This window comes from Sander vitreus, chromosome 3, assembly GCF_031162955.1.
Source record: "Sander vitreus isolate 19-12246 chromosome 3, sanVit1, whole genome shotgun sequence".
Classification (NCBI taxonomy): Eukaryota; Metazoa; Chordata; class Actinopteri; order Perciformes; family Percidae; genus Sander; species Sander vitreus.
Genome location: NC_135857.1, coordinates 12,077,037 through 12,147,789, shown reverse-complemented (window position 1 = coordinate 12,147,789; position 70,753 = coordinate 12,077,037). Strand labels below are relative to the sequence as shown.

The following is a 70,753-nucleotide window of genomic DNA, read 5'->3' as shown; positions in this document are numbered from 1 at the left end:
TCATGAAGGCGACCTCTGACCTGTTTTGACTCTAAAGCATCTTTCCAGATACACGGGTGATTCTCCGCTTCGCCACTTTGTCCACATTTTAACATGTTATGCATGGCATAAGCCACAGCATACACAGCCTTATACACATTGTTAGATATCCTTAGCTCTGACACATCTGTGAAAGGATTTTTGATGTCCTGTAGTCTCTCAGTGCCAGAGCACTGGGTCTGACCATGCGGACTGGATTGCAAACTGCAACCAAATGTGGCTTCCCAGAAGTCTCGCAGCAGATTATTATAAGGGTCTTGACTTGGGTTAACCTGCAAAAGAAACTCTCGCAGGCCTGTGATCTTTGATTTTCTGATGGTGAAGCCCAGAGACCCTGTCAGAATTCTTGAGTACCCTTTAGTGGCCAGATGACCTGCTGTAATCCAGGACTCACTGCCCACCCACTGCAGCCCAGTCAAGTTCTGCTTCAGAGCTTCCTCAAGCAGAATGTCCATCTCGCCCTGGGCCAGGAACGCAACTAATACCTTAGCACTGCCACTTTGGATAACTCTGACTACCCTGGTAACCTGCTCACTTGGATCAGTCCTTGAGATGGTCTCTGAGTACTCAATACAAATCCCTTCCTGACTCGCAGCTGTGATAAATGTTGCCATGCCATTGTTACCATAATCATTGTCACTTCTAACTGCCCCAACCCATGTCCAGCCAAAGTGCTTTACCAGTTTTGCCAAGGCTCTGCTCTGATGGTAGTCACTAGGGATGGTTCTGAAGAAGGAGGGGTACTCCTTTTTGTTACTCAGACAAGCACAAGTGGAAAAGTGGCTGATCTAACAGAAAATAAAAAGAGGGAAACAAAAAACATTTAAAATTTAAGTGTATAAGTATTAAGTGACAAAAAGTAAGGGAAAATCTTTGTCTCAACATGTGTCTTTAGAGTCAATCTGCTGCATCTGTGCAAACCCTGGAAACCTTAATCACAACCCGAGCACAGATGTGAAATTAACCAAAATACTAATCAGTTTATTTTATATAATGCAATATTATCTATAATATAATATAATATATATATATTATATTATATTATAGATAATATTGCATTATATAAAATAAACTGATATATATATATATATTTGTTGATCATTAGACTGATCTAGATAAGCCTTTTGGAAAAAGGAAGATGGTGAATTCAGTCAAAAACGACCACAAATATTACAAATATTTACCACTGGTATTTGGAGAATCCCTGAAATTTGTAGCATCGCAATGGTTGAGGAGGACTCAGAGGCTCCGACGATCGCATGAACAGATAAATGGTTGGAGCAGGTTTTTTCCAAAGTCCTTTCTGGCCCATTTATTAGACCCATCACTGCACGTGTTGAAGGCAGATTTGAACCACAGCCGTCAAATATCTTATAACCAATTGAAATATTGGGCAGCAGGGAGCTGCTATTGTTGATCTCCTGAATGGCAAACATCATTGTTTGGGCAAAACGAAATTCCCTAAAATTTATCCTGAAAAGAGTAAAAACAATTTTCACTAACCGTTTTCTGACTTTATGTGACTTTTTTTTCAACAAATCAGAACAAAAGACAACAAACAATACCTGGAGCATTTAAGAGGTTCTGGAGCATCTGTGAAGGTGAGCGGAGGCCTTGATATTTGGCTATGGATGGAGAAAACTCCTCCAATAGTGATATCTCCTTCCTTAGATAACAGAGGAAACTCTGGGCTCCCCAGTATCTCACAGAGTGCAGTGTCTTCCTCTGCTCCAAAGGCTCCCACAAGAAGCACAAACAGTAACATTACATAGAGGCAGTCAAACATCTGGCAAAAACATGTACATACAGACCTGTACTCCGTGATGTTTGATTCTATTGCTGACCAAAACAATGTATCTCCTTTCATGGGCAGAGCTTTATACTTCTGCAGATGATGACGATTGAGGTCCTCTTAGCGAATCACTGTATAATGATGTCAGATCGCTTTGCTTTTTTTTTCATTTGCGATGGTATATTCTGTTTTTAAGACCATTATGTCATTATTACTGTAATTTGTAAATTAAATTGTAGGAGGATTTGATGAGGGGGGAACACATAATTTAAACCCACTTCAGTTACAAACTGAGGATATCAAGGAGCTAGTTGCCAAATCAATGAAAAGGGAAAAACGGGAAGTCAATTTAGAGTCAACAATTAACAATTATAAACACCCGCATGTCTTTGGAATGTGGGAGGAAGCCGGAGAACACACGCTAACACAGGGAGAATATGCAATCTCTACATAGGGCCCAAGCCAGCCAGCGGGTTCCAACCCTGAATTGTGTTGTTGTGAGGTGACAGTGCTAGTCACTGCACCACCTCAGACGAATAAGTGAACCAAAATGTGAGGTTGTGCATACGGTTTCAGAGCCATATACCAAAAATGAGTACACAAGAGTGTATTGCTCTAACACTAGTCTCGCTTTGCCAGACCATACTCCACAGCGTTGCGGAGGAGGGTCTGGCTAGTCCACATAGCAATCCAGGATGGGAGAAAAACTTGCTCTGGTTTATTGGCATTTCTTTAAACCATCGTTCAATCACAATCGTCATGCAAAATAGCCTCAAGAAGGAACTTGTTTTGGTGAGCGGTCATTTTGACTGCCAGATTCCAAACTCTATAATCTCTCATGATAAATACCCAATTGCAATATTGTATTATGTATTGTGTTAGGATATCTTTAGAAAACGTAATAACACCAAAATGTACATTTTAATGAGTTTAATTATACATTTGACTGATTTGAGTAGTAATACGTGTTTCAATAATTCATTTCAATCAATTTCATACATTCATATCCCAAAATATGGTGTCTGCTGCAGTGTGCAGCGCTGCTCGGGCCGTGTGCCGCTGCCCTTTTTCCCTCCATAAACTCCGCTCTCAGCTCCTCTGCCAGTTGCTGCATGAACTTCCTCCAAACAATTTTACTGCTGGCGCACTCCTTGGAGAGGATGTGTGCAATGATTCCAGCCAGTTTGAGGATGTATAAAGTTATATGAACATGTAGACAGCCACGGCCATCTACGTGTACCGCGCCTTTCACAGAGCGACCGCCCGGTACTTGCCTTCTGATTGAACAGAGTCCATCCACGCTGTAGTAACCCACGTTACCGAGTCTGGCTCTGCCTTCGGCATTGGTGATGCCCACACTTGTTACTTGAGACCGCTAGTGATGTTTCTCTGACAGAGACTATGATAGTTACTAAGCAACCAAGATGCATCTTCAACCAGGCGAAAGATTAAAAACAATACCGCAAAAATCCGAGCGGTCAATATGACCATGTATGGTCGAAATAGGTAAAAGTGATTGTATTTTCTTTGCCTTTTGTGTAATGTATATAAAAACAATTTTAAATGAAAATACAGACTCTTTTAGGAAAAGTCAGGTACCAGCAGAATTGTATTTTTTTATTCAGCAAAGTTATTACACATAAATTTCAAAATGGCCATTCTAGTGTTAAAGGTGCTGTAGGTATGATTGCGAAGATCCAGGACTTTTTTTGAACATCGACAACTTCTCAATCCCTCCCCCCAGTGATTGACACGATATTAGACCAACACATTCTCACTTCCATCTCGTAAAATACGGATGCTTGGTCAGGTGCCTTTGTCGTTTTTATTGACGCTAAAAGTCAATTGACGCTAAAAGTCTCCTTTAGCGTCATAAAACGTGCTTTAACTAAACGCGCTTGGTCGGGACTATTGGCGTCCCTTTTGACGCAGTTAGGTTAAGGAAAAGCTCGTGGGTGGGCTTAAGTTTCCGTGACTCGCGGGAACGGGAAGGTTGAGTTTAGGAAAAGATCGTGGGTGAGCTTACGCTTCCGTAAGGACCAGTTGTGTATTGCCCTGACACTAGTCTTGCTTTGCCAGACCATACTCGAACTCGGACTCGGACCGGTTAAAGAAGAAAACGGCTTCCGTGACATGCGGCAATAACGGGACGGTTAAAGACACACGTGGGACACGAACCCCGGTCTCCTGTGTTTGACCACCCCGACCAACCTCCCTACGTTACCTTACATAGTACTTGCTAAACCCTGTGTAAATGCTGCTCACCCCGGTACGTTCTACAAACATGCTGAAGGGTGCTTTTTTCGTCGCTTCAGATGCTGACAGCCACTGACAGCCACTGTCCAAACATCTGTATTTTACGAGTTCAGAGTGAGAATCGGTTGGTTAGACACCCCCCCCTGGCCCTGATTAGTACATCTGAACAGAGAGTTGTGGATTTTTGCAAATCACACTACAGGCTGTAGGTGGTGCCAGAGGAGCCAGATTTTTTTTTAATTACCTGCTTCATGTAGTTGTCGAACATAGGGTCAGTTTCAGCAAATATGACAGAAAGTTAGTTTTATAAGTCTTACCTACTGCACCTTTAACTCCCAACCTGATTCAATTTCATTTCATTATCTACTGTATATTTTGGGGTACTAAAGACAGAACAGTCTGTGTGGAAGAGGCTATAGTGTCAAGTTCAGGTTCTTTTCAAGTTGTATTTTTTATAATGACAAAGCCTTTTTACTTACATGTTTTATATGTGCATATTGTACTTGAGTGACGACAGTGTACATGGTGAAGGATTGCACTGTATACACAGAAGCCCCGTTTTGACTTGGTTATAAAATCTGAGTGATTGGATCACAAGCGGACAGCTCTAAGTAGAGGTGTGAATGCACTCAGGAGGCACTGAGGATGGATTGAGATCCGATCACTCAGACCACAATCAGAGATGTTCTGGGCCACATGTGGCCACATAAGTCTCTACTGTGCAGGCCCTAATTGTGCTAATTAAAACAATGAGACAGGAAGTCATGATAGTTTTTAAAGTTTTTATTTATTTATATGAAATTCAAATATTATTATTAGTATTTTTTTACATCTGTATTGTAGCAGCCGATATAGATTAAATCAATGATCTAAAATAAGTAAGAGTTTAACATACAGTAAACAATGTTGAATTGCCTTTATCAAAAATAGTGTTGCTTTGTAGCTTTTGTGTAGATTTTGACACAAACAAAGGAAAGCTGAATAATACATATAAATGAATAGTGTGCTCACGTCAATGAAAAAATCAAAGACAAGCCACAAGGTCATTGAGATTTAATCGGATCCCATTTTCTCCATCAGATGTTTTTTTGTGTTCAGTTTAGGTTTGAATACAATAATGAAGCATTTTGGTGCAAATATAGAGAGAAGTAGCCCATAACTGGAGGCCAGAATAGCAAATATCTCCACAGCCACAGTGAACTTCCCAGGAGAGCTGACATATGCTGGGATAAATGTGATCCAGACTGCACAGAATACCAGCATGCTGAAGGTGATGAGCTTGGCTTCATTAAAATTATCAGGTAACTTTCTAGCCAAAAAGGCAAGTACAAAACATAGGACAGCAAGGAACCCTATGTATCCTAACACAACCCAGAACCCTACAGGTGATCCCAGGGCACACTCAAGAATTATTTTGTCCTTATAGTACTTCATATTTTTGAAAGGAAAAGGAGGGTTGATTATCAGCCAAAGTATGCAAATTATAACCTGTATAAGAGTGAAAGTCAGAACAGTGAGTCTCTGCTGTGTAGGCCCAAACCATTTCATGATATTACTACCTGGAACTGTGGCCCTGAAGGCCATTAACACCACTATAGTTTTCCCCAGAACACAAGAGATACAGAGTACAAAGGTGATGCCGAATGCTGTGTGTCGCAGCATGCAGGACCACTCAGAGGGCTGGCCTATGAAGGTCAGAGAACACAGGAAACACAGAGTCAAGGAGAAGAGCAGCAGGAAGCTCAGCTCAGAGTTGTTGGCCTTTACCAAGGGAGAGTCCTTATTGAACAAGAATATAGTGGCCACAGTTAATGTAAGAAGCGCACCAAACAAAGTGAAAAACACAAGTATTATACCCATAACCTCAGTGAAGTAGAGGAACTCAACATTTTTCAGTACACATGCATCTCTGTTTTGATTGGACCAATACTCCTCAGGACACTTTTTGCAGTCATTAGAATCTGTAATAGAAATATCGTCACTATTATTGTAATTTTATCACTTACATGCTAAAAACGTAAATAAGAGACTGTACAATAGTGGATTTTAACATGAAACACAGAGTGTGGAAAGTAAACAATATATGCAATTTGTCATAGTTAAGGTCAGCCGTACATATACCTGTGCTGTTGCTGATTTCTCCCTCTGCACATGGTATACAGTCATAGCAGCAGACTGGCTTTCCTTTCTGAAGGACTTTATACGTTCCAGGGTGACAGCTCTCACTGCACACTGACACAGGCAACTTTGAATTAAAAAAGATAACAGATATTATGTTTTTAATAATCATTCAAGATGAAATATTGTCAAACTACCTGTCAAAGCCCTGCATTACATCAATGTAGATTTTACTGTGAATTATGATATTTGCCTCTGTCTTCTCTTCAGGCCAAATTATGGCTTCAGTGTTGAGGACAAACTTCTGTCCAGGCGGTAGGGAGGCATCATAATAGCCAACAGGTTTAAACTGGACTGAGTCATCTGAGCCACGCTGCCAGTTCACCACCTCATACCGAGCAACAGCTGCTCCAGTGCTGTCAAACCAAACCTGGTCCCCATTCTTAATGGTAAAATTCACCTGCTTCAAAGACTCCACTACCTAAAAAGCAGTAAGACAATAAGTCAATATAGAAATGACCAGAGCTAAGAAATAAACAGTTTAGTAATCTGTTCCTTTTACCTGCCAGGGAGTAACCTTTAGAGTGTGGTCACAACCCTGACTTTTGAAGCACTTTAGAATGCTATGCAGAGAATGGGCCACAGCATAGATGGCTTTGTAGATGTTACTGGAGTATCTCAGCTCTGCCACATCATCATCATAATCTTTAAGGTCAATTAGATCGTTTTTTTCTTTGCATTGTGGTGTTTCTGTCATGGTGGCCCCGTTTGTCTCCTTGCACTTAAACTCTGTCTCCCAGAAATCTTTAATTAAAAAATCATCCAGACCACTGACATTGGCCTTTTGCACAGCAAAACCCAGTGAACCTCCCAGCACACTAAAGCTGGTAGGAGTCACAAGGCTGTCAGCAGTGATCCAGGCCTCCACGCCAATAAACTGCAGACCTGTGATGTTGTGCAGACTCAACTGCTCTAGAAGGTTGTTCATCTCTATATGGGCCAGGAAACCAACAATGACCCGGGCAGTGCTCTTTCGGATCACTTCTACCACTTTCATGAGTTTCTCTGGTTCTTCCCTGTGGAATTTTTCTGTATACTCCACACACACTCCTTCTTCCTGGGCTGCAGCAAGGAAGATAGCCATGCCATTGTTGCCATAGTCACTGTCGCTGTTGACTGCCCCGACCCAAGTCCAGCCAAAGTGCTTGACCAACTGGGCGAGGGCTCTGCTTTGGTGGAGGTCGCTGGCAATGGTACGAAAGAAAGAGGGATACTCGTTCCTGTTGCTCAAACACTCACAAGTTGCTGAATGACTTATCTGAGAATACACAAAGAGAGAGAAAGAATAAGAAAAGTTTGCATGTAATATACACATTGATACACAGTGACATCAATCTTACCACTGGTATTTTAAATGGTCCAGTAGTGCGGGAAAGCACAATGGTTGAGGAGGATTCAGACTCCCCGATAATAGCATGAACAGCTGATTGACTAGAACAGCTCTTTCCCACAGTCCACTCATCACCGTTCAACAGGGCCATCACAGCACGCATTGAGGATAACGTTGAGCCACAGTTGTCATAAATACGGTATCCGATCGAAACATTGGGAAGAAGAAATTCACTTTTGTTTATTTCCTCAATTGCAAAGATCATGGTCTGGGCAAATCGAAACTCCCTGAGGTTGACACTGAGACAAGAGAAGAAGAGAAAAATACAAACTTGTATTCACTGTGACAGAACTTATGGGAAAATATTTTTCTAGAAATCTTGAAATTACCTCGAACATGTGAGACGTGTTGGTTTCTCTGTAAAGGAAAGTGGAGGTTGTGTGATTTTGCTGTGAATGGAAAAGGCTCCCCCGATCATAAAATCTCCTTCTTTCGACAGCAGAGGAAACTCTAGACTCCCGAGGATCTGACAGAAAGGAGCTTCCCTCTCTGCTGCTCCATCCGCTGCTCCAAATGCCAACAGGAGCCCCATGAAAATCAGCCCTGCTATCACTTCTGACATTTTCCACTCCCACATGTTGATGGGGCAAAGCTACCCAGTCATGCCAGGGTCAAAGCAGACTTAAATGCAACATTTTATAATCTTAGTTGATGGCAGGGTAAGCCTCTTACTGTACTCAGTACTACCAATCAGTGTTCCCAGCAGTCTTGATTGGGTCTTGGAATAAAATTATTGTGTGACATCATTGTGCCATGGCAAGTGTAGTTACTAGTTACTTTGCAGATCAAGTTTTTTGTACACTTTAACGCATGATTGTACATTAAACTGTCCAACAGTGTATGAAACAATTGCTTCACAGTAACAAACTGTATATTGTAATATAACACTCTGAAAGCTGCCATTCCATTATGCATAACTAATACTTTTAGGGGGCTTTCACACTTGCCTTATTTTGTTCGGTTAAATCGCACTAGATTTCGTTTTCACCCTTGGTCCGGCTCGTTTGGGCAGGTGGGATTAACGCACTTGGATGCCCACCAAAAACGGACCAAACAAGCGTACCCAGACCTCCTTGATGAGGTAATCTCGGTACGCTTTCAATCAAACTCTGGAGCGGTTCGTTTGTGGTGAGAAGGTAATCAGACCTTGAACCGCACAAACTACTGTATGTGTACTCCACAAGTCTGAGCTAAATGGCTCATGTAGTCAGATCTGCTTTTCAATCTTAACATGTAAACTGTAGCAGCTTGCAGTGTTTCTGTCACAGCGATAGACTCACGTTACTTGCATCTCCGTGGTCAAACCAGCCGCCACTAAAGTTGGAGACAGACACTGGCACAGCAGAGCGAAGTCTAGGTGACATTGTCTGATTATTTAAATGAATGAGCTGCTGGAGATGCAAGAAATATGCACTATCCCAGAACACAGGACCTTATAACGTATTTACTTTCTTGCTCCGCTCCAGAACTTCTGTCTGTCTTCATTATAAATAAAATTGTAGATAACGGACTTTAACTTGTAACAGGGTATTTTTACATGGTGGTTTATCTACTTTTACTAGTAAAGTATTTGAGTAATTCCTCCACTAGATGCCACAGGCTTGAAAACAGGATTAAATCCATTATAATGTAGCCTACTATAGGACCTAAACAGGAGAAGGGCTTTGATAATTTTGTTTATGCAAAAAGACATCTTATGAAAACAGATATACAGGGTCTATTCTGTTTTCCAAAGATTTCCTCATATTTTCAGCAAGAAACTCAGTTCAAACTTTTAACATTTAACATCTGCTTCTGTCGCTCACATATTAGTATTTTATAATTAGGGCTGTCAAACGATAAACATTTTTTAATCGCGATTAATCGCTGAAGGTCTATAGTTAATCGCGATTAATCGCATATTTTATCACATGATTCAAATTCTATTATTTTGCATTTCAGAACAGTTTTTAAGTACATATTAACAATCAGCAGTTCTTACCAGTGTATCTTGATTGGGAATCAAATGAATGCAAAGAAAGTTACTTTATGAACTTGATTTTAAGATTTATAATTATTTATTTACTGTAAACCACAGAAAAATGTGTGAATCTGTCATTATTGCACAATTCCTCCAAGTACCTAACTAAAAAACTAAAAATCCCTGTCCTTAGTAGAGTCAATATAGTGTTTAGTAACTCCTAAATAATGTTGATTACTCACTGACGTCCAGTGATCACCGGTTAATGAGCAGCTCATTTCTGCACAAGTCTGTGTTAACACAGCCCATCTCCACTCTCACTCACAAAAAAATCAAATTGGGCCCCTTCTGCGCAGCTGTTGTCACCACATCTCTAGGACCTAACTGTCCCATCAAAAGCTTTACATAACTCTAAGTAAAGGCTTGCAACTGTCTTGCTTCTTGTAGTTCAATACTAGTACTAGATTTTGACAAAATGGAAAATTCTCTTAACAAAATTAATTATTATTATAATTATTAATGGAAGACAGAGAAATCCCCACAGACTCCCTGCAATGATGCTAACTGGCATGTCATTGAACACAATGTTGCTCACCTTCTTCACTGGGACAGTTAGGGGGAGACTGGGGTGCTGCTGATTCATCTGTTGTTACGTCTGCTAAAAGGGGCTAGGACAATGATTTAATATGAATATCTTGCTAAACGTTTCCCTGCACTGATTAAATGGTGATTAAATGTAGGCTAACACTAGTCTGTAGCTAGCTAGTTTATTTCACTATGGACATTAAGCCAACAGGTTAATACCACACACAGACTATAGGCTACCCACCTTTCTTGGTGAAAAACTGGGTTACAGTTTGACACACTTTCCTTTGTCTTTCCTCTCTCTCTTTTCTCTCTTTCCTTTTTTGAAAACCAGATTTTGATTTAAAGTTACTTGGCAACACTGGTCACTGTAGTTCTGCCGCATCTACTGTCACTGAGTGCACTACGGCAGGACCAAACCATTTCATGCTGATACAGGGGGGTGGTCGGTCTATATGGATACTTTACTTTTTGGTCAATGGGGATATTTAACTTTTACTGCCAAAAACAAGTAAAAACAAAGAAATCATTAATTGTATTATTATATTTGAAATATATACACTGAATGATGATGGTTTAATAATTTTAAATTAGTTTTTACCTATTTTTTGGGGCCCCTGTCAGTCATGGGCCCTTGGAATTGTCCTAACTTTTCCCCCCTATACGGCGCCCCTGCCACTCTTACCCGGCGACAGAGAAACTGCACTGTTGTTTCCACAACAACAAAAACACAGCAGTCTCTGAACTCACGTTGGAGTTTCGTTGAAGTTGGATGTAGTCCAGTTTTTGTCTAATGAGCAGACACTTGCAAGCAGGATTGATGGAACAGGTGGCCAGCTAGCGTTAGCTTTCCACCTAGCTAGGTTATACTCCTGCCCCGTTCACGTTTCACTGCTGAGGATGTCCCCCCGTCATTGCCCGCTCTTGCCGCTGCCCGCTACGGCCGCTGCAGCTGCTCGCTCCGGCCGCTGCAGTTGCTGCTGCCCGCTCCGGCCACCGCTGCTGCCCGCTCCGGCCACCGCTGCTGCCCGCTGGTCAAACTAACCTGTACGGCGGGCCACAGCAACCTCTTATTTCCGAACATTCATCGTAAAATAAATTAATAAATGCTAGCATGCGATTAATGTGATTAAAAACAATTAAACGCATCGCGTCTGCCCTTAATCCCATCGCGATTAGCGCGTTAACGCTGACAGCCCTATTTATAATGAAAAAAAATTATGGAATAAGTGCTTGCAGTAATGACAATTCAAATGTATGGCACAGTTGCTAAGATATGTTAATTACACTTTACACATCCATATTATTTATGAACATATTCAGCTACTCCCACTTTTGCTGAACGTGGAACAAAACTAAATTAGAAGATTCTTGAATTTTAAAGTGACTATATGTAACTTTGAAATGTTCCTGAAACTGTATAATTGTTCATCTGATGATCATAAATGACCTGTAACAGCAAACGAGACAAAAAGCTATTTTTAGATATTTTTTAGTAATGACTTTGCCCGGGTCCGAATTTCCGGTAAAGTCACAAAATGATTTTCGGCAGGTAGACAGGGCTACAGAGCACACATTCTTATGGGTCACAGTTTTTGGCGAAACACCGGAAAAGACCGTGTTCGTGAGTATGCAAGTAAAAGGTAGCAGGGGATTTATATAGGTCTATAATTGTATTTTACTTTTATTTTAAAAGTTATCTTCTGTAGTTATGGCTGATACTGGTATGTAATATGTCTATGTCATTCATAAAATTACTTTACAATGCACAATGTGGTTGTTCGTCAGCAGCCATCATTAAATTACGTCCCACTTCCATTTAGCGCGGACGTGTTATTCCTTTTAGTCCGTAATTGTGTTGGCCTAATACTTTCTTTTCCCTTGTCCACCTCTACTTGTGTAAAGCATCCTTGGGTTTCATGAAATGTGTTATATTAATTTAAGTTATTATTAACGATTTTGGCTTGTGACACAGTGACAGTAAGGCAAGGCAAGGCAGCTTTATGCGTATAGCACATTTCAGCAACAGTGCAATTCAAAGTGCTTTACATGAAAACAGATAAAAAAATTAAAAACAGATAAAATAGGAGAGAAAAAAGTTACAGTGCAGTTTGTTCCAGATATGTGGAGCATAAAAACTAAACGCTGCTTCCCCCTTTTTAGTTCTGACTCTGGGGACAACAAGCAGACCTGTCCCAGATGACCTGAGAGGTCTGGGTGGTTCATAGTGTAGTAGCAGATCAGAAATGTATTTTTGCCCTAAACCGTTTAGTGATTTATAAACCAGCAAAAGTATTTTGAAATCAATTCTTTGAGGCACTGGAAGCCAGTGTAGAGACAGAACTGGAGTGATGTGGTCCACTCTCTTGGTCTTAGTGAGGACTCGAGCAGCAGCGTTCTGAATCAGCTGCAGCTGTCTGATTGATTTTTTAGGGAGACCTGTAAAGACACCGTTACAGTAGTCAAGTCTACTGAAGATAAAAGCATGGACAAGTTTTTCCAAATCCTGCTGAGACATAAGTCCTTTAACCCTTGATATTTTTTTAAGGTGGTAATAGGCTGACTTTGTAATTGTCTTAATGTGGCTGTTAAAATTCAGGTCTGAGTCCATGACTACACCAAGATTTCTGGCTTTGTCTGTTGTTTTTAACATTATCATTTGAAGCTGAGTGCTGACTTTTAATCGTTCCTCCTTTGCTCCAAAAACAACCACCTCAGTTTTTTCATCATTTAATTTAAGAAAGTTCTGGCACATCCAGTCATTAATTTGTTCAATGCACTTGTTGTATTGGACTATAGTCCCCTGGCGATAAGGTTATATAAATGTGTGTGTCATCCGCATAACTATGGTAACTTATTTTATTGTTTTCCATAATTTGAGCCAGTGGAAGCATGTAGATGTTAAACAGGAGAGGCCCCAGAACGGAGCCTTGGGGAAACTCTGCACGTCATATTTGTATGCTCAGATGTATAATTCCCTATAGACACAAAGTAGTCCCTATTCTTTAAATAAGACTCAAACCACTTTAGTACTGAGCCAGAAATTCCAACCCAGTTTTCCAATTGGTCTAGTAATATGTCATGGTCGACCGTATCAAATGCAGCACTGAGATCAAGTAATACCAAGACTGAAATTTTGCCACTATTTGTGTTTAAGTGGATGTCATTAAAGACTTTAACAAGAGCTGTCTCAGTGCTGTGGTGTGGTCGGAAACCCGACTGGAAGGCATCAAAACTGTTGTTTAGTCACAAGAGAAGGTTCAGTTGTTGAGAAACCGTTTTTTAAATGATTTTACTTAAAAATGGAAGGTTTGATATCGGCCTATAGTTGCTCATTAGTGACGTGTCTAGATTGTTCTTTTTTAAGAGTGGCTTAATGACTGCAGTTTTCAGGGCCTGTGGGAAGATACCTGAGAGAAGAGACGTGTTTACAATCTGTAAAAAATCTGTAGCCAAACAATTCGAAACATTTTTAAAAGGCCCGTTGGTAGAATATCAAGGCAGCAGGAGGAGGTTTTCAGATGTTGTATAATGTCCTCCAGGTTTTTACGGTTAATCATATGACATTGGGTCATATTGGAATTTGTTTTGCCTGGACACTGTGACAAAACATACCCTGTACTCGATATGGAAGCACTGATTGTCTAATTTTCTGAATTTTGTCTTTGAAGAAGGTGGCAAAATCATTGCAGGCCTTGGTGGATAAAAGCTCAGATGCTACTGGTACTGGAGGGTTTGTTAACCTATCGACAGTAGCAAACAAAGCACGTGAGTTATTATTGTTTTTGGCAATAATGTCCGAGAAGAAGGACTGCCTTGCATTCCTCAGTTCCAAATTATAAATGCGAAGTCTCTCTTTATAGGTGTTGTAGTGGACCTGGAGATTAGTTTTTTGCCACCTGTGTTCTGCTTTTTGACACTCTCTTTTTTCAGTTCTTACCAGTATGGCATTTCTCCATGGAGATCTTTTCTTATCAGAGACAGTTTTTACCTTAATGGAAGCAATGGCATCAATAACATTTGTAAATTTACAATTGAAATTGTCTACAAGCTCAGTGACTGAGACCCCTGAGAGGGTGGGTGTAGACGAGAAAAGCTGAATGAATGCTTCACTGGTGTTACCGTTTTCTTATTAACTTTGTTTGGACACTTTTGTGCACAGGGATAGTGCCATTAAAGAAAACACAGGAATGATCAGAGAGAGCAGCATCAGTCACCACAACCTTGGAAATGTTCAAACCCTCAAGTCCAGAGTGTGCCCCTTGTTGTGTGTGGGCTCCGTCACATGCTGAGTCAGTCCATAGTTCTCAAAAATACAACACAGTTCTTTGGTCCCTCTATCCTGGGGGTTGTCAACGTGAATGTTGAAATCACCAGCAATAACTACACAGTCAAAGTTAATACAGATTATAGACAGCGGTTCACTAAAGTCGTCAAAGAAGGATGCACAGTATTTAAGTGGCCTGTAGATAATTAGAAATATAGGTTGAGACGGGGACCTTAGCTGAAGAGCCACATATTCAAAAAAAGCAAAGTTTCCATAAGATATTTGAGTACATTGGAACGAGTCATTAAACAAAATGGCGACTCCACCTCTTTTCTTATTCGCTCTATTCTCACTCATAAAATTGAAGTTAGGGGGAGCTGACTCTATAAGAACAGCATCACTGTTATTATAGTCTAACCAGGTTTCAGTTAAAAAATGCTTAATAATAAAATCATTGATTAAAAATGATTTACCCGCCAAAGACCTGACGTTTAGTAAGGCTAATGTTAGTGTGTTAAAATAATTATCTGTCTCGTTTTTTGGGACAGGATGTGGCTGACGAGGAATGGATGCTAAATTTGCTAAGTTGGCAGTTAAGTGCTTCTTTTTCTTGCCTAGCGGATTCACTATTCTTTTTCTATTACCTATCACAACATTGATTGATGAAGAATTGAATACACAGGGCCCAGGCTTGTCCTGGAAAGAGTCATGAGTGCCACTAGGCATGCAGCATGGGCCCAGCATATATCAGTTAAAGCTTGTTTCATTTTGTACACAAGCATACTTATCAGTCTGGTGAGAAGGAGTTCGCTGCCGTCCTTGAGGGGGGCAGAGGTGCCTGGCGTTTTACTTTCAGCGGTTCAGTCAAAACAGGGTCAGTTTGATGCTGGGGGGGCGAATGATGGGAGAAGGTAGTGGGGCAAACTTGATTCCAGCATCTACCAGCTGCTCCATCCGGTCAGTAAACCCCAACATGTGGCAGGGGGAAACGGGAGAAGGTGGATGGGGAGAGCGATGGATCCTCAAAGGCGTCGGTGTTGGTAAGGGGATTTGAGGAGTGTTGGATGGGTGAAAAGGGGGGGGTTGAGATTTCTCGTCTCCGTTCTGTGGTCCTCCATGGTCAAATCTTTGCTCAGGTGGGGGCTGTGGTGGATCACTGCCGCACTTTGTTGTGTCTTCCTCTTGTTTGTTTGTGTTGATTTATCTTGTCTTGTGTCCTTGGCCGAGGGAGTAGATGTGTGGTGTAGAAAGTAAAGTAGGCTAGAGGTGAACAGCTTTACTCCTGGCTTGTTAAGAAAAAGTCCATCTGCTTTAAAAAGATGTCTGCGGTCCCAGAAAATGTTAAAATTGTCAATGAACCGCAGAGAGTGGACGGTACATGCAGTTGAAAGCCATCTGTTCAGTGCCAACAGTCTGCTGAATCTCTCAGCTCCTCTTCTGACTGGCGGTATAGGGCCACTGATAAACATCTTCGCGTTTAGGGAGCTAACTGTGTTCAGCAGATTCATAAAGTCACGATTCAGCACTTCAGACTCTTGCTTTACAACATCATGTGACCGTATATGCAGTATAATGTTCTTTACAGTTGGGTGTGCTGCCACGATATCCGGGATTCTTTGGGCCAAGTCAGACACCATGTCTTTGGGAGTATTTTAGTGTTTTTACTGCTTTTTATGTCTTTTACAGCAGAGTCAACCACAATCAGAGTTTGGTGCCCAGTCGTTAGCTTTCCCTGTAGCTTTTTACTTTTTGAATTGCTCTCAGTCCTTATCCTGCTGTGTGACAATGAGACGCAAATCTGTTCTCTACCTGCACACTCAGTTGTTGCATTTTGTTGCTAATTCTCCCTTTTGCAGCTGTCCATGGCTGTGTCCTACTGAGTACAGGGGTTGCAGAGGCACTCTGCCTGGATGATAATGCAGGCCAGCCAGTCGTATCACAAATCTCAGGGCGCTGTGCCCTGCCTGTTAGTCGTCCTCCCATTTCCCAGGAAAATGATTTACTCACTTTACTACAAAAGAGTTCCAGGGAGGACTACCACTTGTTGATTTATTACCCATTCCACAGCCCTGTTGTTTGTTTGTAGTCTTGCTGGTGCTAGTTAGCCGTGTGTTGGCATGCTTTTGTCCATTGTTTTGGGTCAATGGTAAAGTGGTGTCATTTCCACATTTCCACATTTTCACCATTCACTTCCACGTTTACTTCTAACTGGTAAATTTTGGTTTCCAGAAGGAGTTTGTAGTAGTCCTCCATTGAGAAGGGAGGCATCTTGCTGCTAATTAGCTTTAGCTACAGTCACTTCAGGACAGGCTTGAGCTATTGGTAGGCCATGCTCACGCAGACAAATGTTGAAATATGGCAATAGCCTACTATGTCTACAAAAAATGTATAGTCCAGTGATTTATAAGTATCCAAGAGCAGCTGTTCATAGTTTCTCTCAGAGGAAAAGCAAGATTATCAGCAGAAATATGCAAGCAGAGGCAGGAGCAAGCAGCAAAGCGTCTGTACTGTAAGAAGCAGGAAGCAGTAATAACATTACCCGCTTTAGCTAACAATACATCCAAGCTAAGTTACCGTATGCAACACGTGAAATGCGACGAAGCATCTGTAACGAATTCTCTCAGCAAAACATTCATCGCAACTACATGACCTCCTGGTAACACTAACTAAGTAATACAGTGGGTAATACAGCACCGTAAAGAAAAGACCTTTACGACAGCAAGTGTGGTAAAAACACTACAGCTGAAATCAACACAAACTGAAAGTTATATATAGCCACTTTAAAGGCAGTTTTTGAATGTGCTTATACATTTATTTGTTGTGATGCACAATGTGATGCATTCTTATATATACAATATGTACAGTTTATACAAACATTTATTAAAATGCTTATCCCAGCTAGGAGTTAGGCTCATTTGAAAACATGTACCTGTATATCTTCGTTTTAAAACTGTGTTGAACAGGTCATACAGGTTGGGAGGAGCATAGACTTCCACTCATAAAAAGAATTATGCTTTTTTTGTGTAATCTGTGCTTTAATCGTACAAAATGGGTTTAAAGGTTGCGCTCCATAACATTTATTACAACACCTTTGTCAATGCAATTTTAAGGCAGTAAATGGACATTTCATGTATGATACAATTCTAAACAGTGATCAGACAACTTAAACATCTAACTGATATGTGCTGATTTTTTTCTTCATTCTGTCATTTTCTAATAATAGAAGCTGTAAATATAAAAACAATATATTTGTGTGATTACACAATGATAATCCTCATCCATGAATTACTGTTAAATCATTTTGCACATTCTCATTTCATTTTCTATAATTTTACCCTACATGTCACATTATTCTTAGGGAACTCTGCATTTGGATAAGGGAATTAAAGTTACACTTTGACAACTGCTTAAAATTAACAATTCAACACACCTGATTAAGCAAGGCATTGGACCATATGATATTTAATTTGGTGTTATTGTATATTTTTCAGTCAAAGGGATGTTTATTAGTCAGCTGATGTGCCTCTTAGGCTCCTCTTTAATTAAAAAGAAATTGCTGTTTGTGTGCTAGATGCTTGTTAGTTTATGAAACACTTCTCTCTAGAGGTTATGTCTTTTGGGAGCTGATTTAGTAGGAACACATGTGGTGAAGTGCAAATGCCTCAGGCCTGACCAACTTACACCTCAGGCTCTTCCCACTCACAAGCGGTCCAACAAACTAACAAACTCCCTTTAGAGTTCAAAGTGTCTCCAGCCTGCCTCCACACCTGTCCTTTCAGCTCACACTGGAAATTTCCCACCGTCAGGGCTGTTGCATCATGATCCCCTTAAGATTTCTAATGGAGAACTTGGGGCCTTTGTCAAGACTGTGCCCTGGAGCATTTGGCCATGATGCTGCCTTTTAAACTTAACAAACTTTAATATTGAATTAAAGAAAGAAAAACATTGAATATAAGTTTCACGCCTTTGTTTTTAAAATGTGGCAATGGAAATCACCTCTTCATGTGATGTGCTAAATAAACTTAGCACAAAAAGTAAGGAAATTTGTGTTTGGTAGATTATTTCTCTGTGGTAATAATGCTTTTTGGCAATTAATCTTATACCGTCGGAAAGCCTGTTTAGTTCCCTTTGAAATGGTGCCCCGAAAAATTTGTAAGGAACATGCATTTGTGGGATGAGCAGCAGCGTTGAGTATGTGGGTTGTGCCCATGAAATATTTGCCAAATCTTCTCTGCCATTGCCAAACAGGTTATTTTGCTGTTGCTATTGACACTTGTTTTGAGCTTCTGGTACCCCCAGGTGCTGCCAATCAGGTGCCTGATTTTTAGAGATGAGATTCTGCAACCAGTGGCAATCTCATATCTCCACAGTCTGGGACCGAACTCTATCCTCCAAGATGACAACGCTCGCCCCCACAGGGCGGGGTTTATCAGAGACTACCTCCAGCATGTGGAAGTGGAGAGGATGGAATGGCCTGCCAGCAGTCATGACCTCAACCCCATTGAACACTTGTGTGATCAGCTTGGGCGTGCTGTTCATGCCAGAGTGACCAACACAACCACGTTGGCTGACTTGGCTGAGTTGACAAATGCTGGTTGAAGAATGGGATGCCATCCCACAGCAGTGTGTGACCAGGTTGGTGACAAGCATGAGGAGGAGGTGCCAGGCTGTTGTAGCTGTGTATGGTTTTTCCACACGCTACTGAGGCTCCTGTTTGTGAAACGAATAAATTGTTAAATTTCCAATATGTCTTGTTTCTTCAAACTTCAATCATCCAATCCACCAAACACCAAACGAGTCAATGGCAGAATAAGCCGTTTGGCATTGGCAGAGAAGATTTGGCACATTTGTCATGGGGGCAACCCACATACTCAGCGCTGCTGCTCATCCCACAAATGCATGTTCCTTACAAATGGGGCACAGTTTGAAAAACTAAACAGGCTTTCCAACGGCCAAGGCTTTCCAAGATTTATTGCCAAAAAGCATTGTTACCACAGAGAAATAATCTACCAAACACAAATTTCCTTACTTTTTGTGTTAAGTTGACAGGACAGCCAGTCTAGATAGACCATGAAGTTTAGTTTTGCCAATAACTTTACAATGAATAAGAGATAAAAAAAAATATGTTAGGGACTGTTCATTATTTATTTCAGGGGCCACCGGAGGAGTTTTGGGATCTTTAGTCAAAATAGACCTGACCCTCCCTTCACCAGCAACACATTTTGGATGACCCTCCAAAATGATTAGTAAAAAAGGGATGACCCTCCCCAACAATTTATTGAATCCTTTTGTACTGGTTTGCACTTGGCAAAGATGTACAGATGCCCATTGTTTTTTTACAGCCATGACATACGCGACTAAACCTCTGCATTCTCATCTTACGCATCACACTCCTCTGTTATGGTGTGGTGGCCATTTCAGTAGATTTACTCACTAACATTGTTGTGGAAACACAATAAGCATGGAAACTAAATGCACACTTCCTGCATTACTGCATTACTTAAAATACTAAGTTACTCCTCTAGTAAACTAGCATTCATATGAAATAAAACAATAAAACATTGAGACCATTCAGCAGAGCACACAGGGTAATAAGAAATTCAACACTGGTTGCTATGGACTCGTCACTAGGCTTCCTCAGTCATTGTATATTTTAGCATAGGTAAAGCTGCCAAAGCCAATTTGGGAGCTTGCATGCTACCACTCTTTCCTTTTCAAATGCCTTGAAAAGACTGTTGTTTCAACCCAGTCTCACGGCAGTTCGTGAAATGGTCACGTTATTTAATCTATTGATTGATGTTCACGGGGACATTTTTCTCGTTTTTTTTCGGGGTGGCCAGCACGAAAATGTAAAGTAATGTATTTCAATGGGAAGCATATTTTGTAATCACAGCACGAAAACGGTAGGGAGTAGTATGAAAAGCCGAAAAAATCAAACAACACAGGACTTTCACTTGGGTGACTGGGGATCGCGTCCCGCATGTGGCGTTTGTTTCCCCGTTGTCTTCCTAATCACAACCGTCCCGTTATTGTGGCGCGTCCCCTGCGGCTGTCTCCCAACGTGTGAGGCGTCCTTTCCCCGTAGTCTTCCTAATCCCAAACGTCCCGTTACTGTCGCGTGTCCCTCGCGGCCGTCTCCCGGCGTGTGAGGCGTCCTTTCCCCGTTGTGTTTTTCCTAAACCCAACCTCTGAATAGATGGTTCCCATTTTGTGCTGGCCACCACGAAATCACATGTACACGTATCAATAGATTAAAAATAACGTGACAATTACACGAACTGCCCTGAGACCGTGTTGGTCATTTGCACAATTTCACAAATAATCACCGGGACCGAAAGGATATTTGAGATGGGTACAGCTGGGGCTGCAGCCTGAAGACCTCCCGTCTCATGCCATGCCGGCTGGTGCTGACCGCGCCGTGAGCTTTGACTTTTCAAAATAAAAGCTTGCGTCTTGTCCGCTATGTTTTCGTACGGTGTTTTGGATGTTTTTTAACTAAACAGTTCGGCAATCATGCTAATGAATAAAATTATTTTTTCAGCAGATGTCTTAGTTACAACACAATGGATCTAGCAAAGCAGTTTTGTGTTTATATGTGCGAGCGGGATTTATTCAGTCTGGGAAATCCCACGGTCTCTAAAGCTACAGCTCAAATTGTCTGGCTGACTAAACAAGGAGGAACCCATCTGCTAGCGATAGGGGCTGAGACTGAGAGAGCTACATGGAGCTACATGGATAAATATGCACCACAACAACAAGCCACTTTGAAATGTTGCTGTTCCCTAGACAAAAAATTGGATGACCCTCCCATCAACAAAGAATAAAAAGACATGACCCTCCCCTATTTTCCTCCGGTGGTCCATTCCATAAATACCGAACAGTCCCTTATTGTGGCCTTTGCCTGTTCTCCCCACCGATACGTGTGATTTCTTACGGAAATAGGGGACCGCCTGCTGCACTTGATGCCGGCTACAGCGCTCCATGTGATGTCACCAAATCAGCGGCACTTGGTAGCGGTAACAGATACGGTTTCAAGAACAGGGACAGGTATAGGTTCAGGTACAAATGGCTGGAAAGTGAGGCACTGGCCCAAAAATATACTGGATGGCTGATGAGGGATAGTGGAGACAGGTGAGCAGGTATAAGTAAGAGTCAGGTGACTGGGACAGGTGGTAGAGTCTGAGTGCTTCTTGTGAATGGATGGAGAATGGCAATGTATGGAGAATTTTGCTAAATTTTAAAGGCTTATATGAAATATATAGATGAATATCATCTGCAAAGCAGCGATAGTAGATACCTTTTAAGTGCATGTTTAAGGGGAAGCATATACTAGGCAAACAGAATCTGACCAAGGACTGAACCTTGGGAAACACCACAAAACAGATACGATTAGATCAGATAAGGAGGAATAGTTGCCAAAAGCAATTGACAAACTTCAATCAGAAAGATAGGCGAACCACTGCAGGGCTGACCAAGAGATACACGCCCACGGCCTATGTTTATTGATTATAATTCTATGGTCCACAGTGTCAAAAGCTTACCTGACACACCAGATGGTTTGTTATCACAGAAATCACTGAAAAGCAGTTATTGGAAACTGTATGGAAAAGGGAAGGCATTTTCAAAAATTACCAGGCAGGTGAATGGATGAACCGTCTGTCTATCATTTCTGCCATTATTGCTTTGAATGAATGGTTGCGGCGGCCACACTCCTATACCATGCCCGTAGCTGTCAGTAGCTCCTCACTGGGCGCTGATTGGTTGAAGCCTGAAGATGGATTTTCGTGTGATATGTGACCCTGCGATTCTTTCGCGATATCGCCAGAATGCAGAAGTGCAAAGTAAGTCAAAAGCTGCACTGAGATCCAACAGCACCAAAACAGAACACTCTCCTGTATATCCATGCATTACGATATCATTGGAGCCTATGGCTTTGGCTATTAAAGCCAACTTGGAAACAGGGCCTGTCATTTTGGTGGAAGGTTCAAGACTAGATAAGGACTGTAGTAAGAACTAACCCTTTGGACATGAGACAATGCTCAACCAAGTGAGCTATCCAGGTGCCCCCAAGATTTGATTTTTAATAGTTTTTTTTAATAAGCAGGGACACGGCCATAATTAGAGAAAATTAAACTAAAATGGAAGAAGCTTTCATACCTGCTGTGTTTGCTTAAACCCAAAACCCTTTTGCTATATGGGCACCTCCTTCATCTCACCTCACCTTGTAATTCTACAAAGATAAAACGTCACTGTTCTATTATTATAATTTCCCATGCTGCTTCAAAATGTATAAATACCAGTGCAAGTTTTGGATTTACATTACGGTACATGTGATGTCACCCAGTGGTTTAGCACTAGACAGTATGCCATCCACACAAAAATGGCCAGAGCAGGGTTGGGCACTCTTACAACTGTTGCTGGTGACATCTTTCTCTCAGGCTGAGGAGCCGGTGTGCAGGCAGAGAGGGGATCCTGAGAACCCCCAGCTATTTAAGAATGGGGACATTATGTTGGGGGGAATATTCTCTTTCCACACCAGCTGGAACGATAGACAGGACACCTACAGGCAAAAACCATTGCCACTGGAATGCACCAGGTAAATTATATCGTATGAATTTAGATTTGAAATGTATAAATGATAAAGTCAAACTTTTAAAATAAGAATTAATATTCCTAAAAATCCCTGTTGTAGCTATGAAACAAGTTTAATTTACTATGTTATTGTTTCTATTTCATGGAAAAATTCCAACTATTTATAACTCTCTGCATCAAGTCTGAATTTCAGAGATTTCCAGTTTGCCCAGGCTATGCTCTTTGCCATAGAGGAGATTAATAACAGCACAGACGTACTGCCTGGTATCTCTCTGGGCTATAAGATCTATGATGCTTGTGGCTCCATTGCCAGAAGTGTGAGGGTTGCACTGGCCTTGACTAATGGTAATGAGGTGTTATCTGCACTCACCGAGGCACCATGTACCAGACCTGCACAAGTGCAGGCCATTATGGGAGAAACCTCTTCCTCTCCTTGCATGGCTATATCTACAGTAATCGGACCCTTTCATATCCCAATGGTGGGTAAGAATGGAATTGGAATCAATTCTTTCATCTGGTCATGGCAAAATAAGGTTTTCAAATTGTTTTATATTTTGCATCTTTATCTTAGGGTATTTTTTCTTTTTTCCTTTTAGATCAGCCACTTTGCTACTTGTGCTTGTCTCAGTGATAAAACCAAGTACCCATCCTTTCTCAGAACAATACCCAGTGATTACTACCAGAGCAGAGCTCTGGCCCATTTGGTCAAGCACTTTGGTTGGACTTGGGTTGGAGCTATTAGAACAAATGATGATTATGGCAACAATGGCATGGCCACTTTCACAGAAACCGCCCAGAAGCTGGGTATCTGTCTGGAGTACTCTGTATCTTTCTTTAGAACAGATCCACCAGACAAAATACAAAAGATAATTGAAATTATTAAGGCTTCTACTTCCATGGTCATTGTCGCTTTCCTCTCCCTCATGGATATTGATTTGCTAATTCAAGAGTTGTCTCACCACAACCTGACTGGGTACCAGTGGGTAGGCAGTGAAGGCTGGATCTTTGATTCCCAAATTGCAGCCATGGATAGGCATCACATTCTGGATGGTGCCATAGGCCTGTCCATCCCCAAAGCACATGTCAGTGGCATGAGAGACTTTATGTTGGATGTGAAGCTGCTCAATTCATCTAGTAATGAAATGTTTCCAGAGTTTTGGGAGACATTATTTAGCTGTAAGTTCAAACAGTCAAAATCTTCAGCAGGGAATCAGAGAGAATGTACTGGCCATGAAGATCTGACTGGAGTGCAAAACAGCTTCACAGATATGTCGCTCATGCCTATCTTTAACAATCTCTATAAAGGAGTGTATGCTGTGGCCCACGCGCTTCATAATATTCTCAGCTGTAACAAAACCTGTAACAACAAGATGCAGCTAGATCCATTTACGGTGAGTTGAAAACTAAAGACTTAAATTATAGTTTTAACAGTATGTCACATTAACAAGGAAAATTATTTACATTTATTGAAACATAACAATTGCTGTCAGTCTATCATGCTGTTGAGCCAATAGGCCTACAACATGTTTGTCAGATAATGATACATATGGATACATATCTTCTTAGATTTTACAGCACATAAAAAAGATTCAGTTCAAAACTAAGGAAGGAGATGAGGTTTACTTTAATGAGAATGGAGACCCAGCAGCAAAGTATGAAATTATAAATTGGCAGCCAACAAAACATGGCATTGTGGACTTTGTCACAGTAGGTCTTTATGATGCATCTTTACCTGCAGACAAACAGCTACATCTGCATAATAAGTCTGTAATTTGGGCACAGAACTCACAACAGGTAAGCTGCAATGTGATCACTTTAACTGTTAAGTAAAGTCAATTATTGTATAAGTTATTAGTTATTGTTATTGTATGATAATGTTTAATGTTTATTGTTTTTATGCATGACAAATAAAAAACTGGCTGATAGACAACACGTTGTCAAAGTGAACGCCCATACATTTGTTTTTCATAGTTGTTTTTTTCATGCAGGTGCCTTTGTCAGTTTGCAGTGAGAAATGTCCTCCAGGAACTCGCAAGGTTCTCCAGAAAGGAAAGCCTGTTTGCTGCTATGACTGTTTAAGATGTGCAGAGGGAGAAATAAGTAATATTACAGGTATAGCCAAAACAAAAGGTCTTAAAGGTTTCATGTTTACATTGTTTTTGAGAAATTGTCCTGTAATGTGATTTGAAAAGCATTAAGGGAGTTCCTGCAGGGCTGATATAGTAAGTATGTAGTCTTAAAAGCAAACACAAAATTTGTATAATTTCTTCATGAATCAATACAACTAAAATGAGAAATACTGATACATAGAGTAATAAAGAAAATAGTCATTGGTCAGATCACTAAAAATAACAAAAAGGCCTACAGTATTTTCTCACCTCCTCCTATAGGTATCTGAGCATGCAGGTAGTTTGGATCTCAGCTTCTGAGGGTTTGATAGCTCTCCCTAAAACTGAGTGAAGGAAATTGTGTTTGTGCTACAGCACTGACAATTTAAACAGCATTATATCGTCTAAGAAATAACACAAATACTGCTTATTAAAATAAAACAAAACAAAAAAAAAAGAATGAATAATACCTATTGATACTGTAGGTTGTACTTATAAGATCCAGATCATTCATGATGATACCATGTAGCTATGATACGGTTGTCCATTTTTTTAATCTGGTAATCATGTAGTGTCAGTCTTGTATGCATATAAAATATATAAGATTGAAACAAAACAAAATACAAATGTATTAGGTCTAATAATTGCTTTAATATTATTTTTCAGATTCTATCACCTGTGTGCGATGTCACTCTGAGTTCTGGTCAAATGAGAGAAGAGATGCTTGTGTGAAGAAGGAGGCAGAGTTTCTATCATATGAAGAGATTATGGGAGCGCTGCTCACTGCAGCATCCTTATTTGGAACATGCATCACTGCTGTTGTGGCATTCATTTTCTTCAGATACAGGAAAACTCCTATTGTCAGGGCCAACAACTCTGAGCTGAGCTTCCTGCTGCTCTTCTCCTTGACTCTGTGTTTTCTGTGTTCTCTGACCTTCATAGGCCGGCCCTCTGAGTGGTCCTGCATGCTGCGACACACAGCATTCGGCATCACCTTTGTTCTCTGTATCTCTTGTGTTCTGGGGAAAACTATAGTGGTGTTGATGGCCTTCAAAGCCAGACTTCCAGGTAGTAATGTCATGAAATTTTTTGGGCCTACACAGCAGAAACTCAGTGTTGTGGGTTTCACTCTTATACAAGTTATCATATGTATCCTCTGGTTAACAATTTCTCCTCCTTTTCCATTTAAGAATTTTAAGGAATTCAAGGACAAAATCATCTTAGAATGCGCTCTGGGCTCAGCTGTTGGTTTTTGGGCTGTACTTGGGTACATAGGACTTCTGGCCATCTTATGTTTCATTCTTGCTTTTCTGGCTCGAAAACTGCCTGATAACTTCAATGAAGCCAAATTCATCACCTTTAGCATGCTGATATTCTGTGCAGTATGGATCACTTTTATCCCAGCGTATGTCAGCTCTCCTGGGAAGTTCAGTGTTGCTGTGGAGATATTTGCTATTCTGGCCTCCAGTTTCGGACTGCTCTTTTGTATTTTTATTCCAAAATGTTATATTATCTTACTGAAACCTGAGAAAAATACAAAGAGTAATATAATGGGGAAGACAGCACCAAAGTCATTCTGAAAACTTTAAATAATTTTGTGGCAAATGCCATTAAGTTTTTACTTAATCATTTGGTAACCACTTCAGTCATGTAGACATCTATCTTCTTGTATTGTAGCTACTAATTTTCTCACTGTATATCATGTCGTTTGTGAAGTGGCATATTATTATTGTAAAACACAATCATATCAAACATATATATATATAACCCAGTCTCACGGCAGTTCGTGAAGTGGTCAGGTTATTTAATCTATTGATTTGTGTACAGGGACACGTTTATCCAATTTTTTTCTTGATAGTCAGCCAGTTTTTTTTAAAACTAATGTATTTCAATTGGAAGCTCCACACCTAAAACGTGTGACAATATTATAGGCCTATGTAGTCTATATTTTCTTTTGTATCCGCGGAGCAGTTATTACTATGTCACTTCCGGAGGATCCCGCGGATTGGGTAGGCCTACACGTTATTATGGTGCATAACTTACTGGAAAAAAGACTGAGCAACTTGTCCCAAGGTTGCTGGTGACAAAATCAATCATTAAATATGTACAGTACATTGAAGCGATTCTGACATTATAGAGCCGCTGATCGCTGTCCGTTTCTCTGAAATGAATGACCGCATTGCATTGTGGGATATGGGCTTTGAATGCGCCCCGCTCAGCAAAGTGTTTGTCTTACAGCATACATACTGTATTATTTCACCAGTAATAAGACCAAAATAATATAATTAAAATAAAGAAATGAACCATGATAACATCTCGTGAATAAATGTGGATTAATGTAGCGTTATAGTTTTAAAGATATCAATAAACAACAAAGCAATCCAGCTTCCCTGGTAATAAGACCGAAATAATATTGAAAGAAATACATATAAAAACACGATAAGATTTTGTGAATAAATGTTGATAAAACAGCCATACAGCTTCTCTGCTGTCGCCCAACTGGCAGAAAGAATCATGCTGTGAACACAAAAGAAGCTTCCCATTGAAATACATCAGTTTAAAAAAATGTGCTGACCGTTACAAAAAAATGGGATAAAGGTGTCCATGTACACAAATTAATAGATTCAATTACGTGACCATTTCACGAACTGTCGTAAGAAAGGGTTGGCTTGGCTGGTCCAGGGAGCATTGTCAAGAACAGAGCAATCAGCGCCAAGTATAACTGTATTTCCATTTGTTGCAATAAATTTTTAAATCTATGACGAGAGTGCTCCTGACTGAATTATATATATATATATATATATATATATATATATATATATATATATATATATATATATATATATATATATATATATTTGGATTAGGCCTTGGATTGGATAACGCCTTCTCATGAACAGGTTCGTACAATATCAGACAAACATTTATGCGCATGATACATATGATATCTTACTCCACTGTTTTGTGACCCACCCATCCACCCCGATCTCCTCCTAGTAACTAACAACCTGGGGTGAAAGCTGGAGATCAGCTAACTGAAGTGCAGATGAGGCCGGAATGGTGGTTTCAGGAGAAAAACACAAAAAAAACAAAAAACTGCCCACTGAAAAATGCCACAAATGTACTGTTTCCAGAAGCAGTCAGTGCATTTGAATGCAGTTTAAAAAAATGAGTATATTCGGGTTAAGGCAATACCCCGATTTCTCAAACGCCATGTAAACACCTTACCCCGGTTAAAATCGGAGTTATAATAACCTGGTTTACAGAGGTAGAGAACTCCTTCAGTAAGCGGATTATTGCTCCATGTATACACCATAACCGGGCTATGATTGGTTTAAGTGTCTGCGCATGCTTCAACTGCCCCTTCCCACTCCGCTGGTGTTGATTTTTGAAAATAATCCGTCAGCGCTGTGAGCCATAGTCGTTGCTATGGTACCATACAACAAAACAGCAATGCCCGAATTAGTGGGCCATCGGTTGCATGGAGCTTGCGGTCCATCTGTTTTACTCCCCGCCGAGGGAGAAGCGGACATCAGGAGATAGCTAAACAGATTGGCCATCTCGAGGGCTGTCAACGTTGTGTCTTGGCAAAAAAGTGGAGAGACCAAGCAGCCCCTGCTGCGGCCGCTGGCTAACGTTAATATTAGCTAGTTAGCTAATGAAGATACCTTACTAATTCCACCCGACACTGATTAATGGTACTGATATAATTTGCCGAAAACGTTGTAGTCGTCTGGCGAGAACACTGCGTTCTTTCACTGTGACAAGAGTGTGTTAATGAAACATTAAGTTGTTAAATTTTACTAATTGAGAGGCCAATCGGTGTAATGTTGATATAGGTAAACCGGCAGAAAAGCCAGTTGTGCGCACCTACTGTACCGGAGGTAGAGTTACTCCATCATTCTTCCCATTGTATATGGGGAGAACTGGTATAACCCGGTTACCGCTGTGCGTATAAATGCACTGAGTGAGGGACTTTAAAAAGCCTTGGCCTTCATTTAGGAAACGTTCCTTGGTAATTCCAAACTTATCCCAAGAAAATGGCAGGCAGAGTTAGTGACTCTTTGCTAAGGTCATCTTTGACCAGATTGTCCTGTCAAGCAACAAGGGAAGGATCCAAATGCTATAGCCCAGGCAGATATGAAGACTTCAGTGATTTATTGAAAAAATTCAGATACAAAAGCGTACTGGCATGGGTAGCAAGCCCAAATAGAAGGAACTGAGAATACATGAATAAACAGGAATGGGGCATGCAAGACAAGGCAGGTGTGGTGAGGGTACGGTTGATTAAATTAAAAGCAAATTGGAATTCAGTTCTGTAATTTTGGTGGAGATAAGGTTTAAGATTACAATTCTTTTTTTTTAAAGAAATTTTTTTTTGGCCATTTTAGGCCTTTCTTTGACAGGACAGCTTAATAAAGGAAAGGGGAAAGCTTAATAAAGGAAAGGGGAAAATAAGGGGGAATAACATGCAGCAAAGGGCTGCAGGTTGGAATCAAACCCACAGCCGCTGCGGTGAGGACTGAGCCTTTGTACATGGGACGACCCCCAAACAGGTGAGTTAACCCAGGCACCCCCAAGATTTGATTTTTAATAGCTTTATTTTAATAAGCAGGGACATGGCCAACAATCTGAGAGGAAAAAAAATAAAGAAACACACAAGGACCAACAGAGCCCATGACAGGCTGGAGGAAGCTTTCATACCTGCTATGTTTGCTTAAACCCAAAACCCTTTTGCTATTTGGGCACCTCCTTCATCTCACCCCACCTTGTAAATCTACGTAGATAAAACATCACTGTTCTATTATTATTTTCCATGCTTCTTCAAAATGTATAAATACCAGTGCAAGTTTTGGATTTACATTACGGTGCATGTGATGCCACCCAGTGGTTTAGCTCTAGACAGCATGTCATCCACACAGAGGTGGCCAGAGCAGGGTTGGGCACTATTACAGCTGTTGCTGGTGGCATCTTTCTCTCAGGCTGAGGAGCCGGTGTGCAGGCAGAGAGGGGATCCTGAGAACCCCCAGCTATCTAAGAATGGGGACATTATGTTGGGGGGAATATTCTCTTTCCACACCAGCTGGAAAGACAGACAGGACACCTACAGGCAAAAGCCATTGCCACTGGAATGCACAAGGTAAATTATATCATATCAATTTAGATTTAAAATGTATAAATGATAAAGTCAAATTTTTAAAATAAGAATTAATATTCCTTAAAAATCCCTGTTTTAGCTATTAACAAATAGTTTAATTTCCTATGCTATTGTTTCTTTTTCATGGGCAAGTTCCAACTATTTATAACTGTTTGCATCAAGTTTGAATTTCAGAGATTTCCAGTTTGCCCAGGCTATGCTCTTTGCCATAGAGGAGATTAATAACAGCACAGAACTACTGCCTGGTATCTCTCTGGGCTATAGGATATATGATGCTTGTGGCTCCATTGCCAGAGGTGTGAGGGTTGCACTGGCCTTGATTAATGGTAATGAGGTGTTATCTGCACTCACCGAGGCACCATGTACCAGACCTGCACAAGTTCAGGCCATTATGGGAGAAAGCTCTTCCTCTCCTTGCATGGCTATATCTACAGTAATCGGACCCTTTCATATCTCAATGGTGGGTAAGAATGGAATTGGAATTAATTCTTACAGCTGGTCATAGCTAAATAAGTTGTTTTAAATAATGTTTACTTTGCTGTTTAAAAGTTTTATATTTTGCATCTTTATCTTAGGGTATTTTTTCTTTTTTCCTTTTAGATCAGCCACTTTGCTACTTGTGCTTGTCTCAGTGATAAAACCAAGTACTCATCCTTTCTCAGAACAATACCCAGTGATTACTACCAGAGCAGAGCGCTGGCCCAGTTGGTGTGGCATTTTGGTTGGACTTGGGTTGGAGCTATTAGAACAAATGATGATTATGGTAATTATGGCATGGCCATATTCACAGAAACTGCCCAGCATCTGGGAATCTGTCTGGAGTATTCTGTATCTTTCTTTAGAACAGATCCACCAGACAAAATACAAAAGATCATTGACATTTTCAAGGCTTCCACTTCCAAGGTGATTGTCGCTTTCCTCTCCCACGTGGATATGGATGTGCTAATTCAAGAGTTGTCCATCCACAACCTGACTGGGTACCAGTGGGTAGGCAGTGAAGGCTGGATCTCTGATTCTCAAATTGCAGCCATGGATAGGCATCACATTCTGGATGGTGCTGTAGGCCTGTCCATCCCCAAAGCACATGTCAGTGGCATGATAGAGTTCATTTTGGATGTGAAGCCGCTCAATTCATCTAGTAATGAAATGTTTCCAGAGTTATGGGAAACATTATTTAGCTGTAAGTTCAAACAGTCAAAATCTTCAGCAGGGAATCAGAGAGAATGTACTGGCCATGAAGATCTGACTGGAGTGCAAAACAGCTTCACTGATATGTCGCTCATGCCTATCTTTTACAATCTCTATAAAGGAGTGTATGCTGTGGCCCACGCACTTCATAATATTCTCAGCTGTAACAAAACCTGTAACAACAAGATGCAGCTAGATCCATTTACGGTGAGTTGAAAACCAAATACTTAAATTGTAGTTTTAACAGTATGTCACATTAACAAGAAAATTAGTTTTAATTAAAAAAAATAATTGCTGTCAGTCTATCATGCTGTTGGGCCAATAGGCCTACAACATGTTTGTCAGATAATGATACATATGGATGCATATCTTAGATTTTACAGCACATAAAAAATATTAAGTTCATAACAAAGGAAGGAGATGAGGTTTACTTTGATGAGAATGGAGACCCAGCAGCAAAGTATGAAATTATAAACTGGCAGCCAACAGAACATGGCATAGTGGACTTTGTCACAGTTGGTCTTTATGATGCATCTTTACCTGCAGACAAACCGCTGAATCTGCAAAATAAGTCTGTAATTTGGGCACAGAACTCACAACAGGTAAGCTGCAATGGTATCACTGTAAGTGTTGACTACAGTCTATTTGAAATTTTATAATTGTATAATTTTGTTTGTTTGTTTTTGTTATTGTATCATAATGTTTAGTTTTCATGTATCAAAAACAAAAAGAACAGCTTTGATAGACAACCTTGTAAAGGTGAATGCCCATACATTCTTTTCATGGTTTCTTTTTGTCATGCAGGTGCCTTTGTCAGTTTGCAGTGAGAAATGTCTCCCAGGAACTCACAAGGTTCTCCAGAAAGGAAAGCCTGTCTGCTGCTATGACTGTTTAAGATGTGCAGAGGGAGAAATAAGTAATGTTACAGGTACAGACAAGAAAAGTCTTAAAATGTACATGGTCACATTGTTTTTAAGAAATTGTCCTGTAATGTGATTTTAAAAGCATTAAGGGAGTTCCTGCAGGGCTGATATACATAGTACGTATGTAGTCTTAAAAGCAAACACAACATCTATATAATTTCATCATTAATCAATGCTTCTAAAATTAAAAAAATGATGATGCAATGATGACTGCTACACAGTATAATAAAGAAAATGGTAATTTAAGGGTCAGATCACTAAAAATAACAAAAAGGCCTAAAGTATGTGCTCACCTCCTCCCAAAGGTGTCTAAGAATGCAGGTAGTTTTGAGCTCAACTTCTGAAGGTTTGACATCTCTCTCTCTCTCTCTCTCTCTCTCTCCCTCTCTAAAACTGCAATAAATACGTTGAGAGTGAATGAAATTGTATTCGTGCAAAACCACTAAAAAAAATAACATTTGAAAAATGCAGCATGATACCTTCTAAGAAATATATATAATGCTTATTACAATAAAAGAAAACAAACAAAAACATTTGAATAAAACCTATTTATACTATATGTTGTACTATAAGATCTAAATGATTCATGATGATACCAGGTAGCTATGATATGGTTATCCATTTACAAAATACAAATGTACTGAGCAAGTCTAATAACTGCTTTAATATTATTTTTTCAGATTCTATCACATGTGTGCAATGTCACCCTGAGTTCTGGTCAAATGAGAGAAGAGATGCTTGTGTGAAGAAGGTGGCAGAGTTTCTATCATATGAAGAGATTATGGGAGCGCTGCTAACTGCAGCATCCTTATTTGGAACATGCATCACTGCTGTTGTGGCATTCATTTTCTTCAGATACAGGAAAACTCCTATTGTCAGGGCCAACAACTCTGAGCTGAGCTTCCTGCTGCTCTTCTCCTTGACTCTGTGTTTCCTGTGTTCTCTGACCTTCATAGGCCGGCCCTCTGAGTGGTCCTGCATGCTGCGACACACAGCATTCGGCATCACCTTTGTTCTCTGTATCTCTTGTGTTCTGGGGAAAACTATAGTGGTGTTAATGGCCTTCAAGGCCACACTTCCAGGTAGTAATGTCATGAAATGGTTTGGGCCTACACAGCAGAAACTCAGTGTTGTGGGCTTCACTGTTATACAAGTTATCATATGTATCCTCTGGTTAACAATTTCTCCTCCTTTTCCATTTAAGAATTTTAAGGAATTCAAGGACAAAATCATCTTAGAATGCGCTCTGGGCTCAGCTGTTGGTTTTTGGGCTGTACTTGGGTACATAGGACTTCTGGCCATGTTATGTTTCATTCTTGCTTTTCTGGCTCGAAAACTGCCTGATAACTTCAATGAAGCCAAATTCATCACCTTTAGCATGCTGATATTCTGTGCAGTATGGATCACTTTTATCCCAGCGTATGTCAGCTCTCCTGGGAAGTTCAGCGTTGCTGTGGAGATATTTGCTATTCTGGCCTCCAGTTTTGGACTGCTCTTTTGTATTTTTATTCCAAAATGTTATATTATCTTACTGAAACCTGAGAAAAATACAAAGAGTAATATAATGGGGAAGGCAACACCAAAGTCATTCTGAAGACTTAAAATAATTAAGTTAAGTTTTTACTTAAACATTTGGTAACCACTCCAGTCATGTAGACATCTATCTTCTTGTATTGTAGATACTAATTTTCTCACTGTATATCATGTCGTTTGTGAAGTGGCATATTATTAATGTAAAACACAATCATATCATATATATATAACCCAGTCTCACGGCAGTTCGTGAAATGGTCAGGTTATTTAATCTATTGATTTGTGTAAAGGGACATGTTTATTCCATGTTTTAGTCCAGTTTTTTTAAACTAATGTATTTCAATTGGAAACTCCACACCTAAAACATGTGACAATATTATAGGCCTATGTAGTCTATATTTTCTTTTGTATCCGCGGAGCAGTTATTACTATGTCACTTCCGGAGGATCCCGCGGATTGGGTAGGCCTACACGTTATTATGGTGCATAACTTACTGGAAAAAAAGACTGAGCAACTTGTCCCAAGGTTGCTGGTGACAAAATCAATCATTAAATATGTACAGTACATTGAAGCGATTCTGACGTTATAGAGCCGCTGATCGCTGTCCGATTCTCTGAAAAGAATGACCGCATTGCATTGTGGGATACAGGCTTTGAATACGCCCTGCTCAGCAAAGTGTTTGTCTTAAAGCATACATACTTTATTATTTCACCAGTAATAAGACCAAAATAATATAATTAAAATAAAGAAATGAACCATGATAACATCTCGTGAATAAATGTGGATTAATGTAGCGTTATAGTTTTAAAGATATCAATAAACAACAAAGCAATCCAGCTTTCCTTGTAATAAGACCAAAATAATATCAAAATAAATAAATATAAACCATGATAAGATCTTGTGAATAGATTTTGATAAAACAGCAGTTATGGGGCTTAAAATACCAATAATAGCAAAGCCATACAGCTTCTCTGCTGTCGCCCAACTGGCAGAAAGAATCATGCTGTGAACACAAAAGAAGCTTCCCATTGAAATACATTAGTTTAAAAAATGTGCTGAAAAAATGGGATAAATGTGTCCTTGTACACGAATCAATAGATTCAATTACGTGACCATTTCAAGAACTGTAGTAAGACTGTGTTGGTTTGGCTGGTTCAGGGAGCATTGTCAAGAGCAGAGCAATCACCGCCAAGTATAATTGTATTTCCATTTGTTGCAATAATCTATGACGAGTGTTCCTGACTGAATTATATATATATACATACACTACCGGTCAAAACTTTGGGGTCACTTAGAAATGTCATTCCACTCCATTGCAGACAGAATACCAGCTGAGATCAGTTGCATTGTTTTTTTAATCAGGGCAGCAGTTTTCAGATTACATTATGTGCTTACATAACTGCAAAAGGGTTCTTGACTGTTGTAGACAGAAGTGGCTGAAGAAACGCTTGAAATTCCATGCTTTTTGGTCTGAACGTCATACCCAAATTAAAAGTGGTACAGCTCCCATATACTTTGACACTTTGGGGTGTGCCTGATATCATTGGAAAGGTAACACTTTCAAGTTGGGTGATTCTAGGCCTTACTGACACAGAGTTACAGAGGCTAGAATGGAGGTTTTTTATTTCCGCCCAAGTCATACATCTGTAAAATGATTAGACTACACTGCTGTAAACACATTGGTGACAGACAACACAGGGCATTAGCCACATGTCTCAGCTTACTACAGAAAAAATTAAGCCAAAAGACTCAAAAATGGATTCTATGATTTTTTTTCTACAAATATGTCTGTGCGTTTTTTTATTTCCATTTGAAAAGTGCAAAGAAAAAAGCCAAAAAACTACAGAATACAACACTTCTCAAATACATAAACACACCCACATCAATCACCTTTCCAATGATATCAGGCACACCCCTGACGGTAGTATATGAATATATATATATCACTCGGCTCCGCATCGTGCCTAACAACACCCCTTAGCTGTTCTAAAATCAAAAGAATCTAGCTAGGCTACTACTTTGACCCTTCGCCGCACCTTTACTTATCATCAAGCTGCCGTAACACATCCTGCTGCTGCAAGCTACAGGCATGATGGAGAAAGACAGCAGCAACACAATTCTGAACGGCACTTTTTATTTCCAAAACTCCCGGATGGCTCAGTAGACAAGTGGAAAGCCATATGCACATTGTGTACAGCCAATTTAAAATATCACTGAAGCACGTCAAGCTTGAGCTACCACCTACGAGCTAAGCATAGTAGTACAGTTAACATGACTCAGGTTGATGCTAGCGGGCTCAAGCAAAGCACTATTTTGGAGAGTGCTTCTTGCCGACCTGTAGATGAAACCAAATCCCAAAAAATTACTATAGCTCTTGCAAAATGGGTGGCAACTAACTGCAGACCTGTCAGCATCGTAGAAGTCTCGGGTCTTAAAGACGTACTACGGTCGGCATGTTCTGAATTGTGCAATAATGACAGATTCACACATTTTTCTTTTGTTTACAGTAAATAAATAATAAACAAATACAAATCTTAAAGTCAAGTTCATAAAGCAACTTTATTTGCATTCATTTTCATTTCCAATCAAGATATACTGGTAATAATTGCTTTCAATTGTTAATGTGTACTTAAAAACAGTTCTGAAATGCAAAATAATAGAATTTTAATCATGTGATAAAACGTGATTAATCACGATTAACTATAGAAATTCAGTGATTAATTGCGATTAAGGAAAAATTAATCGTTTGACAGCCCTTATATATATATAAAATTGGATTAGGCCCCAATTAAAGTAATAACATTACCCAACGCCTTCTCATGAACAGGTTTCTACAATATCAGACAATAAACATTTATGCGCTTGATATCTTACTCCACTCCCCCGTGATTTGTGACCCACCCATCCACCCCGACCTCCTCCTAGTAACTAGCAACCTGGGGTGAAAGCTGGAGATCAGCTAACTGAAGTGCAGATGAGGCTGGAATGGTGGTTTCAGGAGAAAAACACTGCAAAAAACTGCCCACTGAAAAGTGCCACAAGTGTACTGTTTCCAGAAGCAGTCAGTGCATTTGCATGCAGTTTAAAAAATTTGTTTTCTCAAACACCTTACCCCGGTTAAAATCAGAGTTCTAATAACCTGGTTTACAGAGGTAGAGAACTCCTTCAGTAATCGGATTATTGCTCCATGTATACACCATAACCGGGCTATGAATGGTTTAAGCGTCTGCGCATGCTTCAACTGCCTCTTCCCACTCCGCTGGGGTTGATTTTTGAACTGGAAATAATCCGACAGAACTGTGAGTCCTTGTCGTTGATATGATACCATACAACAAAACAGCGATGCCTGAATTAGTGGGCCATCGGTTGCACGGAGCTTGCGGTCCATCTGTTTTACTCCCCGCCGAGGCAGAAGCGGACATCAGGAGATAGCTAAACAGATTGGCCATCTCGGGGGCTGTCAACGTTGTGTCTTGGCAAAACAGTGGAGAGACCAAGCAGCCCCTGCTGCGGCTGCTGGCTAACGTTAATATTAGCTAGTTAGCTAATGAAGATACCTTACTAATTCCACCCGACACTGATTAATGGTACTGATATAATTTGCCGAAAAAGTTGTAGTCGTCTGGCGAGAACACTGCGTTCTTTCACTGTGACAAGAGTGTGTTAATGAAACATTAAGTTGTTAAATTTTACTAATTGAGAGGCCAATCGGTGTAATGTTGATATAGGTCAACCGGCAGAAAAGCCAGTTGTGCTTTGGCAGATCGCCGCCTACTGTACCGGAGGTAGAGTTACTCCATCATTCTTCCCATTGTATATGGGGAGAACTGGCATAACCCGGTTACCGCTGTGCGTATAAATGCACTAAGTGAGGGACTTTAAAAAGCCTTGGCCTTCATTTAGGAAACGTTCCTTGGTAATTCCATGCCAAGAAAATGGCAGGCAGAGTTAGTGACTCTTTGCTAAGTCCATCTTTGACCAGATTGTCCTGTCAAGCAACAAGGGAAGGATCCAAATGCTATAGCCCAGGCAGATATGAAGACTTCAGTGATTTATTGAAAAAATTAAGATACAAAAGCGTACTGGCATGGGTAGCAAGCCCAAATAGAAGGAACTGAGAATACATGAATAAACAGGAATGGGGCATGCAAGACAAGGCAGGTGTGGTGAGGGTACAGTTGATTAAATTTAAAGCAAATTGGAATTCAGTTCTGTAATTTTGGTGGAGATAAGGTTTAAGATTACAATTCTTTTTTTTTAAAGATTATTTTTTTGGCTATTTTAGGCCTTTATTTGACAGGACAGCTTAATAAAGGAAAGGGGAAAGCTTAATAAAGGAAAGGGGAAAATAAGGGGGAATAACATGCAGCAAAGGGCTTCAGGTTGGACTCAAACCCACAGCCGCTGCGGTGAGGACTGAGCCTTTGTACATGGGACGACCCCCAAACAGGTGAGTTAACCCAGGCACCAACAATATTTGATTTTGAATAGCTGTGTTTTAATAAGCAGGGACATGGCCAGAATTAGAGAGGAAACAAAAATAAAGAAACACACAAGGACCAACAGAGCCCATGACAGGCTGGAGGAAGCTTTCATACCTGCTATGTTTGCTTAAACCCAAAACCCTTTTGCTATTTGGGCACCTCCTTCATCTCACCCCACCTTGTAATTCTACGTAGATAAAACATCACTGTTCTATTATTATTTCCCATGCTGCTTCAAAATGTACAAATACCAGTGCAAGTTTTGGATTTACATTACGGTGCACGTGATGCCACCCAGTGGTTTAGCTCTAGACAGCATGTCATCCACACAGAGGTGGCCAGAGCAGGGTTGGGCACTATTACAGCTGTTGCTGGTGGCATCTTTCTCTCAGGCTGAGGAGCCGGTGTGCAGGCAGAGAGGGGATCCTGAGAACCCCCAGCTATCTAAGAATGGGGACATTATGTTGGGGGGAATCTTTTCTTTCCACACCAGCTGGAAAGCCAGACATGACACCTACAGGCAAAAGCCATTGCCACTGGAATGCACAAGGTAAATTATACTGTATGAACCTATTTAGATAAAATATTAAAGATATTAAATAATAATTAATATTCCTTAAAAATCCCTGTTGTGGCTATTAATAAATACTTTAATTTCCTATGCAATTGTTTCTTTTTCATGGGCAAATTCCAGCTATTTATAACTGTCTGCATCAAGTTTGAATTTCAGAGATTTCCAGTTTGCCCAGGCTATGCTCTTTGCCATAGAGGAGATTAATAACAGCACAGACGTACTGCCTGGTATCTCTCTGGGCTATAAGATCTATGATGTATGTGGCTCCATTGCCAGAAGTGTGAGGTATGCACTGGCCTTGACTAATGGTAATGAGGTGTTATCTGCACTCACCGAGGCACCATGTACCAGACCTGCGCAAGTTCAGTCCATTATTGGAGATACCTCCTCGTCTCCTTGCATGGCTATAGCTACTGTCATTGGACCCTTTCATATCCCAATGGTGGGTAAGATTGGAATTGGAATTAATTCTTACAGCTGGTCATAGCTAAATACGTTTTTTTAAGTAATGTTTACTTTGCTGTTTAAAAGTTTCATATTTTACATCTTTATCTTGGGGTGATTTTCCTTTTTTCCTTTTAGATCAGCCACTTTGCTACTTGTGCTTGTCTAAGTGATAAAACCAAGTACCCATCCTTTCTCAGAACAATACCCAGTGATTACTACCAGAGCAGAGCCCTGGCTCAGTTGGTGTGGCACTTTGGTTGGACTTGGGTGGGAGCTATTAGAACAAATGATGATTATGGCAATAATGGCATGGCCACTTTCACAGAAACTGCCCAGCATCTGGGCATCTGTCTGGAGTATTCTGTATCTTTCTTTAGAACAGATCCACCAGACAAAATACAAAAGATAATTGACATTTTCAAGGCTTCCACTTCCAAGGTGATTGTCGCTTTCCTCTCCCACATGGATATGGATGTGCTAATTCAAGAGTTGTCCAACCACAACCTGACCGGGTACCAGTGGGTAGGCAGTGAAGGCTGGATCTCTGATTCTCAAATTGCAGCCATGGATAGGCATCACATTCTAGATGGTGCTGTAGGCCTGTCCATCCCCAAAGCACATGTCAGTGGCATGAGAGAGTTCATTTTGGATGTGAAGCCGCTCAATTCATCTAGTAATGAAATGTTTCCAGAGTTTTGGGAGACATTATTTAGCTGTAAGTTCAAACAGTCAAAATCTTCAGCAGGGAATCAGAAAGAATGTACTGGCCATGAAGATCTGACTGGATTGCAAAACAGCTTCACTGATATGTCGCTCATGCCTATCTTTTACAATGTCTATAAAGGAGTGTATGCTGTGGCCCACGCACTTCATAATATTCTCAGCTGTAACAAAACCTGTAACAACAAGGTGCAGCTAGATCCATTTACGGTGAGTTGAAAACTAAAGCCATAAATTATAGTTTTAATAGTATGTCACATTAACAAGGATAATTGTTTTAATTTAAAAAAAAAAATTGCTGTAAGTCTATCATGCTGTTGGGCCAATAGGCCTACAACATGTTGGTCAGATAATGATACATATGGATGCATATCTTCTTAGATTTTACAGCACATAAAAAAGATTAAGTTCATAACAAAGGAAGGAGATGAGGTTTACTTTAATGAGAATGGAGACCCAGCAGCAAAGTATGAAATTATAAACTGGCAGCCAACAGAACATGGCATAGTGGACTTTGTCACAGTTGGTCTTTATGATGCATCTTTACCTGCAGACAAACAGCTGAATCTGCAAAATAAGTCTTTAATTTGGGCACATAACTCACAACAGGTAAGCTGCAATGGTATTACTGTAAGTGTTGACTATTTGAAATTTTATAATTGTATAATTTTGTTTGTTTTTGTCAAAAAACAAAAAGTTTGTCAAAAAGAACAGCATTGATAGACAAAACCTTGTAAAGGTGATTGCCCATACATTCTTTTCATGGTTTCTTTTTGTCATGCAGGTGCCTTTGTCAGTTTGCAGTGAGAAATGTCTCCCAGGAACTCGCAAGGTTCTCCAGAAAGGAAAGCCTGTCTGCTGCTATGACTGTTCCAGATGTGCAGAGGGAGAAATAAGTAACATTACAGGCAAGAAACATCTTAAAATGTACATTACACTTGTTTTTAAGAAATTGTCCTGTAATGTGACTTTAAAAGCATTAAGGGAGTTCCTGCAGGGCTGATATACATAGTACGTATGTAGTCTTAAAAGCAAACACAACATCTATATAATTTCATCATTAATCAATGCTTTTAAAATCAGACAAATGATACAATGATGACTGATACATAGAATAATAAAGAAAATGGTAATTTAAGGGTCAGATCACTAAAAATAACAAAAAGTATGTGTTCACCTCCTCCCAAATGCAGCATGATACCTTCTAAGAAATAATATATAATGCTTATTCAAATAAAACAAAACAAACAAAAATATTTAAATAAAACCTATTAATACTATATGTTGTACTATAAAGATCCAAATCATTCATGATGATACCATGTAGCTATGATATGGTTATCCATTTATTATCCGGTATTGTCAGTCTTGTATGCATAGAAAAGATGTAAGATTGAGACAAAACTAAATACAAATGGTACTGAGCAAGTCTAATAACTGCTTTAATACAATTTTTTCAGATTCTATCACATGTGTGCGATGCCACCCTGAGTTCTGGTCAAATGAGAGAAGAGATGCTTGTGTGAAGAAGGAGGCAGAGTTTCTATCATATGAAGAGATTATGGGTGCGCTGCTCACTGCAGCATCCTTATTTGGAACATGCATCACTGCTGTTGTGGCATTCATTTTCTTCAGATACAGGAAAACTCCTATTGTCAGGGCCAACAACTCTGAGCTGAGCTTCCTGCTGCTCTTCTCCTTGACTCTGTGTTTCCTGTGTTCTCTGACCTTCATAGGCCGGCCCTCTGAGTGGTCCTGCATGCTGCGACACACAGCATTCGGCATCACCTTTGTTCTCTGTATCTCTTGTGTTCTGGGGAAAACTATAGTGGTGTTGATGGCCTTCAAGGCCACACTTCCAGGTAGTAATGTCATGAAATGGTTTGGGCCTACACAGCAGAAACTCAGTGTTGTGGGCTTCACTCTTATACAAGTTATCATATGTATCCTCTGGTTAACAATTTCTCCTCCTTTTCCATTTAAGAATTTTAAGGAATTCAAGGACAAAATCATCTTAGAGTGCGCTCTGGGCTCAGCTGTTGGTTTTTGGGCTGTACTTGGGTACATAGGACTTCTGGCCATCTTATGTTTCATTCTTGCTTTTCTGGCTCGAAAACTGCCTGATAACTTCAATGAAGCCAAATTCATCACCTTTAGCATGCTGATATTCTGTGCAGTATGGATCACTTTTATCCCAGCGTATGTCAGCTCTCCTGGGAAGTTCAGTGTTGCTGTGGAGATATTTGCTATTCTGGCCTCCAGTTTTGGACTGCTCTTTTGTATTTTTATTCCAAAATGTTATATTATCTTACTTAAACCTGAGAAAAATACAAAAAATAATATAATGGGGAAGGCGGCGCCAAAGTCATTCTGAAAACGTAAAATTATTTTGTGGCTAATGCCATTATAGATTGTACTTAATCATTTGGTAACCAGTTCAGACTGTCATGTAGACATCTCTCTTACTGAAGACTTGCATTGTAGCTACTAATTTTCCCACTGTATATCATGTCATTTGTGAAGTGGCATATTATGACAGCATTTCATATAATGTAAAACACAGTTATATCAAACTTATATATATTTTAGTGCTGTCAATCGATTCAAGTCAATTTAATTACAGATAGTTACAGTCATGAGCTCTGATTAATCATGATTAATTGCAAATTCTTTAACATTTATTAAACACATGTTCAATAACAATCACATTTGTTGATGCATCCATATGAACTGCAGACATATTAAGCAGTAACCAACAACAGTTACAAAGTGATGTCTGCTGTATGTTTTGCATAGTAACATTAACTCAAATGAATGCAGCAATAAGTAGGCCTATTTTAGAAATACAATGCCATTATGTATGTGTAGACACAGAGGGAACAGTCTCTACATTCTTTGTTAAAGATAATTAATTCAAACAGTGTGCATCTCTGTAACATTCCTCCTGTCAACCAATCATACAGTCTAGTCTTCTTTCAACCAGTTGCTCAGGCAGACTAGCTTGTTCAGATTTTCAGATGATAGAGCTGACCTCTTTTTCTGCCGAATGTTGCCTGCCAAAGAGAACAGTCTCTCACATTGCACTGTTGAGGCAGGTGTAACCAAGTACCTTTTAGCAGTATGGGTCAGCTTGCCATATACACCTGGTTGTGACAACAACTACTGTAATGGCGATGTTTCCATGCTGACACAGTCCTCTGCCTTTTACTTCTCTAGAGGTTTATCTGTTTACAGTACCTCATCATCAGACTAACTTTGATCCCATCAGAAGGAGGGCCATCTTCTTCTTTGGTGGCTCTGGCTCTACTTTTTCTACAGAGGCCTGTGGTGCAGGTTCCCCATCCTTCAGCATCTCACTCAACTATATAGGCAGGGTCAACATCTGATACCTCCATTGTGCAGGAGATGACATAGTGCAGGTAGTAACCAGAGCAGGATACATACTTTTCACCACTTAGGAGCTCAGTGATGTACCTACAGCGCAAACACAGTACCACACAATTGACTTAATGACTACAGTTTTCATATATGTCTAGATAAATTATGTCTAGATTAAAGCTTAGATCCGGCCCAAAAAATGCCAGCCTGGCCCGACACATTAACTGTAATTATGAGCCCGAGCCCAATTTAAACCCAACATTTTTTTTAATACATGGGCCGTAATAACTGACGTTCTCAACTACAATTCTGAGTTGTTTGAACTGCAGAAATCTGTTTAGAAGGGTTATGCTTGGAGAAGTAACAAAAGAGTACATTGAAGGATGACTATCATCTTTTCTGCCATGGCAAGCCTGCTTCATGTGTCTGTTCATCGTCCCTGTTTTTTAGCTGTCATAGGCGAGCAGCGTGCCGCACTTAATGCACTCGACAAAGCCAACACATATGTTGTCACAACTTGTTTAAAATGGTTCCATACCTTCGACTTTCCTCCAAACTTGCTCAAAGGTAGGCTAATTCTCCTGTTTTTAATTTTTTCTTTAAGCTCCATGTTGCACTTAAGCTACACCATACAGCACAGTAGGCCCGGTGTGATGCGTGCGAGTGGAGGAGATGCTGCGCATGTTTATTGGCATAGCTTTCTCCCCACCCAGTTAGGCTAATAAAGTAATGATTGAAAAAAACACAAATGCTTGATCAAGTGCCCAAGGATAGTGGCGGGAAATGTCGGGTCGGGTCCAATTTGGTTTCGGGCAGAGAATCTAAACTCTAGTCTAGACGACTTACAAATGACTTATGTTTATCAGTAAAATTGGAGAAGACAGAGAAATCACATTACTTGTATGGCTTCAGCAATGTTTCCAACTTTGCCAGCCTGTCATATTCAGCTGAGGTTAGCATGGCTAACTTGTGCTTTTGCTGTGTCAGCATTGATTTAAGTGGATCTTTGTTCTTTTAATTCCGCCACATCCTGGATGAAGGACTCCTCTATTAGTCTATGAGAGGCTTGCTGAGCTTTCAGCTCTGTTGTGTTTGCGGGACTGTGTCTAAAGTGTCCGACTATTTTACGACATTCGGCTAAAACACTGTCAAATCCGCTGTCCCGTAAAGCCATGGTGATCATCTTTTGTATCATGTGCACCACACGTGGCAAATGCTCGAATGGTAGACTCCTTGTGGCGGCAATCATATTGTGAGTGCTTTCTGTTCCTATAGTTGTGACCTTGCCTGTTATGTCCCACTTATTTGCAACTTCAAAAACTGGCTAGCTCCTGCTTTGGCAAAATGCCTTTTTTCTGTTTTTAACACGCCCAAAGTGAATGAGTCCAGTTGATTATGTGTGCTGTTACACCGAAGGTAGGTATGGTTACTTTCTGATGTCCAGTGGTCTCCAGTAAGTGCAAGAAAAGTACCTTCTGCCAACTGCCCCACTTTCTTATCTTTTTCAGCATTGTACAGTTAATGTACTCTCGTAACAATAGTTTCCCTCGATGGGTCGCCTGTGGTGATCTAAGCAGCAAAGGGCCGCAGGTTGGATTCAGACCTGGGCCTCTGCAAAGGACTCAGCCTTCATGGGGTGCACGCTCTTACTGGGTGAGCTAGAGGTTGCCCCAGCACTAGCATCTTTGCTAACATCAGCAAAAATGTGTTTCGCCCAAAGATGGCACTTCAAACTTGTCGTGATTCGGTTGAAAGATAGTTCATCACTGCAATAAGTGCACACAACTTTGGTTTGATCAAAACTTCCATCTGGAAGCTTTTTATAACGAAACTTGTCTTCTCTGCCATCGTTTACTCGCGTTTGCCGAGCCACACATATCACAGCAACCTTAACCATCCGCTCTGCGAAAACTAGAAGAGGTTGTGGTCAAACTTCATAAAATGATTACTTTCCATTACAAAATAATAATATATATATATATATATATATATATATATATATATATATATATATATATATGTTTTGATATCATTGTGATTTGAATGCCTAACAATTCTTCAATAAACCATTATATACCTAAAATAGAAATATTTTAAACTAAGTGAACCGTTGTAACATGAAAGTGCGATAGAACAATTAAAGTTGCTGGTTTATTTAGCCAGCGGCAGCAGTTTCATTGCCAATATGGTGACTGCGAGCCGGCTACAGGCACCGCCAGATGACTAGTAGTTGAGTTTAGCCAGAAAAATGCGGCGATGACACTTAAGTTTAGGCACCAAAACGACTAGTTCAATTTAGGAAAAAGATCGTGGTTTGAAATTAAAAACTCCCGAGGAACAAACAAGCGTTTCCTGGGTGAAAGTATTTTGGGTTAGGGTTAGGATTAGGGTTAGTATTTTGTTTTCGAGCTGTCCTTTAGTTTGACACCACGTTGTGCTATTTCATTTTGAGATTATTTTCCATTGAATATTGAAGTTTATAAATACATGTTTTGGCATGTCTGGCTGATAGGCACTACATGCATGGTATTGAAAAGGGGGATTTAATTCTTGCATGTTTTGTTATGCATTATATATATATATATATATATATATATATATATATATATATATATATATATATATATATATATATATATATATATATATATAGAGAGAGAGAGAGAGAGAGAGAGAGAGAGAGAGAGAGACAAATAAGTGATATTAGGCAATATGACTCGACTTGAAAATGGATTCCAAAAGAATCCTATTGCACTGTGTCTGCTTGATGTGTAAATAAGCTAATACATCTACTGGCTTACACAATAGCCATATCAACTTTATAAGGTGATAATGGTGTTTGTAAAGCTTGTTTCACTGTACCAAAGTGGTCCCGAAACCACAAAAAAAGAAAATCAGTTAATACATTTTTAATCTCGCTTTGTCAGACTTTCCCCCCACCGCTGTGCTGCGGAGGAGAGTCTGCATTCCGGGATGAGAGAAAAACGTGCTGTGGTTTATTGGCATTTCTTTAAACCAATCACAATCGTCTTGGGCGACGCTAAGCGCCGTACGAAGCAACGGCGCCTCTGCAAAATAAACCTCAGGAAGGAACTTGTTTTGGTGGAACATGTGTACGTTTAAAAGTTATTTTAGAAGTGCGAGAGAAAACTCACATTGGACAGATAGTCTAGCTAGCTGTCTGGATTTACCCTGCAGAGATCTGAGAAAAGGTTAACCATAGTCCTCATAAATTGACCAGAAATTAAAATGTCAAAGCCCAAGGCAACGGATATCCAGCCTAAATGAATGAAATCCTGCGGAATTTCCGTCGGCAACAGAGCAATCCCGGAAGTGGAACGTCGAGGATATAGACTAATACATTTCAGTGAGCCTACTGTGTCTTATTTTCTGTATTGTGTTTTTATTCTTTGAATAGCAATTATAATTTCAAGTATAAATTGTGACTTTTATGATAGAATAGAATAGATAGAATATATATTTAAAAAAACGTTTGTACAGCACAACTGAATAGTCTTCCTTTTTGGGCACCTTCTTCCTCTCTCGCCAAATCTTGTATGTCCATGACCATAAGACAGCACTAATCTATTGTTATTTTTTATGCTCCGCAAAAATGTATAAATACCAGTGCAAGCTTTTGATTTACATTAGGGTACGTGTGATGCCACCCAGTGGTTTATCTCTTGTAGACAGTATGACGTCCACACACAGGGGGCCAGAGAAGGGTTGTCTACTTTTACAGCTGTTGCTGGTGGCATCTTTCTCTCAGGCTGAGGAGCTGCTGTGCAGGCAGAGAGGGGATCCTGAGAACCCCCAGCTATCTAAGGATGGAGACTTCATGCTGGGGGGAATCTTCTCTTTCCACAGCAGCTGGATAAACAGACAGGACACCTACACGCAAAAGCCACTGCCATTGGAATGCACCAGGTAATTTATTAAGATATCTATTTAGATTTGAAATATGTGAGAGTGGGTACAGATACAAAACAGGAACAATTTTTTTTCATAAAACTGGGTATTAAAATAAGATATAGTCTTTGTTGTGTGCATTATTACTATCAGATTATTTCATTTTCTATGCTACTGTTTTATTTCAAGGATAAATAGTTTGCAGTTCCAACTATGTATAACTGTCTGCATCCAGTTTGAATTTCAGAGGTTTCCAGTATTCCCAGGCTATGCTCTTCGCCATAGAGGAGATTAATAACAGCACAGAACTACTGCCTGGTATCTCTCTGGGCTATAAGATCTATGATGTCTGTGGCTCCATTGCCAGAGGTGTGAGGGTTACACTGGCCTTGGCTAATGGTAATGAGGTATTATCTTCACTCTCTGCCCCATGTACCAGACCTGCCCAAGTGCAGGCCATTATGGGAGAGACTTCTTCCTCTCCTTGCATGGCTATAGCTACTGTCATTGGACCCTTTCATATCCCAATGGTGGGTAAGATTGGCAAAAAGTAAATTACATTTGGGAAAAATAATTATTATTCTGTAATTCTACCAACAAAAAAAAAACAATTATAGTGTGCTGTGTAAATGTTTTATATTTTATCTGTGACAAGAATTTATCTTGACAAATTATTTTTTCTTTCTTTTAGATCAGCCACTTTGCTACTTGTGCTTGTCTAAGTGATAAAACCAAGTACCCATCCTTCCTCAGGACAATACCCAGTGACTACTACCAGAGTAGAGCCCTGGCCCAGTTGGTGTGGCACTTTGGTTGGACTTGGGTGGGAGCTATTAGAACAAATGATGATTATGGTAACAATGGCATGGCCATATTCACAGAAAACGCCCAGCATCTGGGAATCTGTCTGGAGTATTCTGTATCTTTCTTTAGAACAGATCCACCAGAAAAAATACAAAAGATAATTTACATGATCAAGGCATCCACTTCCAAGGTGATTGTCGCTTTCCTCTCCCACATGGATATGGATGTGCTAATTCATGAGTTGTCCAACCACAACCTGACTGGGTACCAGTGGGTAGGCAGTGAGAGCTGGATCTTTGATTCCCAAATTGCAGCCATGGATATTAATCACATTCTGGATGGTGCCATAGGCCTGTCCATCCCCAAAGCACATGTCAGTGGTATGAGAGAGTTCATGTTGGATGTGAAACCGCTCAATTCATCTAGTAATGAAATGTTTTCAGAGTTTTGGGAGACATTATTTAACTGTAAGTTCAAACAGTCAAAATCTTCATCAAGAAATCAGAAAGAATGTACTGGCCATGAAGATCTGACTGGAGTGCAAAACAGCTTCACAGATATGTCGCTCATGCCTATCTTTAACAATGTCTATAAAGGAGTGTATGCTGTGGCTCATGCACTTCATAATATTCTCAGCTGTAACAAAACCTGTAACAACAAGGTGCAGCTAGATCCATTAACGGTGAGTTGAACACCAACATTTTATATTGTTTTTAAAGTAAGTCACATTAACAAGGAAATTGTTTAAACTTAATAATAATAGCAGTCAGTCCATCATGCTGTTGAGCCAATAGGCCTACAAAATGTTGGTCAGATAATGATACATATGGATGCATATCTTCTTAGACTTTACAGCACATAAAAAAGATTCAGTTCAAAACTAAGGAAGGAGATGAGGTTTACTTTAATGAGAATGGAGACCCAGCAGCAAAGTATGAAATTATAAACTGGCAGCCAACAGAACATGGCATTGTGGACTTTGTCACAGTTGGTCTTTATGATGCATCTTTACCTGCAGACGAACAGCTGAATCTGCAAAATAATTCTTTAACTTGGGCACAGAACTCACAACAGGTAAGCTACAATGGTATCACTTTAAGGTGATTACAGTGCATTTATTTGCTATGATAGTGTAAGTCATTACAATTGTTTCTGTATTAATAGAGGTTTGCAAAGCCAACACCTGGTGAAAGTGAAAGGTCATACATTTTGTTTTTTTCATGCAGGTGCCTTTGTCAGTTTGCAGTGAGAAATGTCCTCCAGGAACTCGCAAGGTTCTTCAGAAAGGAAAGCCTGTTTGCTGCTATGACTGTTTAAGATGTGCAGAGGGAGAAATTAGCAACATTACAGGTGTAGTAATATTGGTAAAATGTCATAAAAAAAGGTCATTAAAGGGTCAGCTCACTTAAATAAATAAAAAAATGCCTACAGTCTTTACTCAGTGGTATCTGAGCATGTAGATTTTGGACTCAGCTTCTGAGATTTGGACATCACTCTCTCTCTGAAACTGCAATAATTGCATTGAGAGTGGATGAAATTGTGTTTGTGCAGCAGCCCTGAAAATTGACATTTGAAAAAGATATATAATGCATAGTTATTAAGAAATAAAAAATAAAAAAATTCATAAAGAGTAATTCCTCTTTGTACTGTATCTTTTAAAATCCAAATTTCATTCATGATAATATTATTAGACAAAACAAAATACAAATGTATTAGATCTAATAACAAAATATATTGATTAATGCACTAAGCAAGTAATAATTTCTTTCAGATTCCATCACCTGTGTGCGATGCCACCCTGAGTTCTGGTCAAATGAGCAAAGAGATGCTTGTGTGAAGAAGGAGGCAGAGTTTCTATCATATGAAGAGATTATGGGAGCGCTGCTCACTGCAGCATCCTTATTTGGAACATGCATCACTGCTGTTGTGGCATTCATTTTCTTCAGATACAGGAAATCTCCTATTGTCAGGGCCAACAACTCTGAGCTGAGCTTCCTGCTGCTCTTCTCCTTGACTCTGTGTTTCCTGTGTTCTCTGACCTTCATAGGCCGGCCCTCTGAGTGGTCCTGCATGCTGCGACACACAGCATTCGGCATCACCTTTGTCCTCTGTATCTCTTGTGTTCTGGGGAAAACTATAGTGGTGTTGATGGCCTTCAGGGCCACACTTCCAGGTAGTAATGTCATGAAATGGTTTGGGCCTGCACAGCAGAAACTCAGTGTTGTGGGTTTCACTCTTATACAAGTTATCATATGTATTCTCTGGTTAACAATTTCACCTCCTTTTCCATTTAAGAATTTTGATGAATTTAAGCACAAAATCATCTTAGAGTGTGCTCTGGGCTCAGCTGTTGGTTTTTGGGCTGTACTTGGGTACATAGGAATCCTGGCCATGTTATGTTTCATTCTTGCTTTTCTGGCCCGGAAACTGCCTGATAATTTCAATGAAGCCAAATTTATCACCTTTAGCATGCTGATATTCTGCGCAGTATGGATCACTTTTATCCCAGCGTATGTCAGCTCTCCTGGGAAGTTCAGCGTTGCTGTGGAGATATTTGCTATTCTGGCCTCCAGTTTTGGACTGCTCTTTTGTATTTTTATTCCAAAATGTTATATTATCTTATTGAAACCTGAGAAGAATACAAAAAAGAATATGATGGGGAAGGAGGCACCAAAATCATTTTGAAAACTTAAAATAATATAACGGCAGATGCCATTATAATATTTACATTACAATGTGTCAAGTAGACTTTCATGTACACACCTATTCTCATTTTACTTGCACTGTACGTACTTCTGTAATATTTCTCCACTATATAATTTGTGACACATCATATTAAGATGACAACATTTATTTAGTACAACATAATATATAATTGTATCAATCAATACATGCCCTTTGTCACTGTGGTGGATCAGAACTAACACTGCATTTTACCATCCAATGTAACTGAGTGACCTCCTGTTTGTCTTACTAAACCAAAAAAATAAAGTTATTACTGCATTGTAGTATCACATGTCACATATCGAAAACATGTATAACTGCCAACATAAAATATGTTGATGGTTTTACTCTAATTTAGTACCGTGAATGCCAGATACAGTGGGGCAAAAAAGTATTTAGTCAGCCACCAATTGTGCAAGTTCTCCCACTTAAAAAGATGAGAGAGGCCTGTAATTTACCTATGATTAAAAATAATCGTAGGTACACTTCAACTATGAGAGACAAAATGAGGAAAAAAAATCCAGAAAATCACATTTTTAATGAATTTATTTGCAAATTCCTCAGGAAAATAAGTATTTGGTCACCTACAAACAAGCAAGATTTCTGGCTCTCACAGACCTGTAACTTCTTCTTTAAGAGGCTCCTCTGTCCTCCACTCGTTACCTGTATTAATGGCACCTGTTTGAACTTATCAGTATAAAAGACACCTGTCCACAACCTCAAACAGTCACACTCCAAACTCCACTATGGCCAAGACCAAAGAGCTGTCAAAGGACACCAGAAACAAAATTGTAGACCTGCACCAGGCTGGGAAGACTGAATCTGCAATAGGTAAGCAGCTTGGTGTGAAGAAATCAACTGTGGGAGCAATTATAAGAAAATGGAAGACATACAAGACCACTAATAATCTCCCTCGATCCAGGGCTCCACGCAAGATCTCACCCTGTGGGGTCAAAATGATCACAAGAACGGTGAGCAAAAATCCCAGAACCACACGTGGGGACCTAGTGAATGACCTGCAGAGAGCCGGGACCAAAGTAACAAAGGCTACCATCAGCAACACACTACGCCGCCAGGGACTCAAATCCTGCAGTACTAGACGTGTCCCCCTGCTTAAGCCAGTACATGTCCAGGCCCGTCTGGAGTTTGCTAGAGAACATTTGGATGATCCAGAAGAGGATTGGGAGAATGTCATATGGTCAGATGAAACCAAAATAGAACTTTTTGGTAAAAACTCAACTCGTCGTGTTTGGAGGGGAAAGAATGCTGAGTTGCATCCAAAGAACACCGTACCTACTGTGAAGCATGGGGGTGGAAACATCATGCTTTGGGGCTGTTTTTCTGCAAAGGGACCAGGACGACTGATCAGTGTAAAGGAAAGAATGACTGGGGCCATGTATCGTGAGATTTTGAGTGAAAACCTCTTTCCATCAGCAAGGGCATTGAAGATGAAACGTGGCTGGGTCTTTCAACATGACAATGATCCCAAACACACCGCCCGCGCAACGAAGGAGTGGCTTCGTAAGAAGCATTTCAAGGTCCTGAAGTGGCCTAGCCAGTCTCCAGATCTCAACCCCATAGAAAATCTTTGGAGGGAGTTGAAAGTCCGTGTTGCCCAGCGACAGCCCCAAAACATCACTGCTCTAGAGGAGATCTGCATGGAGGAATTGGCCAAAATACCAGCAACAGTGTGTGAAAACCTTGTGAAGACTTACAGAAAACGTTTGACCTCTGTCATTGCCAACAAAGGGTATATAACAGTATTGAAATGAACTTTTGTTATTGACCAAATACTTTATTTCCACCATCATTTGCAAATAAATTCATTAAAAATCCTACAATGTGATTTTCTGGATTTTTTTTTTCATTTTGTCTCTCATAGTTGAAGTGTACCTATGATGAAAATTACAGGCCTCTCTCATCTTTTTAAGTGGGAGAACTTGAACAATTGGTGGCTGACTAAATACTTTTTTGCCCCACTGTATATGTAGTTAGGTAGTTCCTAGCGTATTGTAAATAATACCACTGTATTTGTCATCCTTGAAAATGCAGGATAAGCCACCGGAATCAACATGTTGTGTGGTCTAGAACCTGAGCTACTGATTAAATAACAACCGGTAATGGACGTTTTGGAAAATGGCCCTATAGCATTTTCAAATCTTCCTAAGGGCATGCTCTAACAGTGTGCCACAGCTCATGCTTTTGCCATCAAAGGCACAATTATTCACATGTCTGCTGAACTATCAGCAATGCTTTCCAGCTCCTCAAATGGGATCCTGAGGCATTCCTAGACCAGTTGACATTTATAATCGCTGTTCTGGGTCTACCCCAGGGTCTCTTACTAGTTGGCCACTCCTGGTAAACTGCCAAATGGAGGGGCCAGAGGCACCCTAATCAGATGCCTGAACCACTTTAACTGGCCCCTTTCGATGCAAAAGGAGCAGTGGCCTTACTCTGAGATCCTGCTAGATATCTGAGCTCCTTACCCTATGTCCAAGGGTGACCCTATGGAGGGAACTCATTTTGGCCACTTGCATCTGTGTATACCATATCATGACCATAGTTGAGGGTTGTGCCATAGATTGACCACTAAAATGCTTTGCCTTCTTGCTCAGCTCCCTCTCCACCACAGTGATCAGGTACAACACCCCAACCAATGTTTAAATTGCATATTATGCATATTGAAACAGAAACTCACTGTTCTGGGTTTCACAAGTTATCATATGTATCCTCTGGTTAACAATTTCACCTCCTTTTCCATTTATCAATTTTAAGAAATTCAAGGACAAAATCATCTTAGAATGCGCTCTGGGCTCAGCTGTAGGTTTTTGGGCTGTACTTGGGAACAGCAGAGCTATGCCATTGTTAATGCTTCTCTCCATGCTTTTATTTCTGCTTATGAGGAGGGGAGACTCTGTGTGCCGTCTGCAAGGCAAGGCAAGGCAAGGCAGCTTTATTTGTATAGCACATTTCAGCAACAGGGCAATTCAAAGTGCTTTACATGAAAACAGATTTACATGAAAACAGATTAAAAAATAAAAAACATACGGGAAAAAAAAAGTGCAGTATAAGAAATTAAACATTGAAGAGCAGTTAAAACAGTTAAATATATAAAAGCAGATAAAATAACTTTCCTGGACTCAGTGATCCAGTTTTTGGAAAGCCAAAGCTTTTTGACCAATATGACAGATATCTCAAGTAGTCCGGTCCATACTTTCTAACCATCTCACCCACTATGGGTCCAGATGCGTCGCACGGCTTTGAGGTTTCATTCCCCATAGTTACAGAAGCTTTTCCTTTAGTATACTCTTATCATTTTCGATGTGGTCGTCACCGCAAAGCTTATTTCTTTTCTTTGGCAAACCTTGCAAAACCCGGTACAGCCCTGCAGACAAAAATCTCTTAATAGTCCAGAATGTGTTCTTAAACTATTTTATTTCTTCTGCAGTCTGTCTCTAAATAGTCAAGAACTCGCTCAGAGTGTTTATAGACTATTTTTTTCTTTTTAGGCCTTGTGCCAGCCCAACGTCTGTCTCTTCTGTCAACTATTGTCATGCCTGCATCAGAGAAATAATCAGAGATATGTCCGTTACTGCAAAAGAATGTCACCGGAATAATCATAAATTCAATTCTATTATTTGTTTTAGGAATTTCTCTTTATATGTTTATATAGATTGTTATACAGTGTCAACAATGCTTATTTAAAGAAAGGCAACATCGAAAAGATAGGTCTTCAGCCTTGATTTAAAAGAACTGAGAGTTGCAGCAGACCTGCAGTTTTCTGGGAGTTTGTTCCAGATAGATGGAGCATAAAAACTAAACGCTGCTTCCCCCTGTTTAGTTCTGACTCTGGGGACAACAAGCAGGCCTGTCCCAGACGACCTGAGAGGTCTGGGTGGTTCATAGTGTAGTAGCAGATCAGAAATGTATTTTGGCCCTAAACCGTTTAGTGATTTATAAACCAGCAAAAGTATTTTGAAATCAATTCTTTGAGGCACTGGAAGCCAGTGTAGAGACTTCAGAACTGGAGTGATGTGATCCACTTTCTTGGTCTTAGTGAGGACTCGAGCAGCAGCGTTCTGAATCAGCTGCAGCTGTCTGATTGATTTTTTAGGGAGACCTGTGACAACACCGTTACAGTAGTCAAGTCTACTGAAGATAAAAGCATGGACAAGTTTTTCCAGATCCTGCTGAGACATAAGTCCTTTAACCCTTGATATATTTTTAAGGTGGTAATAGGCTGACTTTGTAATTGTCTTAATGTGGCTGTTAAAATTCAAGGCTCAGCACAACTACCTGAACTAGCCCAAGACGGCGACCTTGTTATTGGAGGCATTTTTTCATTTCGCACAGGGCAGGATTATGTAATCAACACATTTCAGACAATTCCAGATGTACGGAAATGCAACAAGTATGTATTGTTGGACCTATTTAAAAAGGTTTATGTGTATTTTGTATTGTAATTAAGACTTTAACACAAAGATATAACCCTTTCATCACCCAGCTTCAATTTTAGAGAATTCAAATTTGCTCAAACAGTGATATTTGCTGTAAATGAGATCAACACAAATCCTGATTTGCTCCCCAATGTTAAACTTGGCTACAAGAGCTATGATAATTGTGGAACTATGAACATACTGAGAGCTGCACTGGCACTGTTGAGTGGACTAAAGGAAGAAATCAGTGACATCTGCACTAAAACTGAGGCAGTGCAAGCTATCTTGGGACATTCAGGCTCAAGACCAACTATTGCATTTGGTCTTGTTGTTGGAAGGTTTCATATGCCTGTGGTAAGTCATAGAAGAAAATGCATTGCAGTTAGTGTGAAGTGTTATTTAATGTTGTGTTGTGCTGTTGTATTATTAATGTGCTATCGACTGAATTGTACAAACAGAACATTACAGGACTGCAGTGGGTTGGCAGTGACGCCTGGATCACAGCTTACTCTCTGACTGACAGTGACGGACACAGCCTCCTGGTGGGCTCACTTGGCTTCACAACTAAGATCCCGGGGTTGGAGGAGCACCTGAGGCAGCTCCACCACTCACAGTTTCCTGACAGTCAGTTTGTCAGAGATTTCTGGGAAGAGGTGTTTGACTGTGCTCTGAATGACACTGCAAACACACAAAGAAAGCCGTGCAGCGGCTTTGAAAACTTGCAGAATGTTCAATCCCAGTTAACTGATGTGTCTGAGCTGAGATTCACCAATGATGTATACAAGTCAATTTACACAGTGGCTCATGCTCTTGACAACCTAATTAAATGTGAAGAGGGTAAAGGGCCCTTTTCAAATAGGAGCTGTGCTGATACCAAACACATTCAATCATGGCAGGTGAGGAACCATCAGTTAAGTGTGACAGTGGGAAAACAACATGAACCTGTCATTTATCTCTGTATAATTTTTTTGCTAGGTCCTGCAATATCTCAACACAGTGAATTTCACCACTGAGGAAGGGGAAAGAGTTTATTTTGACAGTAATGGAGACTCACCAGCAAAATATGAACTTGTTAATTTACAAATGACAAACAGGGGGACCATGGAAGGAGTAACAATTGGGATTTACGATACTTCTCTTCCAGAAAATTATCAGTTTATCATGAACAACATCCCAGTTTTCCGGGGAAAAGGGCTGACTGAGGTAAAGCAGACACTGAGGTTTGGACTTGTTAACTGTTTACTGATTTACTGAAAATTGATTGTTCGAAAAATCTTGATATAGGTAATGAGTTTTATAATTTTGATGTGTATTTAACTGTACATATTTTAATTATTGCAAACGATTCGTGTTTATAAATTGTGCTTATGTGTGTAGGAGGTTCCTGTGTCAGTCTGCAGTGAGAGCTGTCTCCCAGGAACTCATAAGGTTCACCAGCAAGGAAAGCCAGTCTGCTGTTATAATTGCATACCCTGTCCAGCAGAATTAAATTACTGATCTCGCAGTAATTTAACAGGTAAATAAACATTGTAGCAGTATTTAATTTGTTGTTTAGAATGCAATACAATATTACACATGATGACATGAATGAAAAGAAAACAGAACATCATTAATGCAAGTGTTAATGTCTGAAACAATTGATAAACAGATATGACTTCATGTTTCTCTGTTTCTCTGTTTTGTTGCAGATTCAATAGACTGTATGAAATGCCCACCGGAGTACTGGTCCAACAAACAGAGAGATGCCTGCATCCCTAAAGAAATAGAATTTTTGGCATATGATGAAATCCTGGGAACATTGTTAGCCTTATTTTCTCTGCTGGGAGTTTTTCTAACTACGATCACAACACTAATCTTCTATGGCCACAGAGAAACCCCACTAGTACGAGCCAACAACTCTCAGCTGAGCTTCCTGCTGCTCTTCTCCTTGACTCTCACCATGATTCTGTGGTTTTAATGGCCTTCAGGGCCACACTTCCAGGTAGTAATGTTATGAAATGGTTTGGGCCTGCACAGCAGAGACTCACTGTTGTGGGTTTCACTCTCATACAGGTTCTTATTTGCGTACTTTGGCTGATAATCAACCCTCCTTTTCCTTTCAAAAATATGAAACACTATCAAGAGAAGATTATTCTTGAGTGTGCCCTGGGATCACCTGTAGTGTTCTGGGTTGTGTTAGGATCCATAGGACTCCTTGCTGTCCTATGTTATGTACTCGCTTTTTTGGCTCGAAAGCTGCCTGATAACTTCAATGAAGCTAAATTTATCACCTTCAGCATGCTGATATTTTGCGCAGTATGGATCACCTTTATTCCAGCATATGTCAGCTCTCCTGGGAAGTTCACTGTAGATGTGGAGATATTCGCCATTCTGGCCTCCAGTTATGGACTTCTTTTCTGCATTTTTCTGCCAAAATGTTGCATCATTTTGTTAAAACCTGAGCAGAACACTAAGAAACACATAATGGGACATCTAACAATCATATACGTTATTAACCACTGCCCAAATCCTCTCCGGGGAACATCACCTTATCGTGGTGGAGAGGTTTGTGTGTCCCTATGAACCTGAGGGCTGTGTTGTCTGGAGCTTTGTGCTCCTGGTAGGGTCTCCCAAGGCAAAGTGGTCTCAGGTGAGGGGCCAGACAAAGAATGGTTCAAAAACCCTATGAGTGACCGAGGTAGAGATGGAGTGACCCTGCCCGGAGGAAGCCCAGGACCCCATCTGGAGCCAGGCCCAGATGGAGGGTTCGTCAGCAAGCGTCTGGTGGCCGGGTTTGCCACGGAGCCCGGACGGGCACAGCCCGAAAAAGCTACGTGGCACCTATCTCTCCATCCCATGGGCCCACCACCTGTGGGAGGAACCGCTGGGGTCGGGTGCGCTGCGATATGGGTGGCAGTGAAGGTCAGGGTCCTCGGCGGACCAGACCTGGGCAGCAGACGCTGGCTCTGGGGACGTGGAATGTCACCTCTCTGTGGTCGGAAGGAGCCGGAACTTGTGCGGGAGGTGGAGCGCTACCGGTTAGATCTGGTGGGGCTTACCTCTACGCACAGTCTCGGTTCTGGAACCATACTCCTGGATAGGGGTTGGACTCTTTTCTTCTCCGGAGTTGCCCAGGGTGTGAGGCGCCGGGCGGGTGTGGGGATACTCACAAGCCCCCGGCTGAGCGCCGCTACGTTGGAGTTTAACCCGGTGGACGAGAGGGTTGGCTCCCTACGCCTGCGGGTTGTGGGGGGGAAAACTCTGACTGTTGTTTATGCATATGCACCAAACAAGAGTTCGGAGTATTCAGCCTTCTTGGAGACCTTGAGTGGAGTCCTGCATGGGGCTCCAGTCGGGGACTCCATAGTTCTGCTAGGGGACCTCAACGCGCACGTGGGCAATGATGGAGACACATGGAGAGGTGTGATTGGGAGGAACGGCCTCCCTGATCTAAACCAGAGTGGTTGTTTGTTGTTGGACTTCTGTGCTAGTCATGGATTGTCTATAACGAACACCATGTTCGAACATAGGGATGCTCATAAGTGTACTTGGTACCAGAGCACCATAGGCCAAAGGTCAATGATCGATTTTATAATCGTTTCATCTGATCTGAGGCCGTATGTTTTGGACACTCGGGTGAAGAGAGGGGCGGAGCTGTCAACCGATCACCATCTGGTGGTGAGTTGGGTCAGGGGGTGGGGGAAGACTCTGGACAGACCTGGTAAGCCCAAACCTGGTAAGTCCGACAGACTTTCAACTCACACCTCCGGCGGAGCTTTTCGTGCATCCCTGTGGAGGCTGGGGGCATTGAACCCGAGTGGACAATGTTCAAAGTTTCCATTGCTGAAGCTGCGGTGAGGAGCTGTGGTCTTAGGGTCTTAGGTGCCTCAAGGGGCGGTAACCCACGAACACCGTGGTGGACACCGGTGGTCAGGGAAGCTGTCCGACTGAAGGAGTCTTTCCGGGATATGTTATCCCAGACGACTCCGGAGGCAGTTGCAAGGTACCGAAGGGCCCGAAGGGCTGCAGCCTCTACCGTGAAAGAGGCAAAGCAGCGGGTGTGGGAGAAGTTCGGAGAAGACATGGAGAAGGACTTTCGGTCAGCACCAAGGTGCTTCTGGAAAACCGTTTGCCACCTCAGGAGGGGGAAGCGGGGAACCATCCAAGCTGTGTACAGTAAGGATGGGACGCTGTTGACCTCAACTGAGGAGGTAATAGGGCGGTGGAAGGAGCACTTTGAGGAACTCCTAAATCCGACTAATACGCCCTCTATGGTAGAGGCAGAGCTGGAGGATGATGGGGGATTGTCATCAATTTCCCTGGTGGAGGTTACTGAGGTAGTTAAACAACTCCACAGTGGCAAAGCCCCAGGAATTGATGAGATCCGTCCAGAAATGCTTGTGTGGAGGGGTTGTCTTGGTTGACACGCCTCTTCAACATTGCGTGGAAGTCTGGGACGGTGCCTAAGGAGTGGCAGACTGGGGTGGTGGTTCCCCTTTTTTAAAAAGGGGGGACCAGAGGGTGTGTGCCAATTACAGGGGTATCACACTTCTCAGCCTCCCCGGTAAAGTCTACTCCAAGGTGCTGGAAAGGAGGGTTCGGTCGATAGTCGAACCTCAGGTTGAAGAGGAACAATGCGGATTCCGTCCTGGTCGTGGAACAACGGACCAGATCTTTCACTCTCGCAAGGATCCTGGAGGGAGCCTGGGAGTATGCCCAACGGTCTACATGTGTTTTGTGGATCTGGAGAAGGCGTATGACCGGGTGCCCCGGGAGATACTGTGGGAGGTGCTGTGGGAGTACGGGGTGAGGGGGTCCCTTCTCAGGGCCATCCAATCTCTGTACAACCAAAGCGAGAGCTGTGTCCGGGTTCTCGGCAGTAAGTCGGACTCGTTTCAGGTGAGAGTTGGCCTCCGCCAGGGCTGTGCTTTGTCACCAATCCTGTTTGTAGTATTTATGGACAGGATATCGAGGCGTAGTCGGGGGTGGAGAGGGGTTGCAGTTCGGTGGGCTGGGGATCTCATCGCTGCTTTTTGCAGATGATGTGGTCCTGATGGCATCATCGGCTTGGGACCTTCAGCACTCACTGGATCGGTTCGCAGCCGAGTGTGAAGCGGCTGGGATGAGGATCAGCACCTCTAAATCGGAGGCCATGGTTCTCAGCAGGAAACCAATGGAGTGCCTTCTCCAGGTAGGGAATGAGTCCTTACCCCAAGTGAAGGAGTTCAAGTACCTTGGGGTCTTGTTCGTGAGTGAGGGGACAATGGAGTGGGAGATTGGTTGGAGAATCGGCACAGCGGGTGCGGTATTACATTCAATTTATCGCACCGTTGTGACGAAAAGAGAGCTGAGCCAGAAGGCAAAGCTCTCAATCTACCGGTCAGTTTTTGTTCCTACCCTCACATATGGTCACGAAGGCTGGGTCATGACCGAAAGAACAAGATTCAGGGTACAAGCGGCCAAAATGGGTTTCCTCAGGAGGGTAGCTGGCGTCTCCCTTAGAGATAGGGTGAGAAGCTCAGTTATCCGTGAGGAGCTCGGAGTAGAGCCGCTGCTCCTTCGCGTCGAAAGGAGCCAGTTGAGGTGGTTCGGGCATCTGGTAAGGATGCCCCCTGGGCGCCTCCCTAGGGAGGTGTTCCCCTTAATGTGGCTCTGGATAGGGAAGTTTGGGGTCCCCTGCTGGAGCTGCTACCCCCGCGACCCGACCCCGGATAAGCGGACGAAGATGGATGGATGGATGGACCACTGCCCAAATCACTTGTAATGTAGTTTTCCTCTTTAACAACCAAAATGTAATCTGTGCTTCTTGTTGTAACATAGTGGCCCTTAATGCAAATGCATTTGTTTGAGTGACTAAATCTTTAACTATATTTAGGTTTGTTGTGTGTTGTTTTTTACACATTCAGAAATACCACTGCACATAATACTAAAAAGTGACAAATCTCAGAGCAATACAGCTTCTGACATTATAACACATAAGCAATGTAAAGAATATGTGAGTAAAGGAGAAGATGACTTTTGTCGGCTCCAAAGGGGCCCCATCAAGGTTATCAAGGCAACACCATCTTTACATTTTTTTATGTTTCTGTCTATAAAAAGTCCATTCAAGATAACAGAGTTTGCCTTTCAATACATCCTGGTAAATTTGAAAAAAAGAGACTATTAATCATCCAAATGGTATGTGAACATAATGCGCACATCAAGAGGTTATATTTATCTATTTATGAATACCCAACACAAATATAATGGACTTGGTGTGCAAAGGCATTAAACACAGGATAGGTGGGCTGCATGCTAACCATTTTTATTCTTAATTACAGTGAAAGTACAGGGTACAGTATGCAAGCTGCACTAACAACCCTTGTTCACCACCTTTTAAATCAAACTACAGTTAAAAGGTATATGGACTGTAATTTAAAGCATTTCTTATTCTCCATTTTGTTATTAGATGTAATTAGCTTAAAGCACCCATATTATGCTCATTTTCAGGTTCATAATTGTATTTTAAGGTTGTACCAGAATAGGTTTACGTGGTTTAATTTTCAAAAAACACCATATTTTTGTTGTACTGCACTGCTCTCTCTCACTGCTGCAGATCCTCTCTTCAGCTGGTCTCTGTTTCAGCTACAGAGTAAGACTTCTTTTCTTCTTCTTCTTCTGTACTATCTTTGATTGCACTTGCGCATGAGCAGTAGCTCCGATGTAGATCATGTCAGCTAGCTAGCTCCATAGACAATAAAAGAAAGGCTGTTTCTACAACTTCAGGCAGTTACAAGGCAGGATTAGCTGGGAGACTTCTAAATGAGGGCGCACATGTAAGTAGTTCTTTTGTAGATTATGGTGAACTTGTGTGTGTTGTTGCAGTGCTTTGCTATTGAGAACGAGGTAGCATGCTAGCGTTAGTATTAGCGTTAGCATGCTAACGCTACGAGCTAATGGTTGCGGTTAGCCAGCTCGTTTCGGCTTGTGAAGTCACAAGCCGTGCCGATTTTGAACAGCTCACCCGGAGACTGAAGGCAGGACACATTCAGAAACTGTATCTCACTCAAAACAGCATGGATGGATTTTTTTCAAAGTTTGTATGTGTGTGGATGCACCAGAGACACAAAAGAACACCCCAAATCCCAGAAAAAGTGTTTGTTTCATAATATGGGCACTTTAAAGGATAGGTTCACCTTTGTTCAAATCTATCTTAATACAATACTCGCATATGTACATTAAAAGAGGTAATAGTCACTAATCGTTCATCCTGTCCATACTGAGGGTATACTATTCAAAATTGTCAAAGTATTGCTGATTGTGGTATGGTGGCCATTTTGTGACATCTTAGGCTCTGCTTGTCAGACTAAATCTAAGTTGTACATGTTCATGCTCAACATCCATAACTGTACTTACTCTAAGCTTCTTTTCAGCTTTGCTAAAGTTTTCTTTAACAAATATCTAAAGCAAATCAATTGAAGTTTAATAGCAACAATGGTGGATAAAGGGAATGTGAAGGGGAAGTAAATTAAAATAGTTTTCCCCCTTCAGACTCTCAAGTTCAAACATACAATGATGCAATACAACAGAAATAAAGGTTACACGTGTATATACAAAAACAACACAGAAGAAAAACAGTGGAAGATAAATAAGTGCCCATCTGATTAAACATGACTTAAATTACCTAGTGGCATGACTCCGGTGGGAAAGCAGCAGCAGGGCCCTAAAACGCGGACACTAGAGATTAAACATTGCATATTGCTTCATCCTTTTACACAACAACAGGAATAACAGGTGGCATATTGCTGCAAGCAGAAGAAATAGGGTCTATGCTAATTAACATCCTTGTCACAACATGTAAATGTTCCATTTTAAACAATTAAGGGTTTGTTGTTTTTCTTTTAGCTCTAAAATACGGTCTGCTGTACCGTTCCCATGTTTGCCCTATTCATAAACTGACATACATGTTGTATTTTAAATAGTTTGGCACTATACCTCTAAATGTTTCAGATTACTTACTTTTTAGTTAGAAAGCCATCAAGGCCCTCAATCTCCTGTACAATGTCCCTCCAGATGTGAATCAAGCTGCAGTCTGTAAGCCCTTAGTTCCAAACATAGCCCCAACAAATGCATTACAGCAATATGTTCCGTATTCTGATGTGCAGATACCGTGCGCCAGGCCTGCATGACACCACTAAGGGACACTTAATCATTTAAAAAGTTTTTTTTAATGATTTTTGAATTCAAAATAGATTTTTCCCTCATCGCTAACAATAAAATAATTGTAAATATTAAGTGAAGGACCATTATGACATATAAACTAAATAAATCTTCAGTTGACTTTAGATTATTTCAACTTCCCAACTTCTTAGTTGGCTACAGAGCAATAATCATGGTGCCACATTTGTTGGGTTGTTTAATTTCATTGATGGGTACTGGTCAATATGACGTGATGGTACTGAGAATGGCCATGACAGTTAAGTTTAGGCATCAAAACAACTGGTTAGGATTAGAAAAACGTTAGTGGTTTGTGTTAAAAAACGGGTCCCCTTAAGTAATACTTCCAGGACATGAACACCCATTTACTGGGTGAAATTCTTGTGTTTTACCTTAAGTTCTTCCGGGACACAAACGCCAATCCCCCGCTAAGAAGTCCTGTGTTTAGGGACCCTTGCACTACCCCCAACCTCCTCCCTACACAGATTTGTCTTATACAGCTGCAGTCAATCTGAAGCTAATATATATGTGAAATACATACAAATTGCAGTGCTTTTCATTGCTATATGTATGAATGGTTCATGAGAACAGCCTGAATAAAGATATACTGTGTCAATTATCAAACACTAATAGAGAGCATACTATATACTATTATTATTTGTATACTTTGACTGACAATCAATCCTCCTTTTCCCTACAACAATAAGAAGCACCATAAAGAGAAGATTATTCTTGAGTGTGCCCTGGGATCACCTGTAGAGTTCTGGGCTGTGTTAGGATACATAGGACTCTTAGCTATGTTATGTGTTGTACTGTTTTTTTTGGCTAGAAAGTTACCTGATATTTTCAATGAAGCTAAATTCGTCACCTTCAGCTTGATATTCTGTACAGTTTAGATCACTTTTATCCCAGCATATGTCAGCTCTCCTGGGAAGTTCACTGTAGCTGTGGATATAGTTGCTATTCTGGCCTCCTATTATGGACTTCTGTTGTGCATTTTTACCCCCTATTGTTATGTTATTTTACTGAGGCCAGAACAAAATAGCAAAAAGCATGTGATGGCCAAAGCAAAGGATATTCAATGTCAATTTTACATTGTTTTGATTCCTTTCCGTATTTTGTATTAGTATTAATAATGTTAATTAATTGCTCAGTGTTAAAGTTCTCAAATCATGTTCTTCCCCATTATGTAAAGGAAATATACTGTTCTTCCTGAATTACTAGTCCCCTTATATTAAAGATGTTGCACATATTATATATCATAATTAATAATCAATCAATAAAATATCTTAATATGTCATTACATACAACATATATTTCTTATTTATATTTCACACCTGTATACAATATGTATGTTATTACATGTATTATGATAAGACATCCTGAACAATTTGATCCTTATTAAATTAGTTTGTTCCATCCATCCATCCATTGTTGTCAGCTTATCTGGGGTTGGGTCGCTTTCCCGAACCACATTAACCAGCTCTGACTGGGTCCCGAGGTGTTCCCAGGCCAGGGTGGGGATATAGTCCCTCCACCTAGTCCTGGGTCTTCCCCGAGGCCTTCTCCCAGCTGGACGTGCCTGGAACACCTCCCTAGGGAGGCGCCCAGGGGGCATCCTTACCAGATGCCCAGACCCCCTCAACTGGCTCCTTTCGACACAAAGGAGCAGTGGCTCTACTCCGAGTTCCTCACGGATGACTGAGCTTCTTACCCTCTCTCTAAGGGATTCGCCAGCCACCCTCCTGAGGAAACCCATTTTGGCTGCTTGTACCCTGGACCCGATCATACGCCTTCTCCAGATCCACAAATCACATGTAGACCAGATGGGCATACTCCCAGGCCCCCTCAAGGATCCTTGCGAGAGTGAAGAGCTGATCCGTTGTTCCACGACCAGGAAGGAAACCGCATTGTTCCTCTTCAATCTGAGGTTTGACTATCGGCCGAACCCTCCTTTCCAGCACCTTGGAGTAGACTTTACTAGGGAAGCTGAGAAGTGTGATACCCCTGTAATTGGCACACACTCTATGGTCCACCTTTTTGAACAGGGGAACCATCTCCCCAGTCTGCCACTCCTTAGGTACTGTCCCAAACTTCCACGCAATGTTAAAGAGGTGTGTCATCCAAGACAGCCCTCCACACCAAGAACTTTCAGCATTTCTAGACGAATCTCATCAATCCCTGGGGCTTTGCCACTGTGGAGTTGTTTGACTACCTCACTGACTTCCACCAGGGAAATTGACAACAATCCCCTATCATACTCCAGCTCTGCCTTTAACAAAGAGGACGTGTTAGTTGGATTCAGGAGTTCCTCAAAGTGCTCCTTCCACCGCCCAATTACCTCCTTAGTTTAGGTCAACAGCATCCCATCCTTACTGTACACAGCTTGGATGGTTCCCTGTTGAAAAGGTGGTGAAAGGTTTTCCAGAAGCACCTTGCTGCATCCAGAGTCCTCTGGGATAACATATCCCGGAAAGACTCCTTCAGTCGGACGGCTTCCCTGACCACCGCTGTCCACCACGGTGTTCAAGGGTTACCGCCCCTTGAGGCACCTAAGACCCTACGACCACAGCTCCCCGCAACATTGTCCACTCGGGCTCGATGCCCCCAGTCTCCACTGGGATGCACAAAAAGCCCTGCCAAAAAAAATTCTGATTTATAAAACCGTGCGTACGCACATCTTTAAGCAATGTTCCCTTCATAAATCACAGATTACCCACAAGCGTGCGTACGTGGATCAGCCTCTTATCCCGCCCTGTACACGCCCATTTTTAACCATAAATAGTCAATGCAAAGCACCTCATGTAGGTTTTGTCACGAACAGTATTAAAGTTTGGACCGATAACGAGGACATAGAGTGTAACGATTGCGCAAGAGCTTAACGTCTGTATTTTCAGACTTTGACATTTGATTTAATCTTCATTATAACGTGGATGATATGGAAAAAAATGTGGCATCAATACTTGAAAATATTACGAGTAAGCGTTATTCCTACATTTACTTTCTGCAGTCTGACTAACACCTCACCATCTGCGTCGCCAATTCCCATTGTCTTCAAAATGTGCGTACGCATGAGTCAGAGTGTGCGTTCACATTCTCCCGTCAAGTTTGTTTTGCATAAATCACAACTTTTGCGTGGGAAGTGGCGTACACACATTTTCAGCCCCGTTTTGTGCGTACGCCACGTTTATAAATGAGACCCCAGGTCTGTCCAGAGTCTTCCCCCAACGTGAAGCACAAAATGTATTGGGCTGTATGGCTCCTTTACATGGGTGAACACACAGCTACGCAAACACCAGTGTAGCATGTCTGCGTCTGCCTCTACACCTGCATAGTATATGCCCGGCACTTAAAATGATATAAGCTTGTGACATAATAAGCAAACATTAATGATTGATATTATTATTTACACCTGTGCTTTTCCTGGTGTGACTTGTTATGTCAGCTGTAAAAAGCCCCATGTTAAAAAGACATGCAACAAGCATTAGATGGTGGTAAGCATAGTTATTCATCGACTATAATTAGATGCGCGACATAACCTAAGTGGAGAATTGTATATTATACACATACCACTCGGCTACACTCAGAATGAACAGAAACTGTTAACAAGACATCAGCCACGGCCTGTCCAAACAGCTTGCTAGCTTCACGGTTATGGGGTGACACACTGAACAAAGTAGAATCTGCACACAGTTCAGTCCACTACTTCTTCTTGTAGAGAATGACATAGAGAAGAGTTTAAAAAAAGTCTCATAAATTGTGACTGCTTGGTAATAAATGCATTTTTGAGATAATATACATGGCTTGCCGTTAAATAAATGATCTTTAAAAAATATATTTAGTGTTAATGCACACTTAACAGTCATATACATATTTTCAGTATTTAGTACTGCATGCTTACAGAATCAGCTGTAAAAATGTAAAGGCCTTAACCAAGTTGGTCTTAAAGTACTCGAAACCTATGAGAATGATCGTTATTAGGAAACAGGGCCCATGTGTATTCTTGTCAGATTCATTCTGCATGCCTGACTTCCTTCAGGTTGTACGCAAATTAAAAAGGTATTTGCATGTAGCTCTGAGAATGGACCATTAAGTTGCCTCCTACACCTGAGTAGCCAACGGGAAGCTATAAAATACATCCTTGCAAGATTCCGGACTGTGCCAAAGGCGAGGCTCTGAGATGACAACAGTCACATTTGTCTTCTTGACACTGTTCACTTGGATGGTGTCATCTGGCACAGGGTTTAGACTGGACCAGTGTACGGAGCTCAGTCAGTATGGCCATGATGAAGAGACAAAGGGCTGCAGCTCAAGTGCGTCATATAAAAACTCTGTTTTTCATGACAAAACAAAACGGACACTGACATGTGACAGGTGAGTAAATTGTTGCTAAATTGCAGTGTTTTCTGTTTTCTCCATTACTCCTTTTGTATCTTGCTCATTAACTTCCTTTTTGTTTTGCCAAGGACATGGATACCCAGTGTGGTTTCCCACAGATTCATTGGCAATTAGCTTGTAATTTAATGATTTCCTCAGTGGGGAACCAGTCTGAATAATGGGGGCCTTTTGTTGCTCTTTGTTTTGTTAAGTACCTGGATACGCCAGTGTGGTTCCCACATATTTATCAGCAATTAGCTTGTGGTTTAATGATTTCCTCAGCGGGAACCAACCTAAATTAAAAGAGGCCTAAACACCATATTGAGAGATCCTTCAAGACAATTAGACAATTTCTCTAGAGAAGCTTTTATGAGTCAATTATAATTTAAAGTAATTTTACTGTAATTATATACAAACAATATTACAGTTGGGTCATGCTTTCCGTGTTGCACTGTTAAATTTGAAGAGGTTGTTTCTACAATTTATTTGGCTTTTTAAATGACAGTTTAGCTTATGTCTACAAATGGTGAGCAGATGGGTTAATAATGCAATGTATGACTGTAGTTAAGGCTTAATTATGCAATACTTTGTTACATAATGTGATCATGAACTGATCTGTTTGTTCTTTTCTCACCTGTACAGATCTCCTGACATGAGTGTTGCCTCATACAGGATTTTCACACAGGACAAAATAAAAAAAGACTATACCCTCTTTCCTGGTGTGACTTTGAACTGCATGGTCTTTAATGGCTGTGTGAACTTGTTGCAAAGAGTGGAGGGACCTGTTATGCACAACAGGCATGTCTGCAAGTGTACATGTCAGCAGTTGTTGGTGTATTTCCTGTCTAAGACCAGCTGTCTGCTATTTACAATAGAGGTGAGCGCCGGAGTCACAGCAATCATCCATCGTTGCATAAAAAATTAAAAAAATTAGATTATTGCCTGTCTTGTGTGTAGAAAAATATTTCTGCCCACACCAATTTATTATGAAATGTATTAATGATCTTTTTTTCTCCATACAGATGAAGACTGATAATCACAGTACATATTTGAATTATCGAAGTATCTGTCCTTCATCTGTTCTGAGATTTGTGGTTTACTGCTCCCACGTCATTAGCCTTGTTCGAGTGGACTACTGGAAAACATTGGATTGTATCTGCAAATGTAAGGCATGCAACCTTAGGGTCAAAACCCTGCAAAGCTTTTTGCACAGAAGAAGAGAACTTGGACCTGCATTTCCAGAATTCCTTATCTTTATCCTGACTGACAGCCAATTGAGCCTGATGTCCTCAGAAGAATCAAAGACAATGTGTGTCAGGATCTGCTATGTGCAGGTTTGCATGTACATCTACAGTATTTCTGTGCAGTGCCTTCATTATGCCTCAGTCTCTCTAGAGTGGTGTGTTTCACAGCAACATATCATACCAGATAGGCGAGTAATAACACATATAAACATAATACAGTAAACTTTAAAAGCAGAAGTATTTCATCCATGCCAGCAAGTTATTAGTTGTAATTAAGCTTATAAAAACAGGTAATGCATTTAACATTTTATTGTCAGAGATGGCTGCTGTTATAGAGGTTTACATATACGTGTAGGCATTCTGGATAAAATCTTCTATCACAGTACATATAACTATATTTAGAATAGATATTGTGATATAGAAATTTATTGGAAATTAAAATGATAAACTGTCCATAGATATGGATAGATTGGGCTAATTCAGTGGATTTATATGCAGTGATACAAATCATGTGTTATATAATCCAATATGACCATGCCCATGCTGTGTTTGGCTGTTCACCTGTCTCTGAATCTGCAGGAGCTCGTCAGAGTAACCTGGAACACCTGAGTGTGCCCAGACTATTTGAAAAATGTACTGCATTAAATCGAACCCATTTAGACCAAATTAACTACAGAATGGGATGTGGAAATCAGTGGAGTAGGGTGTGCATGAGTGAAGATGTGTGTGTGCATGAGGGAGAAGGTCAAGCAAAGCATAATGAAACTGAACCACATAAACAAACCAAAAGAGATATCAACAAATCCAAGGAGAACAGGAACAGCAACATCCAGCCACAGGCAGCGAGACCAGAGCTGCACTGCAGCCAGGCTTAAATAGCCTGGGCACACTCAGGTATTCCAGGTTACTCTGACGAGGTCCTGCAGCGTCAGAGATAGATGAACAGCCACACACAGCAGGGGTTGTCAAACACAGTTTCACTAAAGTATCATATCGCCTAACTATATTTGAATGTGATATTTGTGCAGTTACTAACTTTCTTATCTTGTTAACAGATGCCATCAAAGCTCTCCGCACCACACTGTCCAACTGAAGCATTTCTGACACAAGCAGGTATATTAAAAAACAAAACATAAATATCATTCATTGCAAGAAAGCCTGCTGTTAATTCCTTTCAAAAGTTTTTAATTTAACACTTTTATTTCCTCAGATGGCATCAAATTTACTATTCATACAGGCAAGGTAGAGGGTGTGCGGCTTTCAGACAGCAGCAGATGGGTTGCAAGATCTTTTCTGGCAGCGTTGGTACTGCTTGGGATCTACATGACAAGAATACAAATATCACCATACAGAAGCCGTCTTGCTCATGGCAGTAACTCCACAACAATGATGCTTTTTACCATGACCTGGCGCTGTTTTTCACCATCAGTTACTGTCCATCAGCCCTCTGAGTGGTCCCGGGTAGCTGTCGGGATCTCTTTCGTTGTCTGCCACTCAAGAGTTCTGGGGAGA

General features: G+C 40.8%; 6 protein-coding genes and 1 pseudogene across 7 annotated transcripts in view; 5 read left to right on the top strand and 2 right to left on the bottom strand.

The window, feature by feature from the left end:
* Positions 1-1,825, bottom strand: part of LOC144515290 (extracellular calcium-sensing receptor-like) — a 3,608-nt gene extending 1,783 nt beyond the window's left edge. The window contains exons 1-3 of the mRNA XM_078246000.1: positions 1,605-1,825; positions 1,224-1,512; positions 21-827 (exon numbers count right to left, since the gene is read on the bottom strand). Of these exons, the coding sequence (XP_078102126.1) occupies positions 21-827; positions 1,224-1,512; positions 1,605-1,825 (1,317 nt within the window). The remainder of the gene's footprint in view (positions 1-20; positions 828-1,223; positions 1,513-1,604) is intronic.
* LOC144515288 (extracellular calcium-sensing receptor-like) overlaps positions 1-26,747 on the top strand; it is a 193,621-nt gene extending 166,874 nt beyond the window's left edge. For both annotated transcript variants that reach the window (XM_078245996.1, XM_078245997.1), the window contains exons 2-7: positions 22,963-23,063; positions 23,241-23,538; positions 23,656-24,450; positions 24,626-24,853; positions 25,048-25,171; positions 25,834-26,747. In XM_078245996.1, the coding sequence (XP_078102122.1) occupies positions 22,963-23,063; positions 23,241-23,538; positions 23,656-24,450; positions 24,626-24,853; positions 25,048-25,171; positions 25,834-26,747 (2,460 nt within the window). The remainder of the gene's footprint in view (positions 1-22,962; positions 23,064-23,240; positions 23,539-23,655; positions 24,451-24,625; positions 24,854-25,047; positions 25,172-25,833) is intronic.
* Positions 5,141-8,139, bottom strand: LOC144515295 (extracellular calcium-sensing receptor-like). Its single transcript, XM_078246005.1, has 6 exons — positions 7,985-8,139; positions 7,606-7,894; positions 6,768-7,523; positions 6,459-6,686; positions 6,209-6,332; positions 5,141-6,048 (listed from the first exon to the last, which is right to left on the bottom strand). Exons 1-6 carry the CDS (start codon positions 8,071-8,073, stop codon positions 5,141-5,143), a joined length of 2,394 nt encoding a protein of 797 aa, XP_078102131.1. The 5' UTR covers positions 8,074-8,139.
* Positions 26,748-30,113: 3,366 nt separating the features above from the next.
* Positions 30,114-34,030, top strand: LOC144515291 (extracellular calcium-sensing receptor-like). Its single transcript, XM_078246001.1, has 6 exons — positions 30,114-30,307; positions 30,488-30,785; positions 30,926-31,720; positions 31,888-32,115; positions 32,318-32,441; positions 33,117-34,030. Exons 1-6 carry the CDS (start codon positions 30,219-30,221, stop codon positions 34,028-34,030), a joined length of 2,448 nt encoding a protein of 815 aa, XP_078102127.1. The 5' UTR covers positions 30,114-30,218.
* A 4,779-nt stretch (positions 34,031-38,809) lies between these two features.
* On the top strand, positions 38,810-42,568 carry LOC144512697 (extracellular calcium-sensing receptor-like). The gene is made up of 6 exons (XM_078243559.1): positions 38,810-39,003; positions 39,172-39,469; positions 39,610-40,404; positions 40,576-40,803; positions 40,979-41,102; positions 41,655-42,568. The coding sequence occupies exons 1-6, from the start codon at positions 38,915-38,917 to the stop codon at positions 42,566-42,568; spliced, it is 2,448 nt and encodes an 815-aa protein (XP_078099685.1). The 5' UTR covers positions 38,810-38,914.
* Positions 42,569-47,308: 4,740 nt separating this feature from the next.
* LOC144512690 (extracellular calcium-sensing receptor-like) lies at positions 47,309-50,970 on the top strand. Its single transcript, XM_078243546.1, has 6 exons — positions 47,309-47,499; positions 47,717-48,011; positions 48,173-48,967; positions 49,132-49,359; positions 49,512-49,635; positions 50,057-50,970. The coding sequence occupies exons 1-6, from the start codon at positions 47,411-47,413 to the stop codon at positions 50,968-50,970; spliced, it is 2,445 nt and encodes an 814-aa protein (XP_078099672.1). The 5' UTR covers positions 47,309-47,410.
* A 4,667-nt stretch (positions 50,971-55,637) lies between these two features.
* Positions 55,638-57,940, top strand: LOC144513970 (extracellular calcium-sensing receptor-like; annotated as a pseudogene).
* The last annotated feature ends 12,813 nt before the right edge of the window (positions 57,941-70,753 follow it).

What these genes read in the sequence shown, in the direction of transcription:
- LOC144515291 (XM_078246001.1), top strand. Translation starts at nt 30,219, where the DNA reads ATGTTGGGGGGAATATTCTCTTTCCACACCAGCTGGAAAGACAGACAG. An exon ending in TTGCCACTGGAATGCACAAG is followed by an intron (nt 30,308 to 30,487) that starts GTAAATTATATC and finishes GTTTGCATCAAG; the next exon opens with TTTGAATTTCAGAGATTTCC. An exon ending in AGAAATAAGTAATGTTACAG is followed by an intron (nt 32,442 to 33,116) that starts GTACAGACAAGA and finishes TTATTTTTTCAG; the next exon opens with ATTCTATCACATGTGTGCAA.
- LOC144512690 (XM_078243546.1), top strand. Translation starts at nt 47,411, where the DNA reads ATGCTGGGGGGAATCTTCTCTTTCCACAGCAGCTGGATAAACAGACAG. An exon ending in TGCAGCTAGATCCATTAACG is followed by an intron (nt 48,968 to 49,131) that starts GTGAGTTGAACA and finishes ATATCTTCTTAG; the next exon opens with ACTTTACAGCACATAAAAAA. An exon ending in AGAAATTAGCAACATTACAG is followed by an intron (nt 49,636 to 50,056) that starts GTGTAGTAATAT and finishes AATTTCTTTCAG; the next exon opens with ATTCCATCACCTGTGTGCGA.
- LOC144512697 (XM_078243559.1), top strand. Translation starts at nt 38,915, where the DNA reads ATGTTGGGGGGAATCTTTTCTTTCCACACCAGCTGGAAAGCCAGACAT. An exon ending in TGCAGCTAGATCCATTTACG is followed by an intron (nt 40,405 to 40,575) that starts GTGAGTTGAAAA and finishes ATATCTTCTTAG; the next exon opens with ATTTTACAGCACATAAAAAA. An exon ending in GGGCACATAACTCACAACAG is followed by an intron (nt 40,804 to 40,978) that starts GTAAGCTGCAAT and finishes TTTGTCATGCAG; the next exon opens with GTGCCTTTGTCAGTTTGCAG.
- LOC144515295 (XM_078246005.1), bottom strand. Translation starts at nt 8,073, where the DNA reads ATGATCGGGGGAGCCTTTTCCATTCACAGCAAAATCACACAACCTCCA. An exon ending in ACACGTCTCACATGTTCGAG is followed by an intron (nt 7,895 to 7,984) that starts GTAATTTCAAGA and finishes CTCTTGTCTCAG; the next exon opens with TGTCAACCTCAGGGAGTTTC. An exon ending in TAAAGGTTACTCCCTGGCAG is followed by an intron (nt 6,687 to 6,767) that starts GTAAAAGGAACA and finishes ACTGCTTTTTAG; the next exon opens with GTAGTGGAGTCTTTGAAGCA.